General features: G+C 29.7%; 5 protein-coding genes across 9 annotated transcripts; 2 read left to right on the top strand and 3 right to left on the bottom strand.

Annotated features, from left to right (window-relative positions):
- Positions 1-13,597: 13,597 nt before the first annotated feature.
- Positions 13,598-16,588, top strand: LOC119678228 (HSPB1-associated protein 1). The gene is made up of 3 exons (XM_038089944.1): positions 13,598-14,227; positions 15,659-16,022; positions 16,079-16,588. The coding sequence occupies exons 1-3, from the start codon at positions 13,749-13,751 to the stop codon at positions 16,454-16,456; spliced, it is 1,221 nt and encodes a 406-aa protein (XP_037945872.1). The 5' UTR covers positions 13,598-13,748; the 3' UTR covers positions 16,457-16,588.
- Positions 16,589-16,676: 88 nt separating this feature from the next.
- On the bottom strand, positions 16,677-24,569 carry LOC119678227 (programmed cell death 6-interacting protein-like). Its single transcript, XM_038089943.1, has 7 exons — positions 24,178-24,569; positions 23,732-23,850; positions 19,092-19,373; positions 18,065-19,014; positions 17,351-17,996; positions 17,087-17,284; positions 16,677-17,021 (listed from the first exon to the last, which is right to left on the bottom strand). Exons 1-7 carry the CDS (start codon positions 24,387-24,389, stop codon positions 16,903-16,905), a joined length of 2,526 nt encoding a protein of 841 aa, XP_037945871.1. The 5' UTR covers positions 24,390-24,569; the 3' UTR covers positions 16,677-16,902.
- A 2,873-nt stretch (positions 24,570-27,442) lies between these two features.
- Positions 27,443-31,575, bottom strand: LOC119680271 (protein CASC3-like). 2 transcript variants are annotated; one of them, XM_038093006.1, is made up of 2 exons: positions 31,466-31,575; positions 27,443-30,232 (listed from the first exon to the last, which is right to left on the bottom strand). In XM_038093006.1, exon 2 carries the CDS (start codon positions 30,221-30,223, stop codon positions 27,674-27,676), a length of 2,550 nt encoding a protein of 849 aa, XP_037948934.1. In that variant the 5' UTR covers positions 30,224-30,232; positions 31,466-31,575; the 3' UTR covers positions 27,443-27,673. The 2 variants fall into 2 exon arrangements, with proteins under 2 accessions (XP_037948934.1, XP_037948933.1); XM_038093005.1 differs by lacking the exon at positions 31,466-31,575 and adding an exon at positions 30,303-30,464.
- Positions 31,576-33,559: 1,984 nt separating this feature from the next.
- Positions 33,560-44,494, bottom strand: LOC119680486 (peroxisomal carnitine O-octanoyltransferase). 4 transcript variants are annotated; one of them, XM_038093312.1, is made up of 9 exons: positions 44,352-44,494; positions 38,098-38,498; positions 37,846-38,029; positions 37,585-37,790; positions 35,792-36,007; positions 35,550-35,741; positions 35,354-35,484; positions 33,884-34,300; positions 33,560-33,825 (listed from the first exon to the last, which is right to left on the bottom strand). In XM_038093312.1, the coding sequence occupies exons 2-9, from the start codon at positions 38,473-38,475 to the stop codon at positions 33,696-33,698; spliced, it is 1,854 nt and encodes a 617-aa protein (XP_037949240.1). In that variant the 5' UTR covers positions 38,476-38,498; positions 44,352-44,494; the 3' UTR covers positions 33,560-33,695. The 4 variants fall into 4 exon arrangements, with proteins under 4 accessions (XP_037949240.1, XP_037949237.1, XP_037949238.1 ...); XM_038093309.1 differs by lacking the exon at positions 44,352-44,494 and adding an exon at positions 44,087-44,125; XM_038093310.1 differs by lacking the exon at positions 44,352-44,494 and adding an exon at positions 43,895-43,998.
- Positions 44,495-49,037: 4,543 nt separating this feature from the next.
- LOC119680202 (RNA exonuclease 1 homolog) lies at positions 49,038-53,781 on the top strand. Its single transcript, XM_038092900.1, has 11 exons — positions 49,038-49,262; positions 49,335-50,500; positions 50,555-50,735; positions 51,014-51,165; positions 51,717-51,851; positions 51,927-52,029; positions 52,359-52,458; positions 52,521-52,816; positions 52,885-53,185; positions 53,293-53,552; positions 53,625-53,781. Exons 1-11 carry the CDS (start codon positions 49,157-49,159, stop codon positions 53,702-53,704), a joined length of 2,880 nt encoding a protein of 959 aa, XP_037948828.1. The 5' UTR covers positions 49,038-49,156; the 3' UTR covers positions 53,705-53,781.
- The last annotated feature ends 9,121 nt before the right edge of the window (positions 53,782-62,902 follow it).

The raw sequence follows: 62,902 nt of genomic DNA, 5'->3' as shown, positions 1-62,902 counted from the left end.
TTTTTCTGTTAACTAAACCAAAACAGGAAGTGTCAAAATGCTTGTTGTACAGTCCTGTTGACACCATATATTTTCCAATCTTCAATTTCAAGCCAAAAAAATTTATATTCCGTTAGCTATAAGGATTAACATTGACGTATAACTCAATAATAATCTAGTTGAAAAATTAATTATAAATTTATTTCGTAACCGATTTCTTCTTTCTGCTTTTTTTTCTTAATATTCATCATATAATTTTGTTCCCGTTATTTTCGAAACATATTCAATACGATTGGAAAAGTTCTGTCCTTCTACTTTTTCCATCAAATGCAACAAGTTAGCTATCCAGGCCAACTACGGAACTGAAAAAAATACGTAATTATTAAAAACTGCCTGAAGATTTGCTCCAGTCTTGCTGGTTTAACTTGATTTTCTTAACTTAACTTTCTGGTTTTAAGGATAGGCATTAGATTGAATCTTTTCGTTTGGGTTCATTGTTGAAGTTCTAAAATATAAAGTCAATATAAAAAATTAATTGTTATTTTTATTATCAATATAGTAATATTTTGTGTATAAATGCAAAAATGATATTTTTTCTGAGTTTTTAATTTATCAGTTTTTTTAAAAGTATTTATATATATTTTTTTTTATTATATATTTATATATTATTATATATATATATTATAATATGGAATTCAGAGATCCACATTAATTTTTTTTGATTATTTCATATTTTCCCTATTTATGTTATGCTTTTAAACATAATGTTTTTCATAAGCCTATATATAGTATATTCATATATAGACAAACCTACACCTATATTCCAGAATATTTAAATATCCACAAATCTTTCTTATTAAAAACAGTGAACTGGTTTTTTAATATGCTTATATTCTTTATTTTGTTTCTATAATCTTCTTTAAAAAATTTTTAGTATTTTAATTTATTGTTAAAATAAATAAATTTATTTATTAAGTAAAATGAAATTTTTAATAAAATCTGAACTGCAAGAGATTGATGAGCTAACATTTTTTCAACTCATTCAAGCATAAGCCAAGTTACGTATCTAAACAAATAGATATTTTGCACGTATGTGCAAAGTTATCAGTGCATCGCATTTGGCTTCGAAGACAAAGTTTTTGATCTATTAATTAAGCCCAAATTTCATCTCAACTGTAACATAATGAAGCCAATAGCGTCCAGTGATTGAACAAAGAAAGTATTCTTAAGTAACATATTTATTTTTCTCATGTCACACTCAGCCACATCATATACGAGCACAAGGCCCGTTAGACACTTACTTTGAGGGGATTTGATAGTTTAAATATCGAATATTTTTCTATATAATTTCTAAATAAAAAAATAATTATCTTATTTAAAATTTATGAATATAGATTTATAAACATACAGCCCTTCAATTTATTTTGTGTGTGAACTACAGCCCAACAATTCTTTCTCCCGGTTACGCGTGTGAAGCCATCTATGTTTCATACCATAATTTATATTCGGTTTTAACTGTAGATAATACCATTTCATCATCGTTATATATGTGAGCATATAGTTTATGGGTTCAATTCGCAGGGCATTTCAGCTGCAGAAGCTCTTACTTGGATTCGTGTCTGATAAGCACATACTGTGTAAACACAGTATAATTCGAATATTGCTGTCTCAAATCAATTAAATTAATAATAAAAATTAAAAATATTACCTCATTATTAATTAGAATCTTATCTATAAAAACTTTATTATATTACAATGACATTATATGCTTTTATATCGAAATCAATCATTTTAACCCATAGAATATAATAAGCAAAATTATATCTAAATTTTCAGTATCCTCATATTGACGTACGGCCGACCCGATCAATCACAAAAAACGTATTTAGAAGTCTCATTTACTAGATTGTAAAACCACGGTTGCCACTTATGGTACTTTAGTACCAAAATTGGTACTTTTTTTTCGTTTGGTACTCATGTTCAAGAAATGGTACTTTTTTGACGACCCAACTTTATTATGGATATTTCCAATTAATTTTTTTTATAAATGCAACTTTGAACTATTTTATATTTTGTTCATTTATAACACTATGAAAAACACAGAACGAAAAAATAAAAAGGTCCAAAATTTTTTTTACAGAAATGGTACCTTTTTAAACCAATTTTGGTACAGGAAAAAATTTTCAAGTGGCAACCGTGTGTAAAACTATTCTACCATTCTCTAAGCCCATTTAGTTTAGGTTAAAGCTCCTTTATTGGTAAAAGGACAAAAGCTTTCCGGATTTTATTAATTTAATATGCAATTTAGATTATTATATATATTTCCATTAAAGTATACTATTCTTTTAATAGAACATTATATAAAGTCTTCCTATACAAATTATCACTCATTTTAGAACTAATTTGTAGCATATTAGTGCTCTTAAAGGTAATTTTTTTTAAAAATCACATTTATCTTTTAAAATCTTGCCACATAAAATACATGTATTTATTTTCAAACCTTCGTGATTCTATGTGTAGCTTAGGTACTTAATTACGCTGGTATATTAAACAAGTAATTTATACAATATGTATATATATGTACATGAAAGTAAACTAATATGTCATAACGAAAGTATATGCATGATACTTACATAGGCTATCATTTTTTTTAATGCTATATTGTTGCATATTGGTGCTTTTAAAAACAATTTATTTGATAATTCATATTTTTGTCTGCTAGTTTCGAAACTTTGCCACAGGTAGGACTTACATTAAGACTGAAAAGTTTTCGGAAATTCTCATTTAAAATTCGCGCGCTGTATATTTTTCGATATTTTAAGTTTATGTAGTTTGGCAGCACTGTCCTTAATTACTATGCCAAAAATGAGCTCGATCTGTCAGACAGTTCGTTTACGGCAGCTGTTGAAACCAGTTCACCTCAGTAGTGCGTTGCGAAATGTCTTCGACGGTCGTACGACCGTCCTGGAAGGCTTTGTACCACTCATAAACTTGAGTTTTCGATAAAACTGATTCCCCATAAGCCTTTTGTAGCATTCGCAACGATTCTGCACACGAAATTTCGTTCGAAACACAAAATTTGATGCAAACTCTTTGTTCAATATTTTTTTCCATTGTTTTTTTCGCAACGCCCTACTGAGGTGAACTGGTTTCAACAGCTGCCGTAAACGAACTGTCTGACAGATCGCGCTCATTTTTGGCATAGTAATTAAGGACAGTGCTGCCAAACTACATAAACTTAAAATATCGAAAAATATACAGCGCGCGAATTTTAAATGAGAATTTCCGAAAACTTTTCGGTCTTAATGTATGTTCTTCAAAATTTATATTTTTTTCTGTATTCTGTATGAGTAGCCTTCACACCAATTTCAGATTATTTTATTATACATTATAATAAAATATACTAAATGACTAAATAAATGTCTTGATTCTTCTTTATGTAGCTCTTCTTCTCCTGAAGACTTTAAAAACATCACAATAGGCAATAGTTTTCTTAACAATGGGTGTCCTTTAGACCTAATTTACCTTAACAGACAAGCAGACGAATATTTTTAAATGGATTTTATAATGAAGTTGATCAGATCACTTCATGAGACGTCCAAAGTCTCCTTCACTTTGTAAATAATGTCGAATGTTACGAATACTTTTATTCAAGGTAGTATGAAGGATATAAAAAGTATTTTTTGAGAAAATGGTTATCTTTATTAAGAGGTTACAATTCAGTCGTATATTAGATACACAAGAAAAAATGTTATATGAAAAAAATCATAAATGTTATGACTTCTAATGACTTTTACAATTCTAATTCTGATTCCGAAATACACTGATATATACAAATAATAGAATATAAGAAACGAAGAAGTTTCCCAAACTTTTGTGATTTCTTTCACAGATGCAATGAATTAATTGAAGGCATTTTTGTAATAATTGCCCTGTAATTATTTTTAGTTGTTTATAGATTTAAAGAAAAATGAATTTAAATGCATATTTTTTCCTAAATTTATGACACTTTAATTGCTTTAAATAAAAATTGTCATAAAAATGTAATAAAACCTAGTCCAAATCGCATTTGTAGAGCACGTGTTTAAAGAGCGGAACCAACTTCTAGAAGAACTACAAAAATTTTAGTAATTCTCAAAGAAACTCTTAGAAATTATATAACTTTATTGTAGGCTTAAGTTCTTAGTGGAGCTCATCCAAGTGTGACTTTAATTCAAGACTGAAGCAAATGAACTTACATGTAAAGATATGAAGACATACAGATTCAAAACATACAGATTCAAGACAGGCACACATACGGATATGAGACAGACAAATGTAAGACAAATGTGAATATTAGGCAGTCAGACATATTAGACAGATATATAAATAAATTTAAGAATATGTTTTTCTCAAATTTAACATACATTATATATTTACACACACATAAACCGTTATTTGACTGTATTCTCAAAAAATTTGGATTGCGTTTCTAAAGATTTCTAAAAAGGCGCATTGTCTTCTACTTTGAGTCATACAAGCGAAAATTTAAATTTGTTCTGATTTTAATTTTTTTACTCATTCCAGTCTTACAATAATTTTATTATTCTTTTGTATGGAATATTTAGAGTCGATTTTGTAAACATCATTATTATTGTTACCATAATTATGTTGTTATCAAAAGCGTAACCAGTCATAAATTTGTTTTCCTCATCATTCATCTCCGCCCTATTGCAATATTTTCTTAAAAAGTGGCACTACTTAAAAAAAATGTATTTTAAATTAAAAGCTCACCTTTTGTTATATATAAAGGCAGAACTTAATCAATAAAATGCATTGGATTGCATATTAATCATCTTTATTGTATATCAGAAATAGTTGATTAGTACAGAAACGACGGGGAAATTGAATAGATTATGTTATGATTATATTATATTATTAGATTATACCTTCTGCTCTAAAAGTACTCGGATTTTGTAAATAAAAACACACAAATTTATATTTTATTCCAAATTTTATCTCATTCAAAATATGCTCCTTCTGAAGCGATACACATATACCAACGCTTAACCCAATCTTCCATACACTTTTCGTAGGCCCGTGGAGGTATGGCTTTTAGTTCCTTGAGCGAATTCTCTTTTACCGATTCAATCGACTCCAAACGCTTACCACGAAGGGACAATTTGAGTTTCGGGAACAGAAAAAAGTCGCACGAATCCAGATCTGGCAAATATGGTGCCTGAACGATGACAGTGGTACCGTGTTTGGTCAAAAAATCGCGTACAACAAGAATTTTCCATAGTAAAAATCCTTAAATGCACTTGAGGTAGTCTCACATTAACAGCTGCTGTAAACAAATTGACAGATGGCGCTCAAATTTGTACCATTTGTCGAGAAGGGTATCATATGTACCAATATAACAAAAAAAAATGTTTGAAACAGATCTATTACTTAAGGAGTAGTTAACAAACAACAAAATCCGGATACTTTTTGAGCAGCAGGTATTACGTTTTTATGGCAAATCTTAGGATCCAGTAAATTATTTTCATCACATTATTAATATAATTAATATTATTTTAATGTTTTAGAAATTCTAATCAATATTTAGAACATAAACTTGTGACGCTTTTAGGATTTTACATTTGACACTTAGTAAGTGCTTCATAATATATACCATACTGCCTTATAACCATTAGGGTCTATGGGTTTGTATTAACAGTAAATAATATTGGCCACATTATTGATCATTTAAAGTTAGGTTAAATTAAGTGGATTGCCTGCAAACAACACATAGACCCATTGATTCCTAGCAATTCCAGATAGCGCTGAACGTCTATATAGATTTTATAATATGTGTTTTTGAGCATTTGAGAAGAGCTTAAAGCTATTATTACAGACACAAAGCTATCAAGAATAAAAATTATTTTGAAGTGTGTTTTTATATCAGAGATTAGTGAGTTTTGAATTTATATCGTATGTGATATAATTCTAGTACACACGACCCATTCTAACATGGAGTTCTGAACATCTAAAATCTCTAATATTATTTTATTTAAAATTAACTTATCCTTATACACCTTTGGGTCTTTAACATGTTACTCTGCCTACAAGCTGCCGCATTTTTCATTTGTTTTTTATTTATATTATTGGTACTAGATATGTTACACACCCCAAACATTAGCTTCTGGGGAGCAAGCATTGATTCTATTCACTTACTTTGAAATTTATAAAGCGATGCATGTAAGAGACAAGTATAACTGCTGATATGTGACATGGTACTTAGAAATATAGCTAGCTAGAAACACATAATATTAATAACAAGATTTAGATTTAAATGATTTTAGATTTTAGATCTCATTTGCTTCCAGATTCAATTCAGATACATGGTTAAATTCATTAATTTTTGTGGTATATATATATACATATTTATATATATATATTCACATATGTCAATATCATATATAGTGTGATATATGATAATATATATGACATCTACGACTTAATTGTAAAAGTAATAGATATATTTTCTTTGCATGTATTTAATAATGCTGTCTTATATCGGAACTGAAAGCTAAAACTAATGTAAAAACTATTTATTTGAGTTCAGCTCCTCAGAGTTCTGTATGGCAGATTGCTTCAATTGTGAAAACTTTATTATAAGCTGAAGTTCACACCCGGGTCTTATTTTAAAACATGGAAGCCTATTTTTTTATTGTATAAGTTCTTTAGTTATGATTTTGAAAAATAATATATAACATAATTTTAAAAAATCATAAACAATATATATATAATATATAATCACTCGGAGCTGAACCGAAACAGCGAAACCGAATCAACATATTTATTTTTAAATATACCGGAATGTTAACCGAAACAAAAAATGGAGCGAAAAAATAATAATGTATGAAGAGCAATTGTAGAGGATTCTACGGACAGTGCAACCGGTACAAGTTGAAGAACAATGTGCTTATACTCGTATATTTCGAAGTTACACACAAACGAGTATGTTTACTAGTTTTTACTTTCGTTCATTGAACTTTAAATTTTTTATTTATTGGTAATGCTTGACATGGGTCACATTAAGAGGCTTTAATGACTTTAATGACTTTTTAAGCATTTGTCATAAACACATTAAATATAGTTTTTCTATATCGCATTTCAGAAAGATTATTAAATTTTATTACATAAACAATTTTGATAAAAAATTTTTATGAATTTAGAATAATGTTTAATGTGTTTTAAATCGTATCATTTAAGATGGTAGAATAATTTTTGTAATATTTTTAAAAACATTTAGTAAAAGTACCATAAATAAAAAAGAGTTAAATAAAAAAAACCAAAATAAAAATATAAAAATTATACTATAATAAAAACAAAATAATTATATTAAAAAGTATATGAAAAAGATGTATAACGGCATTTTATTAACTATACACTCAGTCTATTCCACAGAAAATAGAACAGTTTTAATATAACGTATGAATATTCGAACTTAACTAAAGAAATCCTTTAAAACAATGAATAATACCTTTGGTTGGTCTTAAATAATATCTAAAAACTTTTATTAGAAAATGTAACTAAAAATAGCTCAGTTTGGATACCAATAGTTCAAGATAATATCTCATCATCAGCATTATCTTTAAACATCCTTAAACCGTAATTCCTTAGTCATCTTCCTTTACTAAACTGTGTTTTGCATCTATATTAGGTAATACCAATCTAGATATAGCCTCTCTTTCGCAATTCAATACTGATTGTACTTTCCTATTTCTATTACTATTTTATTACTATTATTCTATAAACTCTTTATTTTCGTTACCCTAACGCAACGATCAATAATTTATGGGTTTCATTGATACAGATTTTAGGCAGTGTTGTGTTCTATTATCGATCCTACGCTATATCTATCAGCGTGTTCTTAAATACTCTTTATTATTTGTTTGTGTTTGACAATAAATAAATAAATATTATTTATCCTTATATTTGCAATAATGATAATTAAAAAAAACCTCCGATCTATTCAAGAAACACTCATTTTTTTTTAATTCGACTTTAATCGCCAACATATTCTCTTTTAAGAGTGATACATTTATTTCATCACTTTTCGATGGTGCTCTGGAAATAGTTCTGAGTTCTACAATTGCTTCTTCATTAGATCCAATTTTTTTCCGACCGTAGGAGGTCTGATCTGGAGAGCATGGTTAATGTAAAAATTTAATTATTGTTTCCATCGATTTGTGACTTCTTGTTTTTCGTCTGGTAAGAGAAAACTCAGCACCCACTTCTGACGTGTGCTTCAATTTTTGTGTAATATAATGCACTACCTTCTGATATAAGGTGTCATATGACTGAGACTTCAATTTACTATATTTTAAAACTATTTTTTTTCATTTTCTGAAACAACGGTCCATAATAAAATAATATTCAGTTAACATACCTTAATTGTTTTTGTACATAATTTTAAGAATTACGAAGTCGAATCTCCAAAACTACTGTAATCTGTGAATTATGCAGAGTATCCTGAAATTTTGATTGGTATCGTTGAAAGAATACTGATCTACACAAATCATATGGGCTTGTCTACAATGTTCTCATTCATGTGTCAAATTGGAGACTTATTTAATGATCTAATTAATTCTAATAATGATATAAGCATAATGATATAAGTATCTTAAATTTTGTTAAGTATGTCTTTGATTTTCCCACAGAAATATTTTTTTAAATTTTATAAACTTTCTACTTACTGAAACTTCCTAAATATTTCATTTATTTCATCTTATCCACAATAAAATTTAAAAGGATAACTAATTTCTTAAACATAACCTAAATCTGCAATAACTGCAAAAACTGCATGCCATTAACCTAAAACATGGAACCTGAAATAAGCCTGAAAATAGATTACTTTTCCAACACTTAAAATAGCTAAGCTTTGATAGCCATTGTAATCACCTCTCCGCATAATATCTCGAAATGTTATTAGTTAATTTTACGGCACAACTGAAAAAGGCGTCGCGAATGCGTTTAAGATCCGTGGCGAGAGTGGATAATAATTAAACTAAGCAGCTTAGAAAATCTGCCTTTCATAGTTAAATAAAAACTCCATGATAAAATGGATAATTTAGATTTTAATTTGTTTTTTCATTACTTAATTTTTAGTTTATAATTTTATGCAAATTTGCAAAGAATTAATGAGAAATTTAAACTAGTTTCAAAGCAAGAATTGATAGAAATTCATTATTATTTTTTTAATATAAGAATCATTAACGTTATATATTAAATACTTCTTAATTTTTAATTTTATAGTTAATTTATTTATTCAGTTGATTTATTTGTTTATTAATTAACTAATGTAATTAATCGGAAATTTTTATTAACAAAGTGAAAGCAATGAAAGTAAATACTTTTTAACATTGTAAAATACTTACATTAAAATTTTTTATTAACTCAAATCAGTTTCTATTTAAATCCAGCTATATAGTAATTTATTTTTATAAATATTATAATATAATTTATAACAAATATTAATAAAAAACTATAAAGTTAAAAATTTTTCCACTACAACTTCAAAAAAACTTTAAAAATTTTTAAAGAAATTGGGCGTACTTACTTAACGTATTACCTATTTACCGTAATATTTTTCAAAAAATATCAGGAATGTGTTCTATTACTTATAATCCGAATGAAATTGTTAATGAAGAACAGTGGAGAGGTGCTTCAGAGATTAAACATTTCGTCTCTTCCAAGAATGAATTGAAGGATCATATGTTTACAAAAACTATATTATTGTTAAAAATTTCAGGACACCTATTGTACGGTATATAATCACAAACAGGACAGTTTAACTTATAATTCGTGTACATCGGAAACATAAATAGAAAGCCAAATGCGCTAAATTTTTCTACTGTAATTTTATAATTATATATAATATCTAAGCGCTATTACTAAACAACACAAATTCTCGAGAATCTTTAATATATGGTACTAAATAAAATAATAAAAAATGGTCTAATAATCGAATATAAATTGATATATGTTTGTACACTAAAATTTAATCAACCTAGATCAAAAGTTGTAGCTGTAATCTCTTTCGCAAATAAACAGACTAACACCCTTCATTCAACTTCTTATCACTCTTCACAAGCACTTAAAGCTCTTTTCTCATTTACATGAGTGAATAGTACTTAAACTAAAGTATAGTCCACTCTTTTTTAAAGTAATTTTTTGTTCATGGACTTTGATAGTATAGATCTGTTTGTTTTTTACCACGAAAGAAGAAAACAAAATCCGCTTAGAGTGTAGAACTAATAAGGTAAACTAGAGTTAATATATTCTCGTATTCCTATACTATAAGTAATACCAAACATTTGTCGTGGTTCGTACTTAATCGATTTTAGAATTTGTCACAGGAAAATTATTTAATTCTTAGAGTGGTACTATTTTATATTGAGGTCTTAAGTTTAATTAATCCATAATCTGAACTAGTTTGAGATCATTGGATCTACGATGGAACCATAGTTAAAGTGATGGAGCCACAAAATGATCACAAGAAAATTCTGAAAACTAAATATTAAAATTCTTTACTAATTTTTTGACATATTTTTAAATATTCTATTCTTATGTCAGTGGTTTTATTTTTTCCATGTATATATGTCTTTTGTCTTCCTTTTTCTCTTTTTATTAGGGAGTAGCAACCTACGCATATTCCTCCCAATAGTCTACTCCACACCTACTTAACCTTATTTGGATTTTGAAATTTTCAATAAGACTTGGTATTTCTTTATTAACTTATTAATTGCACTCTTGTAACGTTTCAATGGCTATATTTGTTGTTATGCTCATTTTTTCAAATTTTTAACGTTCACTAAGTTGTTCATCGATATCATTTTCCATTATATTGTCTTTCATAATGATTTTCTCATCACTGCACTTTTTTTAGTTCGCCTTTAAATGAATGTTTTCCTTTTTGAATGATAAAGGTTCCGAGCACATACCGAGAACTGATTGGATGAAGCTTAAACGTACTATACCACAAATAATCCAAACAGAAAGGTAGCGTTCATAATTAGATGTACATTCACGCAACTGTGACTAGAGAATAATTTAAGACGCCGTCTTTTGAGACTGTCGCCATATGTTGAACCCATAAACAATAACAAAGAACTTAGCATAAAATATAAACAAGAGGACGCTATAAACGCATTAATATGCTGCTGACCGCACTTTTGGAACTTTCCGATAAGAACACAAAAATCATTACCTGTAGAAATAATAAAAATGCAAAAACATGAACGTATCATACCAATTACCAAGAAAAATATATTTGACTGCTAAGAGCGCACCTTTTGTGCGATGTTACATGTCACAAAGCAAGCGCATACCACATTCAACCGACTACTGATCATTTTTTAAAATGTTTTAAACTTAATGACCAGAAGGCAAACACACCCACTACTCGCATTTGTGGCATTTACATCGGTTAATTTAAGCAAAATTTCATTTTAATTCGATTTGCAAATAAATATCATCTATTTTTTATATATAGAACTACATAGAACTACAAAATATTAAAAACATATAAATTAAAGAGGATATATATATGAATAATTTGAATTCGATATTTTTGTAATAGGATAAAAAGAAATAGTCCCACAAACCATTTTTGATCAACTTAATCAGTTCGTCTTATTTTAAAAAAACAATCAAAATATCACAAGATATATTCAGGTGTCTCTACGTTGGATACACACAAATAAGATCAATATGGAAAAGTCAATGGTAAAACTAACCTAATGTAGTCCTTCACAATATAACTACGTATTGTTTGTTTGAAACTACTGTTGTTGAGAATCTCATTTGATGCTACCAAAATACTACAGAAAACTAGCCCTTGACCTGGTTACGTTATTCTATTGCAAAGTGTGATCATGCATTAAAACTAGACTGATAAAAACAAGAATCTGTGAGCGAACTTTTCTCATATAATTATAGCTCGAATGCGAACTCATCAGCTTCTATTTATATTAGAATATTGACTGATGCGAATCAAAACAAAATCTGCAGACTATTGTGGTGTGACAATTGCTTTCTCCTTAAAGAAGGATATTAGTGTACATAAATCATTAAAGTGTCCGGTACAATAGATAGGATCCTTAATAAAACTGGAAAAATCAAAACAACAAAATCATCAAAACTGTGATCTATTGTAAATCATCTAATATCATCTGATATAATTTTATTCAAATTTAGTTATAGTATCTTTAAATGTGAGAGAACTTCGCTTTTCGCAAATTTTCATATTTAGTGAGAAAATCATTTAGTAGATGTGGCGTAACTAATAGGAATTATAGAACAGGTCCCACTTTTGATAAAATTTAATCAACAAATCCAAAAAATCACAGCTAATTTTCCAGTATACTACAAATCCAAAAAATCACAGCTAATTTTCCAGTATGCTACCCTGGATATAGGAACATCGAAGTGAACCTGCTCTGGTTCTTCGCTGAATGTGGAAAAAGAAACCATAATACATTTTCTTTGTGAATGCCCGGCTTTGGCATCCAGAAGATATAAGTACTTAGAAAGATACATCTTTGATAGTTTATCAGATTGTTCATCGTTAAAGACGAAAAACGTATTAAGTTATCTAAATTCGATACTATACTCGGGTTTTTGCGAGGAATGTGATGGCAAAACGGCGAAAAATCGCTAATTGAGCTATATGGAAATTATCTATTGCCCTGCCACTGCAACCAACCAACCATACCACTTTGTTGGAATAATTCTTAGCTGGAATAGGCTATTATGTACTAATCGCTACAAATTCAAATTATACAATATATTATATTATATTTATATTCAAACATCCAACAGTTAAAATTAAGTTAAAGTTAAGTTCATAATTCACAATTACATTAACGATTCACAATATCGTGAATTTCAGGTAACAAAAGAATTTCTTTATGAAACGAAAAAGATATATCATTTTCGAAAGCGACTTAAAACAATATTGAAACTGATTTGAAACTTAAATAACGAATTACTATGTTTTTATCAAAGCGAGCTGGATTAGTAAAATCACAATCGTAAATATATATATAAATGTATTTAAAAATAATCCTATTTCAATAATAAAGTAATTATGAATGTTAATATAAATTTTTTAAATAAGTTTTAAATTAAAAAAATTAACAATCGTTATTATAACACCATTTTATTGCATCAAATTTATTATCTACCAGTCAAATATTATATTGTTACGTAATCGTCTGCGTGATTATTCGAATCTCAGGATTTTGTAAAAAGTGAAACGAATTATTAGGATTGGAGAAACTATACTTATATATTTTGTGTATTACAAAGAACTAGTATTAATTAGGAGTCAATTTAATAAAACTACAGCTTCACACAGAACAAATTTCCAAAACTAAACTTTTTGTCAAAATATCAATTGACGTAATGTTTAAATATTTATTAATATTTAAACATTTCATTGCTACTCTGATGAAATTCGTAACAATATTATACCAGTTTTATACCAATTTCATTGAAATCACAATATTGCCATTGTGCAACACTGTTCTCGCAGCTGTTGTCACTTTCTCTATCACTTTGACAGTTCACTGCTTTAGTGATAAGAATTGTAAACTGTGAATTGTTTGGTGTGTACAATTTTTGCCGATTGGCAATAGGGTTTATGCGCTTCAATAAAGAATTTTGCGATAAAAACATTTGCATCATTTAAATTGTTTACATTTGTGAAATATACAAATTGTTTCAGTAAGTTTTTAGTTATGGCCGAAGGAGTCACTGAAACAGAATGTGAAGTGCGAAAATATTTGCGGGAATTAATATTAAATGTGCACGAACCTGTTGTTTTACGCAATTTCAAACATAATTGGAAAGCATTTGATTGCAGCTTTCTTGAGTGGTGTCAAAAGTTTGATGCGGCCACTGGAGGAGATCAGCAAACATTCAGTTGCATGACACATCGCGATGCTACGCCGCAATGGGAACGCAACTATGAACTTATAAAGATCACAGCCGAAAATTTCGCAAACACTTTTCTTACGGAACAGAAATTTTGGGCTGCACTTATGTACAAAAGAGCAAACGAATTGCCGAACGTTTGCACAGAAGGTGTCAATTTCGAATGCTTTGGTTTTCCAAAGTCCAGTGGCGACGTAAATTTATGGTTGTGTTCGCCTGGTGCAAACACACCATGCCATTATGATACTTATGGCTGTAACATTGTTGTACAAGTTTATGGCAGGTAAATATAAATAAATTTATTATATTATATTTGACTGTAAATTTACAGCTTCTAGTTGTTAAAGTACTTGGTAATAGCCTTCTTTATTTAATGCCCTTTATTTAAGGGTAGAGATGGTGTTGCTTCGTGATAAACTGGAAAGCAGAACTAGAAAGGGTTTCTAAAACACTTTATGGGCGGGTTTAGATGACTTTGATTAGTTGTTTTTTCTTTCATTACAATGCCATCATATAAGGTTGATTTCGATATCGAATAAATGAAAAGTGGAACTTTATGTAGATTTTGTACCGAGAACGATGAAGAATTGATATCAAGCTCTTTCCAGTCTGTTTTTCAAATTATTCTCATATTATTTTAAAAGCAATATTTTTGCAGTCTATAAGTTGCTAAAAACCTTTATAATCTTTCAGTACACCACTTTATAAGAAACAACACAGTTCCATAGAACGGCTTAATAATCTTAAACATATATTTAGCTCATTTGAAGAAATATCAGATCTCTAGTGAATATAGGATTTGTCTACTTCAGTATATGATAAGAAGTAATAATTAAATGAAGATATTTTTTCTGCAGCAATCAATGATCCGGTTGACATACCATATTAATGATATGGTTGACATATCATATTACTGATACGGTCATACTTATCGGTTTAAAAAGATTTTGGAATAAATGACTTGATATAAAGAAGACTTCTTTTCAACCAATCGATTTCACTGTTACAAAATAGCAACCTTTAGATATAACATAAGATGCTCTCACGTCTAATTAACAATGTAAAGAGATCTGTTTCTAAAATGTATCCGAGTTATTGCTAATGTGAGTTAAGCGCAATTGCTGGCTTTATAGGTATCGATGAAGCGGTTGACTAAAGATTGAAATTTTTGTACCACTGTAGACATATCAATAAATCTAAATTTTATAACTTTAATAGTTTTTGAGACAATTTACGTAATGCCTTTTTCTAGGTTGAGGCTCTAAGAAAACTGTACTTCACCTTATGTGTCAATGCCGAAACTCAAGTGAAACTTGAAAATATTTGGGTTCCTTTTCTAACTAAAGTACAGAACTGCCAAAGAAGAAATTGTCAAGTTTTTTAACTTCTTATATTGATTCCATTTGACTTTAATGAAAAGCATCGCACCTTATCAAAGAGATGTAACTCACTTACTAAATGTTTCGAACTTCTACCTGTCAGTTTATACTTAAGGGCTGGCGTTCGAACTAATCCATAGTATCAAAACAGATCATTATTTGCGCTCAGAGTTCCAAGTGCGACCTACATCCCGAAACTACCCGTCTTCAGAAACGACTAAGGGTCGTTCTCCCCTCCAAAAAAAAAAAAATAGATTAACTTAAACATTTATATATCTAATTTATAAACAAATTGCTTATTAACGATAATAAATATATATTTTTATTTTTGATAGCAAATCTTGGTTACTCTTCCCACCGAATACTCCACTAACATCTACACGTATACCATATGAGGAATCAAGTGTTTATTGTACAGAAAATTTTCACTCTCCAGATATGCGAAATATTTCACAATTTAAAAAACTCGAAAGTTATGCACATAGATGTATTTTGAATCCAGGAGATGTACTTATAGTTCCACATCATTGGTGGCATTATGCAGAAGCAATTGAAACCTGCTTGAGCGTGAACTATTGGGTTTCACTTAAAAAGGACATAGAAATACAACTTGAAGAAGCTATAGTCAAATATATTATGGAAAGTTCTGTCAAGGACATGTTTTTACCGGAAGCACAGTATATATTTAATCCAAATCAGGTAAAAACTTACAAAGTATTTTGATTTTAATATATTAATATTTGATTAATCCTAAGATATCAGAGACAATAGAACAGGATATACTATGGAATAAAATGAAATGGTTGTTAGATAAAGCTTCGGCTTTAGATGATAACAATAGCAGTCAAGAGAATGAAACTTATCACAATTATCAATATTTACCACAATCCGAAATTGATCAATATTCAGAAAAAGGTTTAAATGTATATAAAGTGCCAACAATGACAGATGGAGCGTTCATGGACTTAATATCAGAAAACGCTAAGCGCTTCGACATGCAGTTTGCGGACGAAAGTGACTCACCGTTACATACGATTAAAGAAATTATGCTTAATAGCATATGCAGTGCAAATGTGATAAAAGTAATAAAACTTGAATTTTATAGACGCTATGCAGCTGAGTTGCTCAATTAAGATTCCAACTTATTACTTTAGTTTAGTTTTAAATGATTGATTATGTAAAATTATATACATACTATATATGTGAATATGCATTTATTTAAATTTCATTCATCATAATTTCAATAATTCAATATATAATTTTCTTAACAAAATACTTGCAAATTGCTTTACATTCGACAATACACAATACAATTTTATATTTGTAACAACAAAATTTATTTAAATTAATGCCAAATAATTTTAAAAGTTTTTAACCACAATTCAATTAACATAACAGATTATTTGTTCTTATATTTAAATGCTTTCATATCTCAACATAATCACGTGCATTTTTGATATATAAATTTATATATATAATTTATAGTTAATTTAATGTTATATATAAAATTGTTTAAAAAATAAAAATAATTACTTTCGTGAGAAAAAAAAGCTTTCGATAATTGTATTCAGAAATTAGTTTACCAGCCTGGTGGTTTCTGGTTAGGATAACCACCTTGTTGATGTGCAAAACTGCCGGGGTATGTACCATAATGTCCCGGTTGCGGTCCTTGTGGGAAACCACTGTATTGGTAAGCAGCTGAAATATGATATTTTTAAATAACCAAAATTTATATAAAAATATACTATGATTTATACACTTACATCCTGGATAAGGAAGCGTAGCATATGGATTAAAGCCTTGCGGCATTGGTGGTGGCGCATAAGCAGGATACGGCATATTTGGTGCTGCTCCATATGGTACTGGCATGCCTTGCATTTGTTGTGGATATGGCATATTTGTTGAAGCCGCAGTAGGGGCAGCAGGTACTGGAGATGGCGCAATAGTTGGTGCTGTTATATCTGTAAGTCACAAGAAAATTATTCATACTTATTTTATTAAATAGCGAATTTAAGAAAAATAATTACCACTTCCACTGCCTGATGTTGAAGCATAATGGGATGGTAGTGCGGGTGTTGGTCCTGGTGCTTGTCTGCTCGACTCTGTTGTCAAATCTTTAAGCAATTCCTCCTTTTCAGTTTTACGTGCAAAGCAGAAGTCGGAAATCTTATTTTGAAATACAACCAATAACTGCGTTAAATCATTATAAAACTTAGTGCCTTCTTTAAGATTGCCTAATAACTCTATAAAGCTATCATAAGCTGTAGCTAATTCTTGATACAGTTTATCGCGTGAACTACCGCAATTACCAGTTTCACTGATAAATTCATTATGTCCTTGTTGTACATCAGCAATTATTGTTTGTTGTCGTTCAATACTTTCCTTTACTTGTGCTTGCAATGGATTTAGTACTTCACCAATGCGCATAAGAGATAGCGCTGGTTCATCTATTGCACCATCCTTTTGTAATGCTTGCAGGAATTGATGTTTCATATCGAACGTCGCACCTTTAAGTTCTGACTCGATAGCATCACGTTCTGCTTTTATTGTTTCCACAGATTCCATTAATGCTCTTAATTTTTGCACACTTGGACAATTAGGATCGACGGTGCCATTAGCACTCGGCACCGCTTGATTTATTTGTTCTGGTGAGAGTGATAATAAGCTTATACCCTTTGAACAAATGTTGAGTAAAAAGAATAATCAATCACTATTTTAAAATAATTTTATTATATATTTACCTTTTGATTGGCTTCAAATTTCTGCCGCACAACTTTGTCTGCTTCAATAGCATTGAATATCACTTCACGATATTTCTTTGCATTAGTCCGGAACATTTCAGTTAATTTATCTGATGAGATTCTAGACCAACGTTCATTAAACTGTGCACGCAATTGATTATCAGAATCACGTTCCTCATCTAGCATACGTTCTGTTTCATCCAATATTTCTTTATTACGGTTAAGCAACTCTGGTAACTCTTTAAGCAATGACTGCACACCATCAATACCACCTTTTTCGCGCACATCACGTGCTTTATCCAGCAAAGAAGGTGGTAATCTACTGCTGCCATCGGTTATTTCTATAGCTGCTGGCAAATTTAAACTTGCCAATACCGCATTTAATGTCTGCGTTGCCTCACGTAATTTCATTACTTCTGCATTGACAATTTCATTCTTGCGCGTATCAGAAGCCATTATAGCATTGTGTAGTTCAACAGGCACCAAATTATCAAATTTATCTTTAAAGTTAGTAGACATAGGCGATGCTAATGGCAATGCCTTGGCCAATTGTGCTTTGCCTGGTGCAGCCAAAGTACTTATGTCCGGTATCATTTCATTATAAATGAACTCATTATCTTTTGTAGATTCTGCTAGGTTCCGTTTAGCACGGTTAAAATATTCATCCAAGTATGTTGCGTTGCCAGAACGTGTTTGAGCTGCTTTGAATAGATCAACTGCAGACCGTAAGCGCGCAATTTCTTCTCCAATCTTTTTAGAGGCGCGACAGACCAAACTCTGATAGAGCTGTGTTAGCGCGTGACAACCAGCCTGCTTACCAGCCACAGTTGGTATCCATTCTTTATCCCATAAGCTACGCACAGATTCTTTTTGCATGGCACGTAGAACATCAGCATAGAATTCTTCAGCCTGGCAGCAGAGTTTTGCAATGATTTGATCTTTCATATTATCTGTTAAAAGTAAAAATGACACAAATTTAATTAGAATATGCAATAATTAATTAAAAATAATTAAATCAGACTTTTACCTTTGATTGCTTTCAGTATAACAACTTCCTGCGCTTGTGCAATCATTAAAGCTTGCAGCACAGTCAACATGTCTTGCGTTAAATCTGGAGTGGGTTCCGAAGGAATGGCAGCTGGTGTAGCACCTTTCAAATACTGGAATATACCTGCACTTTGCTGTAATAGTTTCAATGCCATTTTCAAGCCATCATCACAATCTAACGATTGTGCAGCCGCTACATTACTTTGCAGTGCCGCTATGTTGAAGAGTACACATACCTTCTCGTACAAAAGTGAAGTGTGTGCTGTTTAAAAATAAGATAATAATTATAATTAGTTATCTAAAAGTTAGATAAGATTTATTTAATGGTATATTGCACATATATATATTAATATAAATACATATAATATCATATACAAGTCAAAACTGGAACAGAGTGAATGCGAATTGAAACGAATGCCTCCGTATTTACATTGATATCTACCATATTCGAAGTGGGAGTGTATTTTCTGAAAAACTTAGCTTACGTTCCTTCCAACTACATGATCATTGTAGTGTTTTACAAACACGGTTTACTGTCATTAATCTCGTTATCAAATAAATTCATCGCAATGAAATCTTTGGCAGGAACATTTACATTTTCAGTGATAACCAAAAAACCAATGTTCTCCTAATATCTAGGCTAATATCGGAATTTATTGGAACTTTCAATGAGGGGTCGCTAAACTTATTGGTTAAACTGCAATGTAGGGGCGATGAACTTGTCAGGAATGGTACATAATTTTCGATATCATCAAATCCAGTAGATGTAGGTGGTCCTTACTATCACTTAAAATGGCTATATTAACATTAAATATTTTAAAATGGTACTGTCGTACTTGTGCCTTGAAGATGGAAGAAGAGAGTTCTTACTCATCTAGAAGATATTACCGGTTAATCAAAATTACAAGTGGTTTCACAATACTAATGTGGTTTCTATTAAAATAACCAATTCGTCTTCAAAATTATGACAACACAATAAGTCAATATAATAGATGTTAATGAGCTGCGACTTCTTGTAAGAAAGGCTAACACCAATATCTTCTATATGCCATATTATATGTATAGATATATTAACAATACTTTTGACTATTGAATTCAAATCTGTAGTTCGTTATCTTTCAGATATCTGGGTCTTTGAGAATAATTGGTTAAAATTTAAAAATTGAGGTTTTAAGAGGTAAACAAACATTTTTCGTGTCTTTAGAAAATTTGCAACAAACAAAATGATAAACATTTTCTCCTTAGGCTACCATCAACAAATTTCTCTTCTTTTCTCTTAAGGGAGAGATTTTTCATATCGTCTACAAAGACTTATTGATGCTCACCAATTTCCGTTGAAGTTTATTGTGTCCAAGAAAAACGAACCAGATATGTTTGAAAGATGACTCAATGTAATTAGTGTCTTTATTTTGATCTATTCTGAAGTATTTGGAATGAGAGTTTGGTATTAGTAATACGATATCTTGAATGTTGCCTTTTAATTACATATGTTTTTCAAAACATATTTTAATATTTATATCTTATAAGTTCATAAAGACTAACTAAAAAGAAAAACATATTCCATAGTATTGACTTAATTTTTTATTTATATATACGATTGACAGGTTTATTTTTTATTAGTATTTTATATTAATTATATATTATTCTTATTACTAGTTGATTGATAAACAATAAGCAATGCTATGAGCTGTAAAACCACCTGAATAACTTATTATCATAATGCACTGAAGATCTTGTTACAGTGGATCACTCAAGTCGTCACAGACACTATTAAGTAAAAGTGCTTTAGACACTAAATCGTGTTTCATCAAGCAAAGTCGAAGAGCTATAAGCTACTTAAATATATTAATTAGTGAATTCATACTGCTTATATAAAATCTAAATTGAAAAACATATTTAGTAATGAATTCATTCAGAAAGATGTCAATTTTTATACTAAATAAATTATTTACTAATCATTAATCAGTGAATATTTTTTTCAACTAGAAAATAACTACTTTTAGTTAGGGATATGGTCTGGGTAGTATTTAGAACCCAATGTTAACATTATAGAGAACTGCAAGGTATTTATTACCAACCGCATCTCCACGTCTTTACTCTTTTAAACTCTTCTTTTTAAATATTTAATAAAAATATTTTAATTTTCAGTTCAAAGACTTCACTTTTATTAATATTTAAGTGTATGCCCTTTGGAATTAAGCTTAATTAGAGTGAACACTTAATTGACTCATTGAATGCTTCAATTTTAATTCTGCAATAGCTCTTGAGACAGACTTTAACTCTGTATTATGATACCACATAACTATTTTTAATATTTCTGAATTTATTACTTCCTATACATACATACTCGAAGTATGTATATGTACATATATTAATATGTATTAATAATTGTAATAATGTTATTTAATTAATTTCAAAATATAAGCAAAATCTTAATTAGTTGATTTTAAATATTGACAGTTAAAATTTTAATTATTATAAAATAATAAACTCCAATTATATGCATATTACGTTCATCGATAGTTTGTATACGTGTGTATCCATCCACATATGGATGACTATATATAAGCTAACTTCCACTATCAGAAACACGCATCGCATACCGAATAATTGAAGCTCTTTTGTTACTTGTACGCTTCAGTTCGTGAGAAGAAGAAGCGTGAACAGTTGAAATAATTTAATAAGTAAAAAAATAATAACAATAATAAATTATTTACGCATGCAAACATTGTTATAATTTCAGTTAAACCCGCACAGTCAATTACGACATCTTCCATTTTAGGCGCACAGATCGTAACCAGTTTCTTCACTCATTAACCCAAACATTAGAAAATATGATTTGAGATATTTTTTTAGTTGACTGAAACCGGCTTTTATGTTTAATAACAATAATAATAATGGATTTACAAAAACAAAAACTGGTTAACATAAAAAGCCGCTTTAAATAAGAAAATTTAAAGTAACAGATTATAAGCTGAAGATTGTGGAAGAGGAAGAGGAAGAGAATTTAGTTAAGAAAATGAACATTTCTTGATTTTTTTTTTGTTAAAACTCTCAATATTGGTATAGGATGTGTCATAGAATAGATTTGACTAACCTATGAAAATATGAATGAATATATAGTATTAGTACTGAAATGGAATGTTATATGAACAAAATACAGTAAAGATAATAAATAAAACAACTGTAAAAATAAAGACTGAACAATATTGTAAAGTATTTAATTTATTGTTTATTATTTAGAACTAAATTAGTAAATAGATTCCAGTATAAGTAACCATATTATGTTTTCAAGAGTAGTTATAATATTGCTCCGCTTTGAGAAAGAAGACAAACAAACTTCGAAACATCGACGATGTTTATATAGACTACTATTATAGTTTATAATAAAAACTAATTTAGGTATAAGCTTTAGTTTATCTAATTCACATAAGCCTTTTCTAAAGCAGATATTTAAAAAATTGAATTTACAACTACTAAAGCATTCCATATATATGTTATTTAATGCAATGGACAATATTGTATTATATATATAAAAACTAAATCAATAAAAAAACAGTAAAGAATACAAAGAAGCGGTTCAATATATTTAATACAATGTTGTTGTTGTAACCCACTAGGACCTGCTTGGGAAGTGTTGAACAGCACTTGGTTGACGCTAATCAAATGATTTAATACAATGGTCTATGGTATATTGCTTTATATGCAAATTGTATCAATTAATAATAAAAAAAAATAAACCATAGAAAAAGATAAGAATAGATATTATATCTATTAAATAGATAAAAAATTATAGATAATACACATAGATAATATATATTTCAGTTTCGATCTCCCTGATTACATATAACTCCCTGATTTCATTTGCATTGAATATCGTAAGTAGATGCAATGTTTCGAAGTCGATATATAATAGGATTGGTAAATTTGTATATATATTATGTCAACTCACAATGTCAAAAATTCACAAGGATGAATATATAATCATTAAAATCTAGTAAATGAAACGGATTACGTTATATAGCAATTTATTTGTGTTACGCACTCAGTTTGTACTTTACTTGTGTTTTACTACGAGTAGCACGTGAAACAGACCTATTATTAAGCTGGGTCTTATAAGTCCCTGTTTTACAATGCACAGTAAAGTTCAGTAACCAATAAGTGTTCCAACATATGTCATTTTAGTGCCAAATCCGCATTTTTTACTGTAAACCTAATCTTATGTTGTACCGAGTCCACTTAACCCTATTGACCCATAGTGTTAAAAACTGCCTTTAAGTATTTTAGATATATAAGTTTTTTCACAAACTATCACATTTTTTTTTTTTTAGTTTTAATTTCCTGCGATGTTGTTAATACATCTTTACTATCTTTGTAAAACAAACATATAACACATAAATTTAACTAATATATAAGAAATTACGAAAATTGAAATAAACAAGATAATTTTTATAACAAATAATAATATTAAAATTAATTAAACAAGAGCGTGACTCATTATTTTAATAAAGAAAATCTTCCGAGCTTTTTATTGAAATTTCCGTTTAAGTTACTATGCTTTAATTATATCTAAAATGTTATCTACAATATTTGATAATTTTTAACATAAAAGTTACTTACTTAAACTGATTCTTCCACCGAAGATAGAGCCCTTATCAAAAGCATCTTTCCACTTAAAGGGAATTTGCAGTTCGTTAACTGAGATTTTTGTCTCAAGTGCACAAATTTGATCATAATAGCTGCAAAGATAAGAATGTTTTTATTTTTTAATCGAACTTACGAAAAAAAAAATAATAAAATGTAACATTCTTTACTTATTAAACAAAGAACGCAATCACAGTAAATTAATCAACATAAAAAACCACCATTAAATGATAAAATAAAAGATTACTTAATCAACAAATACCAAAGACGACGTCATTTTACTGCTTTTATATTCTAAATTGATACCAAATCAGAAATGAGTCATTTTTGTGTTGTGGTCAACAAATAAATATTAGAAAGTAATCTTGTTCTTCCCGTGGTAATTAATTATAAATTTAATTTCATCATGTCGATGAATATACCTATAAACAATTTCCAAGGAACCTTCGTTCTTCTCGAAAAATTTCCAAATTGCCGTTTTGCGTTGTGAGGAAAAATTATTTACAGCTTCACTGTAACTCGCTTTATCGGCTGCTGGAGCCGCACTGTAGGTTCCCTGTATGAGGTTGTTAAGTGGTGTGACCACATCAACTTCGGACGGTTTCTTTAGCGGCACACCCAATAATTTTGACATTTTTAACTTTTATTTGTTTTATTTGTTAAACAAAATAATATTTTTAAAACAATTAAATTTTTTTCTCTTTTAGACGAATATCGCTATTTCTTCTTGCAATCCAACGTCACTCCGCCGCGAAAATGACGAATAGTTTTCAACGATTTGGTCTAGACTAATTTTACCAATTATCATTGTTTACCTTTTTCTTTGGTATATTGCGCGCAGTGTTGTATTTTTGTGTGTGAAGAAGCTTTTATTACGCATAGCTTTTATTTTATATAGAAAAATATTAATTAATTTTATTAAATATTAAGGCCGCGTGCGAGTTCGAGTAAATTGATGGTATATTGAGGGAAATAGTAAATTATGTTGGTATGGCAGGCATGTTTTAATTTATCAGAATTTTGAGTAGAGAAAATTAGATAAAAATTAGGTAAATTAGATGTTACCATTGTGAAAATTTTATATGTTTAATAAATAAATTTAAAAACTTCTAAACGAAAATAATAAATAAGTGCAATAAATAAATATTTACAGAAGTGCAGTGCAAAAAATATCTAGGAAATTTCAATTTATTATATCTCAATTTACTCGAATTTACTCGCACACAGCCAAAAAAGTAATTAGTCTTGAAAATATTTAGAACAACTCATTTTTGTTTTCGTATTTATTTACTTGTAATCTATAACTCAGATTCGATATGCATAATTTTAACAATGTCAAGAAAAAGTGAAAAGCGGATTATATTGCCATTGCCCGACATTATTGGACGTAAAATAAATGCAAAATCAAACAATTGAACAAAATTACAAAATCAAACAAAACTTGACAGTTTCGCTAATTTTTTTTATTTATTTTTGAAAGAAACTAGAATTAAATTTTAAGGTATTTATTTATTTGCAATCGAATAAAGTACAGAAGAAATAGTGAAGTAAAATATTTAAAAATTAGGATTTGGGACTTTAATTTTTTTCTTATTTTCAGTAAAAAGAGATTCCACTTTATTCATAATCTTATAGTAATCATCAGTTGTAGTATAATTCGTTTACAAAAATAAATTCAGAATTTTGAATGAGTCCTCTACTTTATTCTTGGAAGGGTGATAAACAATTACATCCTCCGAACGAACCCTCATCATCACTTTCCGTTGCGCTTAGAATTGGATCCAGTAATTTAGAGCTATAGTGCTCTTTATTTGTAGGAAAGCTCAATATAATTATTAAGAGTAGCATTTGAACCACGCTGCCATCGACTGGCCTTTGCACAAAGAATCAATATAAGAAAGAAAAAAATTAAACATTGGATTTGAAAAAAGGGGCTTCCCTTAACAGAAAAATGCATTTATACTTAAAACAAAAATTCGACTTATAGAATGCACTTTCCCATATTCCTATCGGCACGGAACATAATTTTTGTTCGAATTATAGAGAAATTCGAGTTATAGAAGTTCGAGTTATGGAAGCAGAATTGTATGGAATTTGCTCTCTAAAACCTTGGTGCACTGTTTTTGGTTCGAGTTATAGAAAATTCAAGTTATAGAAGTTTGAATTATGGAAAATTTGTAACCCAACTTTAAATTGTGATACTTCCATTTATTGGAATAAGTCAACACTAACTTCAATAAATTATTAAGAGGTATCTAAGAAATAAATGCTTACACACTATAATTTAAATCCCATACATTGCGTTGTCTTATACCAAACCCATTATATTAGGTAAGGTTAGGTTATCTGGTAGTCTTGTGCTAACATTCTTTCACTGATTTGTTTTTAATATTTTTAAAACTTATATGGTGACTTAGCTTCCTTTCTCATTAATCATGGATTTTTGATTTACTCCAATATATTTATTTATGCAACAATTAAACTGTGTTTACACTTCAATTATCAAATCTCATTAGCACACTTGCATCGATTTTACATGGCATTTATTGCTGCATATTTGTATGTTGATTGTGATACTGGGTGATAGGTTAATGTATGTATCTTAATGTAATGTTTATTGATACATACTAAGTAAAATCATAACTTAGTGAGCCTTTCAGATCAGAACTTACTTTGAGTAATAGGGAGATTTACTGTAATTACCGTTAATTTACTAAAATAGTTTAAGTGTAAAGATGAGTATTATTAAAGCCTTGAATTGATGGTGAAACGATGATAAAAAAGATGTATAAAAATCAGTCTATTTACATTCGCAAGGCTTTTATAGGAGAGACATGCATGGTATAGGCCCAGTAGAATCATAGCAACAGGTGCCTTCAGACCAAAACTTAATTTGGGTGATATGGGATTACTGTTATTACTATTATTTTTATTGGGAGAGTTTACGTGTGCAGATGTTGGTTATTGAGATTTTGACATGTTGGAGGTGGAAGCGATGATTCAAAAGATGTACAAAAATCACTTTATTTAGATTTATCTGGTCTTTATAGAAGAGATTAGCATGGTATAGTCTGAAATGTAGTGTTGTGTGGTATTTCTTTAAAGTTGCCAATGCGTAGTTTGGTGGATTATAATGGGTCATTTGTTTTTTACTAAAACATATGTAGGGAACGAAATGAATGTAATGCTTTAGCGCATTCTTGAGGAATCAAGAATCCATATTAGTCTTATAGAAACAAGAGTAACTTTTGCGGACTGATAGTGACTATCAGAAACTAAAGCTAGTTTTTATAAAATTTTATTAATTGGTAAATATTTATTACTATTATAACTTTAGAAAATAAAAAATTTAGCCTTACTAAATGCAAATAAATTTTTTAAAATCTTTATTGATATATGTATATAAGTATTCATATTAACTCCAAGTTTACATAATTCATTTTAATAAAAAGTCAATATACTTTAGATACATTGTTCAATTACACATTAATAAATCGTAAATTATTTAATTATTATCTATATATTTTACTTCATTGAGATACAAATAATTGTCAGCTTACTTCAATTTAACAAAAAATCAATACGAAAATAAATAAGTAAAAATAAAAAAACAAAAATAAAAAAAAAAGTAACGTAATATCAAACTCACTTTTTAACAATAAATTAAAATTAATCTTTCAAAATATACAATACAATTGTAATTAAAAAATAGTCACAGACTTCAGAAAACACAAGCGAAGCGAGGGTTTACGTCCCTGCTAAGGAACCATGCTGTTAGAGGGTATAAATATGTTGAAGGTTTTTAATTGCCTAAATATGCGTACGTGTTATGTTAAACGTTATTATAACTTGATTTAAAAAAAATTTATATGTAAATTATGTTATATATTTGAATCGTCCAGTATACGTCGTTGTCACTCATTCCTGCACTGCAATCGGGTTGTTATTACTATTTAATCCTACATTTTGTTCACTTCCGCTTGTTGTGTTGTTGGATGAGACGTCGTCTGGTTGCACAGTCGTTGCAATTGTATCAACAGATGTAGTATTAGTAATGCTTTCACCACTTGGTGGTGACGTACTTTTACGAGTCGATGTAACTTGCGGTGGCTGAAAGGATGGCCTCTGCACAAACATATTATCTATGATATGATCGATGTTATCTGCACTACCAATAGGTGCAGTCGATTGAACTGGTATAGTGCTATTGTTCTTCATCTCATCTTTCACTTCAGTCGCACGTTGTTTGTTTTTCTCCGAAGGGGGCAGTATAGGAATGGCATTTGTTGGACGTCTTTGCGGTAACGTTACTGGTCTGCTAGTAGTTTGAGCAGGTGGTACGAAGTACGTAGTACCGCCGACAGTATTGAAGTTCTGATAATTCGTATAATTTTGGTTTGAATTTGGTTGTTGTGGCTGTGTTGCACCAGGAGCAGCTACTGGTGTTACTGCTGCCGTTGGATATGAGGTAGGGGGATTGTTTTGTGGATTAGTTGGAGCTGTTGCCGCATAACCAATTGGAGCACCAGTTGCTGCTGGCTGTAAATAGTTCGCCGGCTGTGCATATGGTGTTGCTTGTGGTCCCTGAGCATTTGCTGTAGCTGCATAGGCTTCCGGTGTAGTAACATAATAAGCAGTCGGTGCAGGAGTTGGCCCAGCACTATTTCCATATGTTGGAGCTTGTGTCTGTGGTGGTACTGTAGTATATGTAGGCGGTTTCGGTTGAGGTGGTGTTTGATTAACCTGCATAGCCTGCATCTGCGCCTGTAGATTCTCTTGATGATAAAGATGCATAAGGTTTGCCTGCAACATATGTTGATCTTGCAACATCATTTGTGGTTGCTGTTGTGCCTGATATTGCATTTGAAGTTGATGCTGATCAGCAAGATGTTGGGCCTCATGCTGAGAACGACGTAAGCTTGAGTATCTTTTTGGTGGTCCACGCTGCTCTTGAGGCTGGCTCTGTTGTGGCACCAATATATTTGCGTTTTGCTGTTGTTGTTGTTGTTGTTGCTGCTGTTGCTGTGTTACTATTTGGTTTTGAGTAGCTAAAGCATGCATTTGCACACTACCAACATGACTTGGATCGTTACGATTCTGTACTTGCTGTAAACGCTGAGATAAATTGGTAGGTGGTAGTTGTGTAGTTGGTACTGTTTTGATTGGTAATGACTGTCTTATTGGAGTTTTTTGTTGTGGAGAGGGTTGTATTTGTTGATAACTGTTTTCGTTTGTTTTATTTATATTGCTGTTATTATTAACGTTATTGTAATCAATCTGATGTGACTGCGGATACTTAGCATTATTTTGGAGTTTACCACCACTTTTCATGATATCATTGTTCGCGCCATTCGATTGTGAGCGATTTATTTGTCTTTCAACATGAGTTTCATTACGGTTATTCAGATCTTGATGTCCTTGGCTATTTCTCTGCTTTTGCTGTTTAAATTCCATTGGAGCCTGACGAACGTTGTTCACATTTTGTCTGCCATAATTTCGGCTTTTGTTTTGTTTAATATCCCCACGATCTCTACGATCCTCTGTATTTAAGTTACGTGGTCCTTTCGAATTGTTTTTATCAGTTTGATTCAGTAGTTCAGTAGCGCTTTCGTTTTGACGTTTGTTTAACCTATTTTCCTTTTCTTCACGTACTTTAGGTTTCCTCTGAGTCTTGTTGTTTCGTTCATTTAGCGCTGGAAAATCTGATGGACGTGGCGGTTTACGTTCTTTATTGCTTGCTTTAAGGTAGGCGTTTCCATCTTCCCAGTTACGGGAGTATTTACTTGGACCTCGACCATAGCGGCGACGTCTTCTAGCACGTGGTGGAGCATCTTCTGTACGAATGTCATAACCATAAGTAGAAACTAATTCTGAACGGCTTTTTGGCGCTTGCTCATCTTGATCGAAACGATCATGAGACCAACGTTCAACAGCGGATGCTGGCTGCCATTTTTTTAATGTCTTTGAACCTTGTTCTATAATTGGAGATTGTGGTGATTTGGCACCTGCAGCACCTACAGCATTTTGTTGTTCACCACTTTCACTAATTATTAAAGTACCATCAGCCACAACATCCGCAGTACGATCATCATGTTCGTAAAACGTACCTCGTTTCGGTATATATTGAGGATTACTGCGATCTTCGTCTACTTTTTTTTGAGTTTCTGGATCGATTTTAGATGTACTCGGTAATGTATTAAACTCATCATCTTCGTCCTCGTCGTCTTCTATATCATCTTCATCAGTCACACTATCACCATCGTCATCTATATCATCATCATCGTCATAATCATCGCCACCCTCCAAGTCACTTGCTGTATCGTATTCGGAATCATGTGGATGAGAATTACTTGTACCCTGTGTTGGCGGCGATGTGCCTAAATCAGCTGCACCACCACTAGCTTCGCTTGGACAACTTAAATTTCCTTTTGGAATGTCGACTGTCTTAATATTTTCTATTTCTGCCATTTTCAATAACTAAAAAATATTATTTATTGCATTTTTTTCACATAGAGAAAGTTATACAAGTCACATATATAAAACCCACCTTGTCGATAATTATTTATTTATTTATGCTATTTAATCGCAATTAAATATTTTGTAATATTTTGTTAGTTATTTAATACGATTAAGAAAAAAACTGTTCAATGTAACTTTTTAACAACGCAATCACGAAAAAGAAAGTTAGAATATGCGGAGAATGTATGATACAGTAAAAGAAATTATCTATTTTCGTTGATTGCCTTACATGGCATTGTTGCCAACTTCATCATTAATATATTATCTTATATGTGAGCTAAAACTATAATGATGTATGGTCCTATTCTCATCTTATTAGAAATGATTAAGAAGAAATTTTATACATATAAAATAAACAAAAATTACTAATTACTATAAGTATTATTTTAAAAAATATATATGCATGATTTGTGTGCTTTGATTAAAAGTTATTTTGAACTGCCATGGCTTGAAATGACACAATAAAATATATTCAATGTATTGGCAACACTTTTATAGTGACAGCACAAAATTACGAAGTATCTATCAAAATAAAACGAAAAAAAATCTTATTACTTATTACCAAATCCAATAAGATTGAATTGAGTAAGAATATGAATTGAAAATGAATAATAAAAAAAAATTAAAATATATTTTATTATTTTATTTGTGAGTTAACACTAAAATTAATTTTAAAGTTAACTAAGAATAAGAAACTGGACAACTAAGTCCTTCGCCCTATTAAAATATATTAATTCAAAAAATTCTGAGAGATTAAACTAAAACTGATAATAGAGATGAATGGTCCCTTTAGTGATAAATTTAATGTGACAAAATTTTGCCATTAATTATCAAATACATAAAATTTTAAATATATTAATATTTATATTATTGGGATCTGAAAAAAAATCACAGGAATACAAATAAACTCAAGACATTGTAAAAAAATAGAGCATTAAGCATTTATTTTTTTACCTCGATCCCATATTTTAACTATTAATTAAGATATGAAATTTCTGACCTAGCAAGAGAGAAGAAAGTGGTTTGTTAAGCCCCAGGCGCCACTCCGAGAAAAGCACCAAATATACCTCAAGCATAAATTCTAATATTTTAATATCTCTGCATATGTTTTGGGGAGGCGAAAAAGATATAGAACCCACACTTCGAATTATGTTCTCGATATCATTGTCTTAACCATAAATTCATATATACCTTGATTTGAAGACTTATAATGTCCTGCCTTGAACTGCAACAAAATTAAATTATATAAAGCCCATTTTTTTGAAACCCTCTCTTTACAGCCGTTCAATATTAATTTCAAATTTTTGCAAACATTAATTTTATTTCTATTAGGTATAAACAATAATAGAGATTGGAAAAATTTGTAGAAGATATTTGTAAAACGGCTTGCTTATCTTAAATATAGTATTTATAAAATTTATTAATAGGTAAAGTAAATTTCCATTTTCAAACTTAGAAAATTTGGTTAATTTTTTACAAGTTTTTAATGTAGACTTGTTGTTTTTAATACAATAAAGTTGATAATGTAGACTTGTTTTTCATTCTCGCCAAAAAAGATGTCCCATTCAAATCTGAAGAACAAAAAAAGGTTCTTAGTTATTAAAAATTCTTATCGTTATAGTAGTCCAGTTTTCTTATTATATATGAAGAGAAGAGTCAATGAATTTTAATTCGATTTTTTTAAAATACATAAGGAATTTGTGGACTTGTAAGTCTCAAGTAGGAATACCATATATTTTATTTATTCATATTCTGATTGATCATTAGTGCTCACAAAATATCATTAAGGTTATTGTTGTATTAGTCCGTGAAAATCTAAATGGCAGATAACATGAAAGGAATTGTAAATACGTATACATGGGTTAGGATACGGTAGCGTAATAGAAGTGTGTAAGCGAAGGATATTGTTTGGGAACAAGAGTAAATTGAGGATGGGTGAAATTTTATTTGAGGTTGATCTGGGTTCCAGCAGCGACCAGGTATACGTCCGGGAGCCAATCGGAACACTTTCGACGTCCAAGTGACGTTCACCTTTTCCAAAAAAAAAGACTATGGCGTTGTTTTGACATTTTTGGTGTATCATATGGTAGTCACCGATTTCATCCATTCAATTTAAATAAATACTTACATTTCGGCAATGTTATGGATAGCATTTTTGGTTGAACTTTCAATTTTTTAAAATTATATAATCAGGACTTTGTAATACATAATACTTTGTCTTCGATTTATTAGGTCTATTGTATTCAGATACAATAAAATAAAATATAAAGTACTTTAAAAAAAATAACTTTTTCGATCCATGGCTGACTTGCATGAGTACTTACTTTTTGAGTCAATCTAATAAAACGCGAGATTATTTATTTGTCGTGTCGAGTATTTACATATATATATCGAGAGTATATATCGACAGTATATATATATCGCGAGTATATATATATCGAGAGTACATATATATCGAGAGTATATATATCATGGGTATATATATCAAGAGTACATATATATATCGAGAGTATATATATATATCAAGAGTATATATATATATATATCGAGAGTATATATATGTCGAGAGCATATATATATCGAGAGTATATATATATCAAGAGTATATATATATCGAGAGTAAATATATATCGATAGTATATATATATCGAGAGTATATATATATCGAGAATATGTATGTATCAAGAGTATATATATATCGAGAGTATATATGTATCGAGAATATATATACATCGAGAGTATATATATATCGCGAGTATATATATATCGAGAGTATATATATATCGAGAGTATATATATATCGATAGTATATATATATATCGAGAGTATATGTATATCAGGGGTATATATATCAAGAGTATATATATATCGAGATTATATATATATCGAGAGTATATATATATCGAGAGTATATATATATCGAGAATATGTATATATAAAGAGTATATATATATCGAGAGTATATATGTATCGAGAATATATATACATCGAGAGTATATATATATCGAGAATACATATATATCTTTATATATACATATAGAGACTATATGGATTATATATCTTTAACATATAGCGTCTCTATGGTTATATGTTTTTATCTTTCAATTTCGTGAATATACTTCCCCAACAAATTCAATAATTTAGTCACAATCTTTGTATATAAATTAATGTAAAACAAAACCTTTATTACGATATATCTTTATACATAATAAGAATACAAAATATATAAAAAATAATTATATTAAACAAAATAAAAATTATAAAAAATATATTTTATAATTGCACCTTTAGAAAAATGACTTCTTTATAGCTTATACATACTTACATACAATGCATTGACTTAGATAAAAACGTTGTTATATTCATTTAAATTAAGATATATTAATTTCAATCCGTAACACCTTCAATTACCAACAGTAATTTATAATTTTGAATTTTGTGCATCGTCCAGAAGTGTTCTTATTTTACGGAAAGTATCCATGAATGTAGCATTAAATTTATGAGCGCTCGTTTTAGTACTATCCCGCAATACAGTAGTTGAGATATAAATACTATTAAATAGTAATTAATAATTAAAACTTATTAAATTCATAAATAACAAATACATACGCATCCGATGTTATGGAATAGAATACTCCATACCCATCAAGTGTCATGGGCGCAACAAAACCAACATTTGCCGTAAAGCCCAGCGTGCTAGTAGATAGTACAAAATTACCACCACCACCACTTTTTGCATATAATGGATCCTCATAGAATTCAGGGATATCTATTTTATTTTCATAGGCTATACACCATAAACCGAATAAATGTCGATCTACGCCATGACCTTTTCGAGCTTCATTCATCATAAATTTATGATGTTCAACAGCATTACGGAAATCGTTAACAATTTCTGCGTTAGTTGACTTTGGATTTCTGAAGGTTTTAAGAAATTTATATACTTCAGATGTACACGATCTTAAAGTTTCCGTACGTCCATTGTAATAGTGACGCATAAGTGCTGTTTCGTATATGGGCGCAATTCTGAAATTTATTAAAAAATGTATTAATTGCAATTAATATATACGTAGAAGGTTTTATTTTTAATATAAAAAGAATTATAAACAGTATTTATATCTAATAATAAAAATAAACAATATTTTTAATAACTCGTGTATAATCAGTTAGCGATTAATTTGTTATCATCGTAATATAAACATAAGAAATTTTTGTCTTTTTATTTAAGCTTGGTCTGGTGATAGGAGCTAGGTCGTTATTCGGTAAGTGATAATACTACACATTTTTGTATTTATTCCATATGAAAAAAAAAAAATTTAATTATTAATAAGGCCTCATTCACTAAATAAGGTTTAGCATACTGAACCTGAACAAATACAGAGATACATGCCTTAGAAATTAAATAGATTTTGACTTATATCATGTTTCATATAATGCAAGTGAAATAGCTTGTTTGTATACATTTTATATACCATATAAAGCATATGACAATATTTCAAATTTTGGTAATTTCCCTTGTGGGAAATTTATTTTTAAGAGTCGCCATTTTTCACCTTAAATCACTTGATTTATTTATAATGAGCTCATTAAAGCTTCTTGTATAGTAAATTATTCTCATTAGCGGTCTTAATAAGCATAACTGTCGAAATGATAAAATGGAAACATGGTATAATATGGCGTTTACACTGGCCGAAAATGGCTTATTTTGAATAAACCATTTGAAAGTATTTACATTGGTTGGAGGTGCATCGTTTTCAAGAAAATGCAACCACCAAACATTTGCTTACCTATTTTTGTAAATACAAAAACAAAAACAGCTTTCTCAAACTGTCAAAATGCTATGAAAAAGCTTTTATTAAGGGTATGTTCAATGTATTTCATTGTATTTGGAACATATTTGGAATGCATTTGAACGTCATTGGGACGCATTCATATAGAATGTGATGAAATGGATCGCATTCGCGCTTGAATTTTTGTATGCAAGAATGAGCCATTCGCTTCTCATTTTCGATTTTTGATATAACATAATACACTCTCTTAACAACTGAATTATATGATCCTACATAATTTTAAACTTACTCATCGTGCATTAATGCATAAGCCAATTGCACTACAACTTGCACAAATGAATCCGGGTGAAGTTTCCAGGATTTTATATTCTCCTTAGCATATTCATCAAATACTTCATGTGTAATAATAACATCAGTACGCTATATAAATACACTCAGTTAAGACTGTTTTATATTTAATATATAATAAAACTCATATTACATACTCTTTGTTCACAATCTGCCATTACACGTTTAATTTCCTGCTTCAGCGTATCATTTAAATCAAAATTAAGTTCTGTTATGCCAACCAAAGGACCAGTTTCTGTTAATGACCAATCTGGTTCAGGCTCCTCAAATAAACTTAATTGTATAAATAATGCATAACTCACACTGACTGTACCATCGTAGCAAGAATGCTAGAAAGATTTCATTATTCATGCTTAAAAAATAAAATCATATACATTACTTCACCAACGAGCGAAAATCGGCCATTCTTGTACCCAATACAAGTACTACTGCGATCTCCCCATTTCGAATGAAAATCACCAGTTACCGCAAATTGTGACACTTCCTCATAATTTCTGGGCTCATGTTCATCAAGTGCGATTACAATACTAGAACTTTCAATTAACTTTAAAGTATCTGCATTAGCGGGTGAAAGTTCTTTCAACTGCTGGCGATTCTATATATATATTCAATATACATATATAAAAATTATTAATAATCAAATCAAAATATTATTATACAAAGTCCATAAAAATATTTATCGCATAAATTGACTAATTAGTTATATCAGTAATTGGGTGCCAAAATTATGATAATATATAAAATCGATAAAAAAAAATATTTGTTTCAGTCTGGCCTAGATTAGATAGTATGTGTGCAATGTACTATATTTTTAACTTATTAAAAACGTTTTTGTTCTATTAAGAATAACTGATAACGATTGTCGTTTGTCTTGACTGCAGGGCGATGAGAGTTGTGCTAACATTTTGTGTAACATTCCGGCTTTAATCTGAGTTAGAAGAAGAATACTGTCTCGAGATCTTCTCTACTCGAAACTGAGAATTTCTTAGAAACTACTAAATGAGGGACATTCGGAATTTCATCCGAAATTGAACGTCATCTCTTTGATAAAGATTAGTTGTGGCTTGATTTAGTATTATATAGAACAGCTTTGCTTCATTTAAGCCGTTTTTGATTGGTAAATCTGGGGTAATTTTTTCTAGATTCATTTTTAATGTAATTCTCATTTTCAATTGGTAAAGATCGAGTGAAATATATAACACTTGAGATTAATTTAAACACTCTAGATATTTTGCCAGAGTAGCAAGGTTATCTTGAAACTAACAGCTGACTTGATAAATAAAGTGATTTCGATGTAGTACATATATATATATATATACACTGCTACAAAAATGTTAGGTTACTTTAAAAAAGTTCGCTTGGATAACAAAATGTGACAGTTTGAGAGTAAATCTAGATTTAATTCAGATTTACCAATCGAAAACGCAATTGAAGTGCAGTATTTTGCCTTTTTCTATTCTATTTTATTATTTCAATTAAATTCTATTGTATAAATTCTATTGCTGTATACTACTGTACTCTGTTTTCACTTACGAGGGAAAGGGGTCACAATATTTTCGAGGTAAGGAATGCGTGTTGTAGCAGACGACAAACATCTGGTAGGCACCACCCGATACTGCTTGCAATATAAACAGTGAGTGAGTTTCATTAGCGGCACCTGATCGGAGGTGCAAAATTGGTATTGTAGTGTCATGTAATGTAATGTAGGGTCAGAGCTGTGTTGATTAATTGAGGCCTCTTTAATGGGAGTATTGTGGTGGCTGTGGTTAATATGTAAAGTCACGGGGCAGAATGACTGTATTTATTACAGTCATTCATTCTGGAGTTACATTCTACATACGAATGCTGTGCCCCAAAGAACAGCAGAGATGCTAGATGGATCTGGCTCACTCCTAAGGAGTTACCTGTATTCAAGTATATATCTTCAATTGGTACCAGTGGAACTCCAATGAGGGCATTTATAGACGCATTATACTGATACGCGTCTTAAGAAAACCGTGGTGTCAATCTTTAATAACAGGTAATCACGTGAAAAAACTGGGGACTCTGTATTCTACTCTATTTTATTATACTATGTTTGATGAGTAACCGATAAATATAAATGAAATGAAAATGTAATGAAGCATTGATCAATTTATGTCATGCATTTGACTAAATAGTCATAATATTTACATTAGCCCATGTGGTGCGTTCGTCATGCGTCAACACTGGTACACAGTCTCCTAAAGGTTCAACATTTATGATGGTGCGTACACGTTGCAGCATAACAAGTATTTGCTGTGGTGTTATTAAATTATCATCGGCATCTACGCATTCAAACATAAAAAGTCGTCCCCTGCCACTAATCAACACATGTGTAGGCGTTTTACCCTCAGAGACTATGAAGATATCGTAACATTGAAGAGGATGCTAATTGAGGTGAAACTTACTTACCAATTTTGAAATGTCCTTCAATATGATCTATTTCCACACCTGGTACACGTGTTGTGGAGAAGAAACGTTTATATAGCGCTGATGAATATTTGATTTTGCCACCATTTGAAGACAGTGGCTTGATTTTTGCTTTACGCAACAGATCCCAAAACTGGGCGGTATGATATATGATTCGTGCATAATTCTAAAATAAAAATATTGTCTAATTACTTCATACTATGTTAACAAGTAAAAATTTTAATTTATAACTACCTTTAGGAAATTCTCTGATGTTTCTGGTATACCAAGTAATTCTAAACGTAAAGGCATCGCCATAACAATATAAGGATTCAATGGAAAACGTAGCATGTGATAACCATACGAGTCCCACCACTCATCCAACCAATTCTTCATTTTTGAAGCGCGTTGCTTTAACTTCGCATGTAATTCCTTGCCTATGCCCTTCTCAAATTTTTCTATCACTTGACGTGAATTGGCCAACTCTTCCGGTGTACCGAATGGCTTCAGGGTCTCATAGTAGCGCTGCAATGTATCCTTCAAGTCCGGTAATGGCAAAGGTGGTAATGTTTCATCGAAATCGTAAGTGTTTTCATCGTCTTTATCAATAAAATAAATACCAGCGCGATCCATGCCTCTCTGTCAATAATAACAAACTGAAAGTAGTGTATGTAGAAAAATATTATTAATAAATAAAAAAAAAGACTAAGACTGTGCTAAATCTATTAATTTAAAAGTACTTTATTATGTATGATTAGTTAATCGTGTGGATTGCTTGAATGATCTGATAAGATTATATCAACGATACAATTTTATCGCACGCATATTGTGACTAGTAAAGTGAATTCGCTAATTTCATTCGCTCAATTATCATACAAAATAAATTTAAATGAGTTTCAAAAATACATATGGAATAGTGGGGTACAAAGTTCAAAATGAAATTAATTTATACTAAAATTTGAAACTAATAAAAAACAAATTGAAAGAAGCAAAGAAAGTAAAAAATTCAAATAAATGTTCTGGCCTTTTTTGTATTCAAAGATTAGTCAAAAGTACAATTCCAACAGATTTTAAAATTTTATTAACGATATAAGCGATTAGCTGGATTTTTATTTGATTTTTTTTTTAAATTTAACTAACTAGAGACGAAGTTCCAAAGTACTCACGATATCATTAACTTGTTAAGGTTGATATACTTGATAATATTATTATTAGGTCACTACGTTTGCGTTATAATTATGAGAAATTTATCACTATAATTATACATGTTTTTAATTATTTGCAGTGTAATTTTGCTTGTAATAATAAGATATTACTACTAATTGATGTAAGTTAATTTTTTAAGAATTTTTTTCATAACTTCTTTGAAAAAGATTAAAAAAATTAACATCTCTAATGTAGCACTCCATACATGAGACTATATCACTTTTTTTGCTACTATTTATATTACCATCGATTAGTTACAAATTTAACGAGTAGTTTCTGCTATTTACATATATCATTATGTTCGTTCAGTAATAGCTTGTTTTAATGGGTTAAACTGTATACTCTTTTTTTTAACATTGAGGTATTTTATATAGAGATTTTCTTCAGAAAATTAGATAAAGCGAAATAGTAAGTTATCCATTAAAGCTGAATTTGTAATAATTGATATTTTGTTATACTATGTAGAGACCACCAAATTTCCTTAATTTCGTCAAAATGAAATTAAGTTAATTTCGAAGGCGTTCATACTGCCACAAATTAAGGAAATCATATGTTTTTTGTTTACAAATCGAATGTTATAAATTACATGCTCCAAAAACCATTCGTCTCTGGGAAATTTTAAAAGTTGATTATTATAACTATAAAGTATGGCATTCAGTTGTTTTATTAGCTTTAGTGAATTTCAAGTATGTGAATTATTATTTTTCACTCTCTTTTAAATTAATAACAATTACAGTTTTTTTTTCTATATTCAAACTTAAAAATTTGCACTACTTTCATAATATTTTACGTTTTTTTTAAAGTCAATTGGCATTGATATTTATTCAAAAAAAATATCACTCTGTCGTTATCTTAACTTTATCTCTTGCTTAAAATTTATCTTACGCTTAGTTGCATTTGAAATGTCCTTTAATTTCAGCCTTCGGCAATTTTCCTTAATTTCGGTCTAACTTTAAAACTGAATTTTGTATGGATGTATGGAAAAAACAACTTAATTTCGCTGAAGCGAAGATGAAATTAAGATTTTAGTATCTGAACACAGCATAAGCTAATTATTGAACTACAGTGACACTATATTTGTGAAGTTATTTATTATTTAATCCTTTTATTCCTAGGTGGAACAGAGGGCCGTAACAAATAGTTTCCATTGAACTCTATCTAATGCAAGACGTTTTGTTTCACTCCAGCTCTTTCCAGCATTTCTTAATTCGGCTTCAGTTTGTCGTTTCCAAGCGGACGCCCTGGTCTTCTACTGCCTTGAGGGTTGAAATCTAAGACATTTCTTGCGATATCATCAGCGGGTTTTCTTAACGTATGGCCAAGCCATTTGTATTTGCGCATCATTATTTCATCAGTTATAAAAGGCTGATTCGTTCTAAACCAGAGCTCATTATTGGTTATGGTTGCTGGCCAGAATACATGAAGGATGCGTCGTAGACAGCGATTGACAAAGGCTTGTAGCTGTTGTGCGTCTCTTGCCGTTAGGTTCCAACTCTCACTACCATATAGTAAAGTTTATTTTACGTTTGCATTGTACAGGTGTATCTTAGTGCGTTGTGTGATGTTGGATGAACGCCAGATTTTGTTAAGGGTTCCAAACGCTTGCTTCGTTTTCGATAGCCTGTGCTGTATGTCTTGTGAAGTGGTAGACCAAAATGAAAATAAATCCAGTAAGTAATGCCGCTAGCAGTTTTGTTCGTTGCTTTTATTAATTTTGTATTTAATATATTAAATTTTGAATATGTTTTTGGACCTGGTTTCTTAATAATGTTTTTTGTTTATTTTATATCCGACTACAGGTCACCTTTTTTTTTATTTAAATGCTTGTTTAATACTTTTTAATATATTCTATACTTCGACTCTCATTGAAATTTATTATCAGGATTAGGATGTCAGGTTTTTGGCTCCGTTTTCGATATTGCACTCACTGTATTTAATGTTGTAATAATATATAGTAGATTCCATGATTAGCAACTCAGAACAAAACAATTATTGTAAATTGTTCTATTTATATAAATGGGAACAACTTTTTATGTTACTTTATAAATTTTTATAAAAAATGTTTTTTAAAACATAGTGTTAATGACTATTATTACGTTTAAATGGTATAATTAAGTATTAAAAAAAATCTGATACGTTATTTGAATATCATATATATTAAATATCAGCAGTATTAATTAATTTTCATTTCTAATGCTGTTCATAGTCATATCATAATCGAATAATCGATGTTTCATAGTAGAAACTTTTCATATTTTCATATATAAAAAAATTATTTTAAATGACTGTGATTTACATGACTTTATTTCTTTTTATTAATAGATGCAATTAAAATCCAATTACTTATTAAACATACATCAATAATTATTAAAGTTTCATGATAGTATCTTCATTTACTTTAATCATATTGAAAAGTGAATATTACCTCAATAGTTTTATGAAAGTATTAGGTTTTTATAAAACTTAATAAAATAAATTCTATTAATTGTTTTATACATCCCTCTAAAAAGAAAAACCTTTCCCAAAAGTTTTTTAAGAACATCTTGTGGAAAAAAAACGAGATCTAGAAATTTGAAAAATCCTACTTTTGATATGAAAGGAAGGTTATTTGGGGAAGAACATTTAAAGTAAAAATGTTTATCTATTTATATGTAGTAAGTTTGCTAGAGACACGAAATCTATACCTCTTAGAATAACAAATTGTTGATTAACCCTTTTAACATTAATTTTTGAACTTTAACCTGCTTTTGCCGGAGAACCAGATAATTAGGAAAAAAACAGGTTGAGAATTGAGCTCAGCTGTTACAAATTAACTGCTGAAACGGTTGATGAATCAAATGAGAGAAAAATAATACTTTGTTTTTTGCACGGTATTTTCACCCAGAAAAAGAAAACGTTAAGTACATAAGCGAGCAAACTCTACCAGTGAATTATATATTAATTGTTAATAATTGACATATTTATGTTACTAGTAGTTAAGTAACTATTAGATAAGTGTATTAAAACTTTTTTTAATAGACTCATTAATATTTTAATTATATAAAATGAACATATTCTTAATGATGTAAGTAGTTTAATATTTATTCAATATATTTGTGTCAACGATTTTATGCCGGAAAAGTGGAGAAAATTAAATTATATACTCGTAAAATTTCTTATTTGAGAAATGTTTAAAAGCATTTTTAATTTTTTGTTAATGAAATTATTTATGTCGTGAAGTGTATTTATTTTTAATCCACCAAGTACACTACTTGAAATTTATTATTAAATGTATATTACCGATTTAAGTAATTATAAAAATATTTAATTAAATATTTAATAAACTAATCGACACTTAACAACACTTAATCAACTTGACGATGCAAGCTATAGCGGCAAACTAAATAAATGTTTTTAAATTACGAAAGTACTTACCGAAGAAATACGTTTATGTTTAAAATCAAAGAGTAATTTAATTGGAAAAGTATAGTATATGAAAAAATGAGCTTTTAATATACTAATTATTCCGGCAGACGGTTGAAATGCCATAGCTGTAAGCTTTATATATATATAATATAATTGTTATAAATTTCTATGTAATACAACAAATTTAAAATGAAGCAAAATAAAGCTAAATAAAAAAAAAATAATTAATTAGTTTTATTCATTTTTCATATAAAGTAATTATTTTAGGCTTGCGCTTTTTAAAGTAATTTAATAACGCATATTTTTTTCTATGAAGTATAGTACTATGCTCAGACACATCTTAATTTTGCAAAAATCTTAATTTCATCTTCGATTCAGCGAAATTAAGTTGTGTTTTCCATACAAAATTCAGTTTTGAGGTCAGAATGAAATTAAGGAAACTGGCCTTAATTTCGTTGAAATGAAGGCTGAAATTTCAAATGCAACTATGCGTAAGATAAATTTTAAGCAAAAGATAAAACTGAGATAACGATAAGGTGACATTTTTTTAACTGTAATTGTTATTAATTTAAAATAGAGTGAAACTAATAAAATTACTGAATGCCATCCTTTATAGTTATAATAATCAACTTTTAAAACTTCCCAGAGACGAATGGTTTTTGGAGCATGTAATTTTTAACATTTGATTTGTAAACAAAAAACATATAATTTCCTTAATTTGGGGCAGTATGAACGCCTTTAAAATTAACTTAATTTCATTTTTACGAAATTTAGGAAATTTGGCGGTCTGAACATAGTATAAAGATTTACAATGATTTACTTTAGTTTCAGGTAAAAACTTTGAATATTAATGCTTAACGACAGACGTTTTTATTTATGATAGAAAAATTGTTCGTAATGAAGAATATTGATTACAATAATTAGATGAATTTTAAGCTGACCATGCAGCTGTTTTGGACACTACTAAACATCGAACAACTGTGAACTTAGAAAATGTGAATGATTAAATTGATATGGTTTTTTATCTTAAGGCTCTATAACGAAAACAAAACACTTATAATGATATTAATTTAAACATATAAAACTTGCTTAATATATTATTATCCCGTTTTTATGTTCTTTGCTTAATGTAAATAAATAAGAGAAAATATTGTTTGCAATTAATGTGAAAAACATATATATATATTTTACATGGAATTATTTATTTTTTTCATTAAGATATTCATTATATAAAAAAGTATATAATTTACAACCACTACATGCAAATATACTTATAAATTAAATACACAGTTGATAAGATAATAATTATACAGTTCAAAGAAATTTAAATTAATAGAGTACATGAACATTGTTAATATATTAATAAGTATTTGAAATAATCTTAAGATGGATATATTAACAAATTTTAAAAATATTAAATGAATAATTATGCTAAACTAACATAATTGAAACACCGGACAACTACGTCACAACTTGAACTTTGTGCTCAGACACTTGATTAGTTTTTAATGTAAATATGAGTAAAATGTTTACTTTAGTTCGTATTTAAATTAGGATATTGTTTCAATTTATTATTATTATTTAATATTTTTTAATTTTCTTATAAATTACTTAATATATTTTTAAAACATACAAAATTAATTAATTCACCCCGACGTTGTGAAGCAACAACAAAACAAAACAAACTGGATTCAAAAACATTTCTTAAAGCAAATGGTATAATTTAGAGAGAAGAAACAATTATGAGCAAATTATACCATTCGACCAAAATTAAGACAAAAAATAATTTATTTGTTTTAACCAAGGTTACCAGAATTGTTAAAGTTTTCTTGTCTGAATAAAAACAATTTCTAATAAAATTAATTTTTAACAGAAGTAATATGAAGCTTAAATCTCACCTTTTGACGAAAATTTGCTTTCTTTTTGGAATTGTTTAGTAATATTTTTATTTCGCTTTGCAGACAAATTAATCTGCAGGTTTCGATGGCGAAACATATTTGATTAACCACATACCACCACTTCAAAATTTCTTTCCTCAAGTCACATATTGGCAGCAGTTGAAGTATTTCTGTAAATATATTAAATTATAATTAAAATACAAATTAAAAATGTAAATTTAATTAAGTAAATTTATTTATATTTATAAAACATTTGTTATAAGTCCAGCAAAAATTCTATCTGTAAATATTAAACTAGTCGAATCTACACATTATAAATAGAAATATAAACAGAAAACAATGATAAAAAAAATTATGGGATGTTATTGGTAGAGAGTAGAATAAGACAGAAAAACTTATTTAATTCGCATCATTTAAGTGCTACTTTACGTTTTTATTGGAGTTTTTCATGTATTTTAAATCAATGTAAAAGTTAACTACATTGAAAATCTGATCATTGCACTTAATCAGAAATGTCAATATACTCTCAATAAAAAATTTTATTGTTTATTCAAAAAGAAAATTGATAATATTCATTGATGAGCCTAATTTGCTTCTTGACAACGTAACACTCCAACGAATAAAAAGAGGCACTAAGTGTTTCTAGTATCTTCCATTACTTTATAGAACAAAAAATATATACATATATATATCATTCTCAGGAGATAGGAATTTAACATATAGATCAAACAAACTTTCCATAGATATTCAGCACAAAGATCTAACAAACTTTGTTTTGTTTAATTTGGTTTTTAAGCAAACGGCGAAAGAATGACGTTAGTAATAAACATCTCTACGTAGCCAAATTTAAGAGGTATATCCGTAATGTGCATTCAGTTGCTGCTGAACCACACTATAACTCATCTGAAATGTCAAATTTCATCGTCATTCCGCTACTATAATCCTTAAAATGTGTTAGGCTGACAGCGTTTACCAACAATAACAATGTTTAACGAAAATGTTTCTCTATTGTGTTGAAATTTAGAAGGAAATGTTCCTATATAAAATTGCAATGATGTTTATTATTACATATTTGTATAAAGAGTATAGATCATTTACAATATTTACCTAAAGTTATAACAATCATCCTTTTTTTAATACATATTTTAATATCATTTCTCTGTTCCAATCTTCAAAGCATGCGGTATATTTATACAATAATTTAGCCGAACATTAATTATGTATATATGAAAACTATTATGCAAACTAAAAAACTATTCACAAGTAAATTATATCGGAAACTAAAATAACAGATGCTGAGCTGCTGTCCGAATATCTCCATATTTGATTTTGCATTAATTTTTCACCACATTTTAAACACTTAAACACATTCTCTGTTTAATGTTTCAATCAGCTCATTTCCGACAGTATTCTAAATAAATAAAAAAACAAATACTATATTTATTGTCCCTATTTCTCATTGTAAATAATAAAGAAAATATACACCAATTCAAAATCATATTCACGATTTTGAATATCAACTTATAGTAAATAGGTCTGTTCCACGAGCTACACATAGTAACTTTGAGTAACACTGTGTATACACAATTGCGTTCCACGAACAAATTTGTGAGTAAATGAGAGCATCTGAGAGAGCGTAACATCCCTGTCGAAATTTGAAAATGTTACACAGACTTTACTCATGCATTTTATATGAAGTAAAATTTGTGTTTATGTGTAAATCAGCTGTTATGGTTTGAATTCAAATTTTTGTATTGTTTGTTTGCGCGGCATTTGTGAATATTAAAAAATTCTGCATTTTTAATTGTAACAACTGTAATAAATAAATATTGAAATGGATAAAAACATAATAAATATTTTATTAAGTGATTTAAGTAACACAACACAACCAGAATATAGAATTGGTGTATTCGATATTACATAAAAAAAAAAAGAAAACGTGTGTGTATAAAAAATTATATACAAGATGTTGTTTGCAAATATGACGACAAGGAATTCAAAACTCATTTCCGCATTTCGCGGAGCCTTTTTAATTCTTTGGCTATAAAATTTCAAAATAGTACCGACTTTATTGCACTGCGAGTAAGTGAGCTGAACATTTCTTCAGAAGCTCACGTTGCTGTTTTTTTATGGTTTGCTGGCCACGAAGCATGTTGTTTTAGAGATTTATCAGATCGCTTTAATCTCTCTTTATCGTCAGTAAACCGAGTTATAAGTAGGATGATAACTATCTTTAGCAACATGTGGCCGGATATAATTGCATGGCCCAGCACATCAAAAAAGGAAGAAGAAAGATAATTTTCCGATTCTTATGCAATTTCACAAAAGTTATAGGTAAGGATTTATGTGCATATAACCGCTGCATATATATTAATACATGTTACTTTGCAGGTTGCCTAGATGGCACTCGTATAACTATTGATTCTCCTAGAGATCGTAAGGACGACTACATTGACAGAAAAGCAAATATTTCATTATGCTTGCAAGCCATCTGTGATGAAAACAGAAAATTTATTAGCATATTTGTCGGATATTCAGGCTCCTGTCATGACAGTTGGGTCTTACAAAACTCGCTTATTTATATGCGACTACCATCGAAGTGTAGAGGTAAGTTCTTTGGAAAAAGATATAAGATTTATTGAAACCTCTTACGTTTACAGAATACTATCTACTGACTGATTCCGCATACCCCTGTACACAACACATTATTACGCCATATAAAGACAGCGGGTGTCTTACTCGTGCACAAAAGAATGTCAATAGAAAATTGGGGTCAGGTCGAATACTAATAGAAAATGCATTTTGTATTTTAAAACAACGTATTAGACAGCTGTACTACTGTAAATTTAAAGGAGTTGAAAAACCGTGTCACTTTATAAGAGCATGTTTCGTTTTGCACAATCTTGCAAATGAAAACGACTTAGAATTCACATTTTCAGAACAATCTGAGGAAGATAATGATGTCAACAACCACATCCCTTTTAGATCAAGTATCGTTAGACATTCGATTTGGAATGAATTACAAACAGAAAATAACTTGGATTAAAGTGTTTATTTGTATATTGCTTATTTTTCATTAATGAATTTTATTAATATTGCAATAAAGAACTTAATTCTAATTAACATATTAACATCACATTTTATAAATATATACTTAATTCTATCTTAAAGTAGCTTTAAAATTACATTATTTAAATAAATTTTAAATTCTAACTAAACATAAAGACTATAATATTAAAAGTAAATATGTTTTTAACATAATGTGTCCTAATAATAATAATATGTAATATATAAAAATAAGTTTAAAAATAAATAAATAAAATATATTAATTATTTTATTATTAATGTGTTTGTTTGTTATTTTTCAATTTCTATTTCTACTATTTTGTTTTTCAAAAAACAGCTGTTTTCACCAGACTTTACACAAAGCTGTTCCATGAAAATTTGTGTAAAGAGCGTAATCTGGCACTTTATTTGTGTTACGCTCTCAGTTTGTACTTTACTTCTGTTTTACTCATGGTTTACTATGTGTAGCTCGTGGAACAGACCTAATATTTATTTACAAACACAGATATGTTAAATTGGATAAAAACTTGGAAAGGCTTATTTTAAGCAGATTTACAACATTCTTCATAAATACCAGGTCACAACATATTTATGACTAGTAAATATATATGTTTTTTGACATTAGACATACTATTTTCAGATGATAAGAGATGCAAATGCGAACAATCCTATTTTAATTAATTATATACGGTATTTTCTTAATTTAAATTAATTTGTATATATCAAAAGTTTTAAGGATATATTGAATATTTTGTATAATTTCAATTCAAAAGTGTGCTGTCTATCTTGTAAAAGTATTCAGAATGCGAAACATCAAAATTTCCCATATGTTGAATTATTGTTACGTACACGGTAACAATAATTCAATAACTTCCTTGAATCAGATTTCCTCACAAAGTTTACAAATAAATTTCATTTCCTTTACAAACATGTTTAAATACATATAAATTATTTAAGAACAAATAAACCAAAATAAGGAATTTTGAATGCAACCTGAAAAAATATGGATCTGGAAAAGGATATTATCGAAATTTGACATATTTTACAAATGACACAAAATGAAGACTTAAGCTTGATATATTTGATGCTACAAGTAGGCAAACCAAGTATATATTTGTTTGAAAGTATATACCAAAGCTCATACTTGGTCTGCATACTTGGTGTGCATACATATAGCAACGTCTATATCATGCTTTACATACATACATTAATAGCTTAAATTTTATTTCACACAGATAACAACAAAATAAACGGGAAAGATGCAAAATAAATATGTTTTAAAATTGAACTCGATTTCGCTGAGTGGAAGACTGACAGTTATATTAGCAGATGCTTTCTCAACCTAAGTTTAAACTCGAATAATCCTAAAAATTCGAAGTTTATTAACTTTTTCATTGAGGAAGCCCTTTGCAAAATTAAGCTGAAGAATAATCTGTATTATTCTTTTTATAGCTAAAGCCAACAAAATTTATTTTAGTAAATAAATGTGTTAATAGTGCTAAAGTCAAAAGTATGTTTCACTACATTCACTGAACACACTACACAAAAAAATGCTACGAAAGACCTTGGCAGCTCTACACTTATTGTGAAATTTGACACTTCATTGGAAATGAAAAACAAAAGAGTCCGAAATTGTAATATTATTTGTAAATAAATGTTTGTTTCTTTTGATAAGAACAATTGATGCTTTATTATATACTTTCATACATTTCAAATACAATTGAGATAACTGGTTTAAAATGCTACCTTCATTGGGACTGTTTAAGGACTTTGTTTGTCCATTCTTCACCGGTGGACCAAAGAGTTGCAACCGCTCTTTTTGTCATTTTAAGCATATGCGTCCAGGTAAAGATATAAACACATACAATATTTATATTATGCAGCGCTTATTCACGTTTGTTTTTATATATACAACAGAAGAAAACACAACGCCACCTCCAGTCCCCGTTTACATTCCAACACCGAAATTACTCGCATTACCTGAACTTGTTACTAAAAAGAAAAGCAATCAGTTGGAATACCATCCAGAAAAACCTGACTTAAATGCTTCTCCTACAAAAGTTAAACTTAATGATGCGAATGTTCCAAAGTACACACCAGCACCAACAGGTATTAAAGATTATAAACAAATCGATTTAAGTGAATGTGAAGAAGAATTGGAAGAATTAACACTTTTAATTGCGGAAAATGAAAATATAAACGATAATGTGTCCCGAAATGATAATGTAGCTGATACTGCAGAAACTAAAAGTAAGGCAAACGAGTCTGCTTGTAGTAAAGAAATTATAAAAAACGATACACGTAAGGATATTACATCACACAATGAAATTCAACAAAGTTCAAATGAATCCAGCAGTAGTAAAGAAAATAAAAACAATATTACTAAAGAAAAATCATCGTCATCACACACCAAAGATAAACATAAATCTTCACACAGTAGTAGGCGACGACATAGCTCCCAAGATAAAAGAAGTTCGCAAGACAGTAGACATAAAAGTTCAACTGATAGTAAAGATACAATCAGTTCTAAAAGCAATAGCAAGCATAAAAGCAGCAAACGGCGTGAAGAACCTTCATCGCGTTCATCTTCCTCTAGAAAAAAGCACAAGTCTTCCTCACCGAATCGTAGTAGTAGAAAACATCACAGTGGTGATGAGTCAAAACACAGAAGTTCTTCTTCATCAAAATCATCCAGAACAAAATCAAAATCAAAACATTCTTCATCCACAGATAAAAACACAACAAAAGATAAAGATAGAACAGAAAATGATATTTCTCCAAATAAACAATGTAAAGCTAAAGAATACCTTCATATGGAGTTGGATATTTCAGAGGAAGACGAAACTGATCAATGCAAAAACATATTTGATGAAATTGAACAAAATATGAAAAGTTTGTGCGAAGACACAGCTAAAATCCAAAAAACGGATAACAGTTTAAAACGCAAACCGTCTGTAGAAGATCCTGTTATTGATGGAGTTTCTAAATCCAAAAAGCGGGTAGCATATGAAAATGCAGAGAAATGCAAATCACTGTGTCCTAAGGTTTATAAAAGACCGGATCATTTACAAAATGCTATGCGGGTATGTTTTTTAATGAATTTTAAATAAATGCCGACTGTTAATTTTTAATTTTAGGCTATTTATCAACGCCAATTAGAAGCTAAAATGAATCAAAAAGAGGAAGAAGAAACTTTAACGAAGGCACAATTAAGTGTTGAAGTTCCAACAACCACAAATAAGTCTGCAAACGATTTAGGCAAACTGGAAGAGAAATTAACACCATTAATTAAGCCGTGTTCTTTACAACCGCCTAAATGTAAGTACTGATGTAATAGAGCACAGTTTAGATTTGGTTTGGCTTAGTGGGGACCGTGTACTCAAAGCCCACTTGGGTTTAAATAATGATTTATTGTGATACTTGCCACGGAATAGTAGCACAGTGTATCGACATTACTTTTGCCTGAAAAACACTACAATGGTTTGTTAGTCGAAGCGATATGATTAGACCCAATTTATTGAAAAATATGTCTCTGCCCACTATTTCATCTACTATAATTTTGAGTTTTTAAGTTTTGTAATTTTTTGTATTTTTAGCGAGAACTATTGCACCTGTCTCGAGTATAATTGCTATAGAGCGTGCTAAAAAGAAAATCGAAGAACTTAAATCACAAAGAAAACAAGCATTTACACAAGCACAAACCACTAGAGGCGGCTCAAGAGTAGCTCATCGACCTACACCTGAACAGGTTTGTATGCATATATTATTAAAAGTTATACATTCAAATATATATTGAAGCTCTTTATTATAACAACTATATAAGTCCAACAAAATCGAAGTCGATTATTAACTATAGGGCCTATTTACACTATCATGAACGTGAGATGAACTTGACGACAACATGAACTGTCAGTTCAGTTTACACTATCAGGAACTCTCATGAGCGTGAAATTTGTTTTGTTTTTGTAAACGTATAAAATGCTTGTGTTTAGTGGTGTAGAGCACAGAAATTCAGAGTATTTAGCATTAAAAGGTCAACATAAACATAACATTGCATATGTATGCGTGTCAAGCTGAAGAAACGCAGCAAATTTCATTGCGTGAAATTCATGAACTTCACATCACACTTCACATCGCAACCGGTTTTCAAGTTCATGTTCCTGTTCATGATAGTGTAAATAGGCCCATAGAGTAGTATATTTTATTAGATTTATTTGAGTTCTATACATTTCTTGTTATAGGACATACAACTTGTAAATTATAAATTTTATTTTATTCTAATATCTTATTTAATTGTAGAAAACTGAACCCGCACCACCAGTATTGGAAGCAAACTCGTCAAAAATATCCTATAATTTACGTATGCAGTACTACACTATGATGGTGGCCCATTGTAAAGTTATATATCCCAATCTAGCAGATGCTTATGTTAGAGTGAGTTGAAAAAACAAATTATATATATAGTTAATATTTTGATTTATATTCAATGGTTTTATATGATTTCTGCAGGCACAAACGGAAGAGATTACGGTTTTTAAGAAATGTAATACACCGATTACGTACAAAAGTAGTTGCTCATTGGCAATTAATAAATTAAAAAAGGAGGCTGCAAGTAAGTATTCAAAAAATATAAAAAATAAACTCAATGGTAACTAAAATAAGTATTTAAAGTAAAAATAAAATGTTCGGATTACATATTATTCAATTACGCAATATTAGTTAAATCATTAGTCACTTCAATTAAAAATAATAAAAATTAAGTATATGATTACTATATGTCAGTCTTAAAAGTCCTGAAGTACCATAAAATCAAACTGAAAGTGAAAAAATACAATATTAGTTAGTAATAGAAGTTTTCACGTCGTGCTTATACCACAAACGGAACATTCTTAATGTAAAGTAGACGAAAAATGAAAAATTGCATATACTTTACTTTTACAGACTCAGGCAATAAACCTGAAACAGCAAAATTGGAGTCACATGAAGTGAACTTAGCAGGTAAATTATCCTTGGATAGGAGGTGGAGCTTACAGAAGAAACCGTAAGTACACTATTGACTATGAATAGGATGGGAATATTATAACACAAGTTATCTTTATGTAGGATAAAGAAATTAGACTCTAGTGAGGAGCCATTCGATAATTTAAGCGATGTGGCTGCTTATGATATGGTTTATGGTTTAATACTGACTGAAGAGCAATTGGAACAAAATGGTTTTCCGCGACCAGGTGAACGCGCGGGCATGGCTAAAATAAATTTGATTAGAGCCAAAAAGAATTATGTTTCCCAATATGAACGTTTATGTAGTCGTTGCGGCAAACTTTTCAATATAAATATGTACGATGAACAATGTGTCGACGAATGCAATTACCATGCGAAGGGTATCGGTCGGTTTAACAGTAAGTATTTTTACTGTATAAAATATACTTATTTTTTATGTATTTTACTTTTATGTGTTTACTTTTAGATTTTACAGAAAGTTTGTATCGTTGCTGTCAGAATTCGATGAACTCACCTGGTTGTTCGTATGCAAATTATCACGTCACAGATAATACGCAGAATAACATATTGAAAGGTTATGTTACTACTATGGACAAAGATCCTAGTTATGTATATAAAAAGAATGATATATATGCACTCGATTGTGAGATGTGCTACACAACTGAAGGCATTGAATTAACACGTATAACCGTCGTAGATATCAATGGTGATATTGCTTATGATTCACTAGTTAAACCCGATAATAAAATTATTGATTATAATACAGTGTAAGTGAAAAACTAAATTCGAATTCGAACTAAATTAATTTAATTAATTTAATCTAATAACAAATTGTTTATTTAATAAAAATATTTATATTTAATTATTTATTAAGTTATTCTGGCATAACAGAGAGCATGCTATCTAATGTCACTTGTAAATTAATCAATGTGCAAGCGGTATTGCTGTCGATGATACATTCTAAATCGATACTTGTGGGTCACAGTTTGGAAAGTGATTTAAAGGCATTAAAAATAATACATAGCTCAGTGGTAGATACATCGATTTTATTTCCGCATCGAATGGGACCACCAAAGAAACGTGCGCTTAAAACGCTGTGTATTGAATTCTTAAAGCTAATAATTCAAGAAAGTGGTAAGTAGACTTCAACGGTTATGTTATATACTAAATGATATTTAATTGTACTTTTTTTTTGTTGTCTTTCAGAGCATGGACATAACAGTGCTGAAGATGCTGCTGTATGCATAAAATTATTGAAATTTTATCTTCGTAATCGTATTGCTTAGTAAAATCTAAATTCTAAATATTTGCGTTGTAACAATCAAATATTTGTAAAATATAACTTGAATAAGGAAATTAAATAGATGTTTTACGAATTTTAATTTGCTAATTATATTTCTTATTTTAACTATTTTATAGTTACTATTTTTTAATTAAAGAGAGTAACTAAAAAACTTACTGTATTCTGAAGAAAATTTATGTTATAGGAAAAAATGTAACTAATTTAAATATCGTATTAATATATAGGAAGAGTGTAGGTGTAAGTGTAATTTAATATATAAGTTATTTAATATTCGTATAATAACAGAAGGGTTAAACATTATGTAACTGATATCATAACATTGTTGTATATATAATTCATATTAGTTCTGTTATTTAATGTTTTTTCATAAAATCATATTTAAAAACAATTAACAATTGAAATAAATTTTTTTTTTATTACAATTGTAAATAAGAAACTGTAAGCAATTCGTCTTAGATCAACGACATTCAATGTCAATTACAAAACCAAGTAATATCGGTATTACTATTATTAATTAAATTATTTACACATTCAACAATTTACTTGCATTAATATTTTCTTAATATTTCTGTTTCAAAGTATTTACTATATTTAATTTCTTCTTGATTTATTATTTAAAGTATTTATTTGAATTTATTTATAAATAAATTGCTAAAACAAAATACAATAGTTCAAATTAGTTTATTCAAAAAATACTCTGTTCAAAATATTTATTAGTTAATAAAATCATAATAAATGTATTTAAATTTAAGTTAAATTATTTGTTAAGTTATACTTTATTACTGAAATGGGAGATTTAATTTATATTTAATAAAAAATATTTATAATTAAAATGTACTTTTTATTTAATTTATTGGGTCAAAATTTTAAATTTTCTAAAAATATCTTTATGATTATAATAATGTTAAAATTATTGTTTAGTAGATAAGGTTTGTAGCGTTATTTAGAAGATGAATTACTAAACTTATATTTGTAAGCAAAAGAATTATATATAGAATTAGGCTTATCTGTCCCAAGCAAAACGGAATCGATAGCTAATTTTAATATTTTGTTGTACCTAATAGGTTTTGTTGGAATAGGTTGTACGTAAAAAAAAGTTTCTGAGCCTTAACAGCTCGCCTACCGTTGTCCTTTTAGAAGTGTTTGCAAAGAAATTATACATTAAAAAATTATGTTGCCATATTCCAGCAGCAATTCAAACGGAATAGATCATTGTAAAAATAATTGAAGTCACAGATTACAACAAAAAATTCTTTAGTGTCTAAAGTAAATGAGATAAGTAGAGATAAGATTTATTCTCATTCCAGGTTGGAGTGGCGGCATTGAGCATCAAAACCAACTTGAATTTAAATAATGGCCCGTTATGATACCTTGAATTAGCGTTGTTCATACTTTACTGTTTAACATATAAACAATGCTAAAAGCATGGTTCTCTCATCGACAGTAAACCAACTTGAGAAGTCTATAAACTTGGTCAAGTTCCTAATTTTGTAGTATGTCAGTTCTGTCAGGTCGGTAAGAAAGAGGGCACTGAAGATTTTGAATCTTTTTTTAGCAAATTATAGCCAGTAAAACCTAAGGCAGTGTTCTCCTCCGCTGCAGAGCCATAACTCCGACAATTGTCTGCATAGGATAGTCTTAGTAACATAGCATTTCCTCCTCATAATAAGTGACATGTAATCACTGATACTGTAGTGCTGTGCAGGTAAGTGATTGACAGGTACATTTCTTGTCCAGTTTGGACAAGGTCAATCTTAAGATCTGACAGGAATTTTCATTTGTCCTTTAATTTTATATTTGTTTTAAATTGCTAGCTTGGGTGTGTTGCAAGTAAGATATCAATATCCCATAAATGAATGATAGAGAGCAGATTGCTTGCTAATTTGCTCTGCAGCTGCACAAGTTGTCCCTGATTCCAGGTACCCGTGTGAGCTAAGCACTTATATGCTTAGTTTGCTCGTTAAGAAAACTTTGGACTTATTAAACTGTTAAGGATTCAGCTGTAGCTGTGGCAGAGATTTAATTGTGTATAGCTTGGCTATCCGAGAAGATTACGAGACTTAACATACATCGGGGTTCTTGTTGCATAGGACACACTTTGCAGCTACTGATACTATAATGATTCAGTAGCCGAAGCGAGGCAGTAACACCCAACTTATAGGACAAAATAAAGACCACTGTAGGGTCTCTTTGGCATGTACAATAAGAATTTTGGGGGTAAAGTCACTTAAAATATTTCGGACCATTTTTTTCTATATATAATGAATTTTTTCAAGTTAAATCTTTTCTGAATTTAATAAAATAAATTATTTTTCGAACATTAAAAGGTCTCAGCATATTCCTTTGCTAAAAAGTTAAATATTTATTTAAAATCATTTTCATTCTGATAATTTCTCACATGCAATAAATAAAAGCTTCAATATCTAATATAAATTTTAATATAAAATGTTTATTTTAATTCCATTATATGAATTTATTTACTTAAAGTACTTTATTTTAATTTAGTAACGAATTATAACGCATTTGTAGAGAATTTTCCACTTGACTCGAGTAGCATTTCCGGTTGCAACATTCTTGGGGGCACCCAAGCAGACAAGCATACAAGTATTTCCGGTAAACAAAAAAGTGAATTGTCCTTAAATAAAATTGTTGGTTATACTTGAGTGTCACTCAACCAAACGACTAAAGGACTAATAACGTACAAGATTGTTTGCATGTCCTGTGCTTGTACGTATGTAGCTGGTATGTGCTTAGATATGTCCGCTTACTGCAGGAAGAACAAAAGCTTCTTCAAACGAAATTGCTCAACAATGGAACTAAAATAGCAAACTTAAACGAAATGAATTCCGTGCAGTGTTGCGTGGAACGATAGAGTAGCGGGTAAATGCGCATATTTTCAATTAAAATGTTTATATTAGGGATTTGCATTGATTATGCAAAATCTCAGTGCTAACATCCTAGTCAGTCTCTGGTGTATATCAATGAGAGCATTCCATTTTGATGGACGAGCATAGACAATACCACGAACGACGTCTAATAAAATGCAAATTCGTGTAAGTTGGCGAAGGTGCAACATGTTGCAAGTTGGTGTGGCTGAACAACAGGTGTTGGTTGGTAGTAATTGAAATGGGACAAGTAATGTAACCTGAAATATTTAATTTAGTTTTAAAGATATTTTAGAGATTTAGTTTTTTTTAGATTTTCTAAAAATAAAATATTTAGAAAAGAATAAGATTATCATTCAGTATAATATTCTTAAAAAATTTTATTATTAATCTATAAAAACTTTTAAATAATATTAAATAAAAGATTAATTAGTTACTTTAAGAACACTTTTTTTGATATAACTGTTAATGGTGAGGTCAGCCCAAGCTGAACAAGGGAGTTTCCAATCAAGTAATATGAGAAGAGAAGAAACAGTGTAATTAGAGTGTAGTAGATTTAAATAGTTACCGAAATTCGACCTAACGGAGTATATCTTTCCACTGCGTACGCGCCTTCAGAAGAGAAAAAGAAATAAGAATAAAAAGAAGAAGAAAAAGAAGAAAAAGAAAAAAAGAGGAAGAAGACGAAGTAGAAGAAGAAAAAGAAGAAGAGGCTGTTAAAGTTGATAAATAGACTATGTTTCTCCAGGCGCTTCCATTGCGTGCCTGTCTTCACTAGTCTCGTAGATCAAATCCGGTTAGTTATAGCTACATAAATATTAGTTATGGCTAAAAAAAGAAAAAAAAAAGAAAAAAAAGAGTATAAATAAGAATAATAAGAACAAAAAGAAGAAGAAGAAAAAGAAGACGTAGAAGAAGAATGAGGTTATTAAAGTTAATAAACGGAGTATTTCTCTTCAGGCGCTTTCACTGCGTGTGCACCTTCATCAATCTCGTAGATCAAATCCGCTTAGTTATGACTAAATAAGTATTAGTTATGGCTAAAAAAACAGAAAAAAGAAGAAAAAAAGGATGAAAAGGAAGAATAAGAAGAAAAAGAAGAAGGAGAAAAAGAAGAAGAAAAACAAGAAAGACGTATGTCTCTTCAGGCGCTTTCACTGCGTGTGGACCTTCATTAGTCTCATAGATCACATCCGGTTAGTTATGACTAAATAAGTACAAAAAACAAAAAAAAAAAAAATAAAAAGAAGAAGAAGATGTAGAAGAAGGAGAAGAGGGAAAGAAAAAAAAGATAGAGGCTTTTAAAGTTAATAAATAATATTATTTAGGTGTGTATAACGTTCCTACATTATAGGATCATCTTTTCTACATAATCGAACGATTCAATATAAATTTCAAACACAGTTCTCTTTCTTAGAGAGTCTTTTATGAAATAAATAGATATAAAAACAGTTAGATAATAAAATAGATTCGCACAAATGAAAATAATAAAATATAGTGATTTCTTTTCCCAGAAACTGGTTTAGATAACAATAAAAGAAATACTATCAGAAGAGAATAAATGAGAAGAAATCTCAGAAAGTAGATTAGTTTTAAAAAAGAATAATTATTGCCTATTTTTCGAAAAATTTAGATGAAAATTAATCCTGGTAGGTGAGTAGGTGAAATAAGTATATACCGATATTAATAATAATAAGTTCCACTTCTTCAATATTTTATTAAAATAAGTAGAATAGACTCTTAGTCTTAAAAAAAATGGTTACTCTTAGTATTTATTAACTTATTTAACTGACCCTAAAAATAAGTTTTCAAGCATCGTCATAAAGTAGCATTTCTTTCCAGAAATGCGTACCTTCTCTAACCTCAAGACTGGAATGTGATTAATGTGATTAATACTTCATCAATTTCAATTACTTAGTCTTCCCTTTTGTATTTTACCTCTGATTGTTGTTTACAACAAATTTTCCTATGAAGCATGGTTATTTATCCTAATGATATAACCAAACTAGCAAAACCCGTCAGAAATACCCGTATTGCACGTGCCTTATTTGAATTCGAAGGCTGTCGTCAACTCGCAGAGGACCAAAAATTCAACAAGGAACTTTTGTCTCAAAAAGTTATCATTCTACATTAGACGTATTCTACGATAGCCTCTATGTTTCTGTGTCATACAGACGCAGAATAATTAAGTCTGACATACATAGCATATGTTTTATCGGTTGAGATTTTAGTAGCATCCATTAGATGTTTGATGATATCTCTTTGTCTGATTCTTCGTCAGCCCAGAGCTGATATCGTTATTGTCAGTGACATTAGTGTCAAGATAGATGGATTGATCTTTAATTAAAGACAGTAAAGAGCCTGTATTTCCTTGCATTAAATCCCTATTGTTTCATGAAATACCCTCCTAGGTGTTTCTACCGCTTTCTTCGCATCAGTGCCGAGCATTCCCTTAGCACATGTTATGCGGTTTTTTTCTCTTCTCTGTTGTAGCTTCAGTATGAGTTGGATTGGATTCCTAACTTTGTTCGGTAATTATTCAATCTGCAATGACAGGTGAGTATTTCGGTTATAATTCTTTGATCATTCTTTGTTAGTTTTATGCAATCCTTAAAGCGTTTGAAGTTGTAAATCCTTAAAAGCATTTTTGATTGTGATAGTCCTGAAAATTCTTCCCAATGTGATTCTCTTTCCTTTTCATCTTTACCGTTTATAAGAAGCGATTGAATTCCTTTGAAAAGTTCTGGGCCTATGATTATTGAAGCAGCACATTTTTTTACATGTTTGTATGTTGCTTGGATGCTTGTATGCCCCGAAATCCATATTAAGTGCATCTGATTATTCCATCCAAGTATGTTTAGCTTGTCAATGCATTTCAATACCAGTTTGGATGTTACCTGGTAAGACATAACTGCCATTATATCTGCCTGGCTAACAGTCAGTATTGTAATACTACGGTTTCAGTAGTATTATGTTCAAGGTTGAAACTGGCGCATCCAACTATCGCGTATATGTCCACTTGAATGAAGGTTACATTCCTTTCTAATGCTTTTCGGGTTCAGTAAATCAAGATTTGATAAATTTTATATTTACCTAACTATTTCAATATATAATAATGCCCGCGTTTTTATATTAGTATTCACTGCTCAATTTTTAAAGAATTGTTTTAAATTTAAGATTTTATGGCATGTATATTATTCTCACAAAAAAATTTGTTCTGAAATCAACAGCTGATTAAATAGAAACATTGTGCAAATATTTTGGATTTAATGCGGCGATATATTTTTTTTTTTTTGACAGATTTTCGTTTGAGTCAAAGGAGCAGAAATGGCGCCAAGCCAAATGATTTTAATGCAAGTAAACAAAACCCTTTTGCAATGTTAAAACGTCCCACGCCAACAAAAAGGGAATGTGTCCTACATGATTCATAACATTGCTGCCACCCTCAAAACAAACACCGACAATGCGAATTACCGCTTCCTTCCTACTTCTCTTTATTTATATAGACTTTTTTGGCTTTCTTCCGTTTTTCGAATAAATAAAGTGGAATTTTTACTCATTTAGGGCGACCACAAAGAAACATTTTAACCACATCGATACATCATCATCCTAGACAGTTATAATCGCTAGCGTCATATTGCAACAAATATGGCAACAGCAGGAGCAGGAGCAGCGTCAATGGCAACCAGCAACGAAACACCAAAAAACAAAAAAAATTGTCGGCAACAGCAACAGCAACAGTCACACAATAATAGCAACGACAACGACAGCGGCAGCGGCAGCGGTAACAACAACGGCAATGGCAATAACTAAACACCCACGATGACAATAAAAAGCCAAAAATTATAACAACAATGAAAGGATTTGTTATGAAAGAGCATAAAAGCATTTGAAGGTTGCACCATATTTCATTGTGGTCGGGCAACGCAAACGTGAACGCCAACATTAACTCAAACATAAATAAAATGATATGCAATATAAAGAAAAATAAAATCAACACAACAAACTAAACTGAACGTTGAAATGGCACAAAGTGAAACGGAAACGGAAACAGTGGGTTGCCACGAAAATCATTGTTAAGAAAAATCGCTGTTTTGATGTTGTTAATTTGCAGAAACGGCAGAATTTTTAATAGGGGAGCAAACGGGGAATACATGGCGTATGAGCACTTTTTTGTGTTGCAAGCAATAAATAGAGAATTTACCCAAGAAGAGATTACTTCATGAATTTGTCTATCATTAATTAAATTATTAATTATAATAATCTTCTTGATAAGGTCTATTAAATGATACAGAGAATTAATTATGAATTAATTTAATATATATTGAGTTATACATTAAATAATTCTTACAAAATGTACTGCTTTATAAAGCAAAAATGCGCCACGTTAAGACTTAAGAAAGGTTGATATAGAGCGAGTTAAACGTAAATTATTAATAAAAAGTAGGACGGTTAGGATTTTATACTAATATATAAAAATTTGAGCAAGATGACTCATGGGTATACCAGGCGTATGCATGAGTTTTTTTCGGTTTTTTTCGGCAAAGAAAACATATAGTTTTTGAAAGGAATATTCACTATCAACTACTACAGATTTCATTCATCTTTCAGGTAATTGTTAAATACCATACCAGAAAAACTGCTTGAAACCAATCGTCGAGCTATTTTCCAACTTCCTTGAAATGACTGATTTATTGCTCTGCAAGCGCGTGCCTTATTGATGCAAAGAAATGATGTTCAGAGGATGTCAAATTTGAAGAGTATGGCGGATAAGGAAAAATGTCCCATCCAAGCGATTTCAAAGTGACTTTCACTAGTTTTGCAATTACTTTTAAATTGTCAAAGCCATGTCTCAAATGTTTTAATCGATGAAGCATGTTCACCATATGTTTCCAATAGGAAACGATGACTCTCAACTGCCTTTTTTTTTTGACTAAACATAAAAAGCAATACGCGTCGCAAATGTTCTCTTACGGGCGTAAAATTTGACGTGATCACTGAACGATAAAACAAAGACGCCAATATTTGCCGTATTCAACTTGTGTGTGTTTAAAGCTAATGATCTGGGAGGTTTTTTATTCACTTCAATGCAAATATCTTTGCAAGCTTAATATAAGCTTCATACGCAATAGTGTAGTGACTATAAAAAGTAAGGATTGGCTGGAATGTATACCTTTTGTATCCCAAGCCAACTTAATCTAAAATACTGCTCCATTGAGGTACCATAGCGGATACCATAGCGTTGTTAAACGCAAACCAGAAGTATCCCTACGAGAACTTTAGTTGTTAGCGTATAGACAACGTTAAAATGGACAGCGCTCTCATTCAAATGAAAGTGAACCAACGTAACAAGTCTATAAACTAGGCTAGGTACCTAATTTTGTGGGACAAAAGTCTTGTCAGTTTGGTAAGTGAAGGTGTGCCGAAGTTTTAGAATCTTCTAATAGTCAATGATGGACACTGATACCTAAAATAGAGTGTAGTGTCCGTCTTCACCGCAAAGCCATAACCTCGATAAATATCATTGTAGGATAAACTCAGTCTTATAGCAAGCCTTGTTAGTACACAGTGACCCTTCAGTATCCATATTGTATAATTATATCGGATTATATAATTTTAACAAATTAAAATTATGTATTATTATTGTTTTATTAAATAAAAGAAGAAAAGTTACAGCATTTTTAATACTTCGCTAATATACAATATATAAACACCTTGGTACTTACAGTCTCAAAAATTTATTTATTTATTTATATTTATAAGATATAATTCCAAGACCACTGATGATGGATATATACTCGAATACTCGAAATAGCTGTATGGTAAAAATTTAATTAATTAAAATAAATAAAAATTTTTGTTGTTGCAATTCAGTACTATTCGAAACCTCCTTATAAACGCATTATAAAATAAAAAGAGGAACGATTTTTATTCAAGAAAAATTCTCATCTTCATAGCTAATACACAAATACGTTGTTATTTTTAGTAATATATATAAACCTTTAAAAACATACATAAGTTTATATTTATGCAAGTATTAATCATATTTTTATGCTTTTTATTATATATGACTTATTCAAGTTTCACGAGGTATATGAGCATTAATTTGATTTGTTTATTCCGATTTATTTCTTCCTCTTCCCTGCATAACAAATTCCTTAACGATTACTCATGATTGCTATATATTATTTAACAATTTTTTATTTACACTATTTGTTAAAAAATTTTTCCATTATCATTGTTGCATTATTGCAAAGTCATTTAAAATGTCGAGGGTACCCACTAAAATACACTTC

Source organism: Teleopsis dalmanni, chromosome 2, assembly GCF_002237135.1.
Source record: "Teleopsis dalmanni isolate 2A chromosome 2, ASM223713v2, whole genome shotgun sequence".
In the NCBI taxonomy this organism is placed as follows: domain Eukaryota; kingdom Metazoa; phylum Arthropoda; class Insecta; order Diptera; family Diopsidae; genus Teleopsis; species Teleopsis dalmanni.
Note: the sequence above shows the minus strand (reverse complement) of the source record. Positions and strands in the feature narration are given on the sequence as shown.

What these genes read in the sequence shown, in the direction of transcription:
- LOC119678228 (XM_038089944.1), top strand. Translation starts at nt 13,749, where the DNA reads ATGGCCGAAGGAGTCACTGAAACAGAATGTGAAGTGCGAAAATATTTG. An exon ending in GTTGTACAAGTTTATGGCAG is followed by an intron (nt 14,228 to 15,658) that starts GTAAATATAAAT and finishes TATTTTTGATAG; the next exon opens with CAAATCTTGGTTACTCTTCC. An exon ending in ATATATTTAATCCAAATCAG is followed by an intron (nt 16,023 to 16,078) that starts GTAAAAACTTAC and finishes ATTAATCCTAAG; the next exon opens with ATATCAGAGACAATAGAACA.
- LOC119678227 (XM_038089943.1), bottom strand. Translation starts at nt 24,389, where the DNA reads ATGTCAAAATTATTGGGTGTGCCGCTAAAGAAACCGTCCGAAGTTGAT. An exon ending in AATTTGAAGCCAATCAAAAG is followed by an intron (nt 17,997 to 18,064) that starts GTAAATATATAA and finishes ATTTGTTCAAAG; the next exon opens with GGTATAAGCTTATTATCACT. An exon ending in TACGCTTCCTTATCCAGGAT is followed by an intron (nt 17,022 to 17,086) that starts GTAAGTGTATAA and finishes ATCATATTTCAG; the next exon opens with CTGCTTACCAATACAGTGGT.
- LOC119680271 (XM_038093006.1), bottom strand. Translation starts at nt 30,223, where the DNA reads ATGGCAGAAATAGAAAATATTAAGACAGTCGACATTCCAAAAGGAAAT.
- LOC119680486 (XM_038093312.1), bottom strand. Translation starts at nt 38,475, where the DNA reads ATGGATCGCGCTGGTATTTATTTTATTGATAAAGACGATGAAAACACT. An exon ending in TGAAGGACATTTCAAAATTG is followed by an intron (nt 37,791 to 37,845) that starts GTAAGTAAGTTT and finishes ATATCTTCATAG; the next exon opens with TCTCTGAGGGTAAAACGCCT. An exon ending in TATGCATTAATGCACGATGA is followed by an intron (nt 34,301 to 35,353) that starts GTAAGTTTAAAA and finishes AATAAATTTCAG; the next exon opens with AATTGCGCCCATATACGAAA.
- LOC119680202 (XM_038092900.1), top strand. Translation starts at nt 49,157, where the DNA reads ATGCTACCTTCATTGGGACTGTTTAAGGACTTTGTTTGTCCATTCTTC. An exon ending in ATCGACCTACACCTGAACAG is followed by an intron (nt 51,166 to 51,716) that starts GTTTGTATGCAT and finishes ATTTAATTGTAG; the next exon opens with AAAACTGAACCCGCACCACC. An exon ending in GCTAATAATTCAAGAAAGTG is followed by an intron (nt 53,553 to 53,624) that starts GTAAGTAGACTT and finishes GTTGTCTTTCAG; the next exon opens with AGCATGGACATAACAGTGCT.